General features: G+C 45.2%; 6 protein-coding genes across 10 annotated transcripts in view; 4 read left to right on the forward strand and 2 right to left on the reverse strand.

Annotated features, from left to right (window-relative positions):
* The window catches only part of LOC307240780 (sodium- and chloride-dependent GABA transporter 1-like), a gene marked incomplete at both ends in the record, with an annotated part of 6,010 nt that extends 2,743 nt beyond the window's left edge, over positions 1-3,267 (forward strand). Inside the window, 7 exons of the mRNA XM_080014639.1 lie at positions 397-521; positions 719-831; positions 1,429-1,560; positions 1,810-1,912; positions 2,215-2,315; positions 2,488-2,655; positions 2,857-3,267. Of these exons, the coding sequence (XP_079870765.1) occupies positions 397-521; positions 719-831; positions 1,429-1,560; positions 1,810-1,912; positions 2,215-2,315; positions 2,488-2,655; positions 2,857-3,267 (1,153 nt within the window). The remainder of the gene's footprint in view (positions 1-396; positions 522-718; positions 832-1,428; positions 1,561-1,809; positions 1,913-2,214; positions 2,316-2,487; positions 2,656-2,856) is intronic.
* A 12,236-nt stretch (positions 3,268-15,503) lies between these two features.
* On the reverse strand, positions 15,504-22,993 carry LOC307240779 (transcription cofactor vestigial-like protein 4). 2 transcript variants are annotated; one of them, XM_080014637.1, is made up of 6 exons: positions 22,885-22,993; positions 22,216-22,362; positions 21,328-21,493; positions 18,674-18,899; positions 18,128-18,242; positions 15,504-17,962 (listed from the first exon to the last, which is right to left on the reverse strand). In XM_080014637.1, exons 2-6 carry the CDS (start codon positions 22,295-22,297, stop codon positions 17,763-17,765), a joined length of 789 nt encoding a protein of 262 aa, XP_079870763.1. In that variant the 5' UTR covers positions 22,298-22,362; positions 22,885-22,993; the 3' UTR covers positions 15,504-17,762. The 2 variants fall into 2 exon arrangements, with proteins under 2 accessions (XP_079870763.1, XP_079870764.1); XM_080014638.1 differs by lacking the exon at positions 22,885-22,993 and having other exon boundaries at positions 21,328-21,483; positions 22,216-22,289.
* Positions 22,994-28,848: 5,855 nt separating this feature from the next.
* On the forward strand, positions 28,849-39,281 carry syn2a (synapsin IIa; the record flags this gene model as incomplete). Of its 2 annotated transcripts, none has more annotated exons than XM_080015436.1 (11): positions 28,849-29,189; positions 34,829-34,886; positions 34,988-35,079; positions 35,213-35,369; positions 35,544-35,633; positions 35,755-35,817; positions 35,928-36,070; positions 36,188-36,262; positions 36,541-36,643; positions 36,741-36,887; positions 37,000-39,281. In XM_080015436.1, 11 exons carry the CDS (start codon positions 28,849-28,851, stop codon positions 37,132-37,134), a joined length of 1,404 nt encoding a protein of 467 aa, XP_079871562.1. In that variant the 3' UTR covers positions 37,135-39,281. The 2 variants fall into 2 exon arrangements, with proteins under 2 accessions (XP_079871562.1, XP_079871563.1); XM_080015437.1 differs by having other exon boundaries at positions 36,741-36,881.
* A 2,090-nt stretch (positions 39,282-41,371) lies between these two features.
* On the reverse strand, positions 41,372-53,243 carry raf1a (Raf-1 proto-oncogene, serine/threonine kinase a). 2 transcript variants are annotated; one of them, XM_080015190.1, is made up of 18 exons: positions 52,885-53,243; positions 50,537-50,756; positions 50,263-50,375; positions 50,035-50,137; positions 49,727-49,884; positions 49,162-49,254; positions 47,254-47,407; positions 46,740-46,859; positions 46,539-46,563; positions 46,302-46,411; positions 46,074-46,191; positions 45,883-45,967; positions 45,555-45,731; positions 45,395-45,441; positions 45,171-45,289; positions 44,919-45,050; positions 42,662-42,796; positions 41,372-42,564 (listed from the first exon to the last, which is right to left on the reverse strand). In XM_080015190.1, the coding sequence occupies exons 2-18, from the start codon at positions 50,735-50,737 to the stop codon at positions 42,421-42,423; spliced, it is 2,034 nt and encodes a 677-aa protein (XP_079871316.1). In that variant the 5' UTR covers positions 50,738-50,756; positions 52,885-53,243; the 3' UTR covers positions 41,372-42,420. The 2 variants fall into 2 exon arrangements, with proteins under 2 accessions (XP_079871316.1, XP_079871317.1); XM_080015191.1 differs by lacking the exon at positions 46,740-46,859.
* A 2,926-nt stretch (positions 53,244-56,169) lies between these two features.
* On the forward strand, positions 56,170-60,318 carry cnbpa (CCHC-type zinc finger, nucleic acid binding protein a; the record flags this gene model as incomplete). Of its 2 annotated transcripts, none has more annotated exons than XM_080015913.1 (5): positions 56,170-56,247; positions 58,222-58,339; positions 58,611-58,676; positions 58,921-59,119; positions 59,285-60,318. In XM_080015913.1, 5 exons carry the CDS (start codon positions 56,170-56,172, stop codon positions 59,400-59,402), a joined length of 579 nt encoding a protein of 192 aa, XP_079872039.1. In that variant the 3' UTR covers positions 59,403-60,318. The 2 variants fall into 2 exon arrangements, with proteins under 2 accessions (XP_079872039.1, XP_079872038.1); XM_080015912.1 differs by lacking the exon at positions 56,170-56,247 and adding an exon at positions 56,272-56,431.
* Positions 60,319-61,325: 1,007 nt separating this feature from the next.
* Positions 61,326-64,732, forward strand: part of LOC307241749 (haloacid dehalogenase-like hydrolase domain-containing 5) — a 4,925-nt gene continuing 1,518 nt past the window's right edge. The window contains exons 1-7 of the mRNA XM_080015968.1: positions 61,326-61,510; positions 62,550-62,753; positions 62,853-62,965; positions 63,070-63,163; positions 63,307-63,340; positions 63,473-63,647; positions 63,980-64,168. Of these exons, the coding sequence (XP_079872094.1) occupies positions 61,391-61,510; positions 62,550-62,753; positions 62,853-62,965; positions 63,070-63,163; positions 63,307-63,340; positions 63,473-63,647; positions 63,980-64,168 (929 nt within the window). The 5' untranslated portion in view covers positions 61,326-61,390. The remainder of the gene's footprint in view (positions 61,511-62,549; positions 62,754-62,852; positions 62,966-63,069; positions 63,164-63,306; positions 63,341-63,472; positions 63,648-63,979; positions 64,169-64,732) is intronic.

The raw sequence follows: 64,732 nt of genomic DNA on the forward strand, positions 1-64,732 counted from the left end.
TATGCATCACCGTGCTTCTTGATAACACAGATTAATATTGAATTACACTATAAAATTGTTTTTACTTGTTTGATTTGGTTGTTTTTTTTGAGCAAATGTTTCACAAATTCAACATTTTTCGGACTCATATGGATTTCAGTGCCGTACTTTTTGGTACGGTACCTTTATTTACAATATGTAACGAAAACGTAGTGTTTTGCAAAAGATTAAAAAAAAGGTATCGCAGAGCAAAAAGGGATCCCCCCCCCCCCCCCCCCCCCCGCAGCCGTGCATCCTCACAGTTATTTCATTGAAAAACGGGAGCCCTCACTTCTCCTCCTAAGGGAAGGTTGATGCAGAGAAATCAAATCACTTAAACCTTTGACAACAGGCTTGTTTCATGTTTTGCCTCCCCAGAGACTCTGTCATTGTGTGCTGCATCAACTCGTGCACCAGCATGTTTGCTGGCTTCGTCATCTTCTCCATCGTCGGCTTCATGTCGCACGTGACAAAGAAATCCATCGCCGACGTAGCAGCTTCAGGTAACTATCGGATGCGCGGCTCTTCCTTTGAAATCGTTCCGTCGTTGCACAAAAAAAAAAAATAAAAGGCCCGCCACTGCCACCGATCCCCTCGCGGTCTCTCCCTTCCCGAGATACGCAGCCGCAGTCGGAGCTTTTTTTTTTTTCTCGAGCAACCAACACAGAACTCAACTGGATTTCATCTGTTGTCGACGCAGGTCCAGGCTTGGCGTTTCTGGCCTACCCCGAGGCCGTAACCCAGTTGCCCGTGTCGCCTCTCTGGGCCATCCTGTTCTTCTCCATGCTGCTCATGCTGGGGATAGACAGCCAGGTAAGGCCTGGAGACGACGCGCCCGCGGTCTGACCTAAATGTGTATGCACGAGTAAGGACCAGGCCCCTCTCCCGCATGACCAGCATGCAATTTGCTCCTTGTGGACAGATATAGCTGAGCTTTGACATCGGCTGTCGAGTGTTTTCATTGCAACCGTATCGCCGCCGTCCCCGGGGTTTCAGTGTCCGTTTTTCTCGCATTCCGTGGATAACGGAGACACTAAATGCAGAGATACTAAATGCAGTTCCACGCTGGATAGAATGTGCCCGCGATCCCTCCACAGTAATTACCATAGATCTATGTTCTGGTCATTCAGGAAAGTGTCGTTGATGTGGGTTGTTTATTATTTAATTCGTCATCGTTGACGCTCATTACCATTTGAAACGAGGCGTTTGTCGATTGACATGCGTCGCGTGTTCTTCGCGTTGAGCTTCCACGCTCTCGTCCTTTCGCCATCACTCAGCCTAATATTTCTGCCAGACGTAAATACCGTTGTTTTACATCAAAAGCGCGGGCGGCGGAAAGGCGGGGACAGGCGGCACATCCAGTCGTCGACGGGGCGCGCGACTGACACGTTCTGTGACTCTCCCGCCCAGTTCTGCACCGTGGAGGGCTTCATCACCGCCCTGGTGGACGAGTTTCCCCGAGCGCTCAGAGGAAGACGGGAGATCTTCATCGCCGTCGTGTGTCTGGTGTCCTACGTGATCGGCCTGTCCAACATCACCCAGGTACAGCCACGCGGAGCGCTCCGCCCCATCGAAACCCGACGACATTCATCGGCGGGCGATGGACGACAAAACATTTAATCAAAACATGCGTGTTTGACAGATTGCGGGGGCGGGATAAATATTTTGATTCCTCATTCGCCCTTTGGCGTCGGTAATTTATTTACGCCAGGGAATGACGAGTGCAATATGTCGCGGTGTCCGCGCGTGACGGGTTTTTTTTTTTTTTTTTTCCTTCTCCCCCACAACCAGGGCGGCCTCTATGTGTTCAAGCTGTTCGACTACTACTCCGCCAGTGGAATGTGTTTGCTCTTCCTGGTCTTCTTTGAGTGCATCTCCATATCTTGGTGTTACGGTGCGTATCCGAGCTGTGTGCGGTTGAGTACGGTAAGAAAAAAAGAACAGAGCATTTCGGAGTTGTTCCTCTGTCGGGCAATTCAGAATCGCGAAAACGTTACCGGGGGGCCTCGGTGAAGGCGGAGACGCAGCAGCCTGACCCCCTGAGTGTGGACCTGGTTTTAATGTGGCTCCAAATGCGGTTTAAGGACGCAGGGACCGGCGTATTTCAGCTTGCCGTGTCACTGCGCGTGGACCAGCAGCAACATGAATACAAATTGGAAGTTGAATAGTTTGGACTTAAGTTAATTTGTCCCGCAGGTGTGAACAAGTTCTACGACAACATCCAGGAGATGATCGGCTACAAGCCTTGCATATGGTGGAAGTTGTGCTGGGTGGTGTTCACCCCACTCATCGTCGGTGTGAGTACTCCGCAATAACCCCCGCGCCCCCCTACATCCAAAGTCACCACACGACAAATGAAAACAATAAATAAAGTCAATATTGCCGACCTCAAGCCACGTCAAGGCCAGACAGCGGTGCCCAGGAGCTCAGATGTCAGGACGCATAAAATGTGTTCCATGTCTCCCGCAGGGCGTGTTCATATTCAGCGCCGTACAAATGGTTCCCCTCAAAATGGGAGACTATGTGTTCCCAGGCTGGGGCCAGGGAGTGGGCTGGCTCATGGCCCTGTCCTCCATGATCCTCATCCCAGGATACATGGTCTATATGTATCTCGGACTTAAGGGAACGTACAAAGAGGTGAGAAGGAGTTTTTGTTGTTTTTTATTATTGTGTGACAATCACATCCTCGCTATCACCAGAATTAAATTATTCGGTTGAACGCCTCGATCCAAATTAGAATCTGTTACCTAACGTGACGCTTTCCTCCGTGATTATTTATTCATTCTGACCTTGTTGTTTTATGGTCTGGTTCTAATGAGGATTTTGTTTCCCTCACAGCGACTGCGGATAATGCTTCATCCTCCCGCGGTCGTGCGGCGGCCTCAGGAGAACGGTCCCGAGCAGCAGGCGGAGACCAACGCGCCGAACCTCGCCAGCCCGGCCAACCCGGGTCCGGCCGACCCCGCCGGCCCCGCCAGCCCCCCGCCCGCCAACATCGCCAGCCCCACGACCCCGGCTAACCCCGCAGCGCCCGCTAATCCGTCCGCCGCCGCCAGCCCTGTGAACCCGGCGGCTGGTCCCGCTGCCGCCACCGCCACCACCATCACCGCCACCAGTCCCGTCGAGCCTGTCGTCGCCACCAGCCCCGCCGGCCCGCCGCCCAACCCGACAAGCCCCACAGAGCCGGCCAACCCCCCCACCCCGGCCAGCCCGACCCCTAATCTGACCAATGCTGAGGCCAACGTCTAGACGCGGAGGAAACCCTCATGGAGAGTGTAGACAAAAGAGAACACTGCAAAGGACTTCCAAGATTATAATTGATTCACCTACCTCCGGGGGCAATATGTGATCAAAACGGATTTTTTTTCAACCCATGCTTAATTTTTCTGCATTTGTAAAACCCGATCCAATGATGTCGTATTGTTGGTTTGGCTCCGAATACAAAAAAAATCAAAGACTGTTAGCGTTCACAAATCCTACCATGAATCCAAATTTAAAAAAAAAACAAAACAAGATGTAAACATACTGTGTAATACTGTGAGAAAAGAAGAAAAAATACATAGAAAATAGAATAGCAATCTGTTGAATATCTTCATGAATCAAGTGAATACAGTGTGAATATCGTAGATGAAGTAGTAAACAAAGCTGACAGCTGACAGAGAGCACATGGGACGAGGCGGTTTTATTGTGGATGTTTACCAAACCTCACACAGTCGACTCCTTTCCAAACATTGCACTCTGTGAGGTAAGCGGCGGGCCCCACGACAACAGGGGCCTCTGAGTAAGCACAATGCCAATAAGAGGTTAACGTCTTGGAGCATTGGAGTAATCCAGTATCTGTTGCAAAATAATTTGTGTGTGTGAGAGAGACTGTTATTTTTCATTCTCGTTTTTTCTTTTGAGTAAAAAAAAAAAAAAAAAAAAAAAATCTTTTACGTGATTGAGACATTTTTAGAATTATTTTTTAAGATGTTTTCTACTGTACGTGTTGTGATGGAGGACCAAAACCTTAGGCAGACACAAGCAAAAAAAAAAAACAACAACAAAAAAACTATGCCATTTTAGTGTTTGGTTGGCAAAGCACAGGGTACAAATAAAAGTACAAAAAAAAAACGAGCGCAGGGTTAGAAAAATGACTTTAAAAACATTGACTATCCCTCAATGCTGACAGTCAATCCTGTTTACGTTCTGCATGTTTCCTCAGGAACATCGGCGAAAAGTTTCTGAAATGTTTCCTGAAAAAAGAAATCCAAAAAAAAGGAAAAGCGGAAAAAAATAGAACAAGAAAAAGGCCCTAAGCCAGTTAAAAACCCCGATTTACAAGAGCCATAGTCTGTTTACAGGACTGGGCGGGGTCGACGGAGAATCACTTTGTGTGTTAGCGCAAAAACTTGGACCAACTCTGTGTTTAAAATAGTCATTCATTTCATTTTATGTGTGACGATCAATCATAGTTTGATCAATATGTATTCAGCAATACATATATAGATGTATAGGTGCAGGCCAGTAGGCGAGTGGCCCAATTCTTTTTTTTAAATTTATGTCAAAGCATAAAAGTTTTATTTTCCTCAGAATTTCGCCATGGCGTGTTAGGACAATGTGAGGTTGCCGCCATGGCGGCCGCCGGGAGAGGCGTCGGGGGTTCGAAACGTACGTGTTTACTTTGAAAAAGCAAAAACCGCTGAGGGAAAAATGTCAAATGGCTACGGTTCATGTCCTGTGGATTTTGTATAAAGTTGCTCTGATCACGGTTTTCTCTGGAACTTTGTTGTAAAACTGTACCGTGTAAAACATGTAAACTGTGGATGTCTGTAATACATTGGAAGTTAATGTCTAAATGTAAAAAAAAAAAAAAAAAAAAAAAAGTTCTAAAGGAGTTGCTGTTTTCTGCAATAATATTTTGATCACAGAAACTAAAGCACATATCTTACAGAAATATACAAAATGATGATGACAATGAAGATTTAATGATTATATAAAAAAAAATAGAAACTATGTCTAGCTTAAATAATATTGTTTTGTACATTTTACATTAACTGTCTCACTGCCTAATCTAAAGCATTATATAAACATGATATGTATCTAAATGGTGTTACATGATAAAGCACGATTGTCATGTTATAAACAAAAAAAGATAAAGACTGGAAAAAATAAAGAATTATAGAAAAAATTAATACGAGATTATGCCTGGCACGTGTATATTACGATGTGTGTTAAAGGTAGCGGCCCCCCGCTCTGAACAGCGCAGCGTTTGTTATCAGGAAATTAGGTCACCAACCATTCTCCATCACAAAATGTATGCCGCACGCCCAAACCTCCTCAAGTGATTGGCTATTGTTTTCGTCCCGGAAAAAAAAAATCCGTTCCGGTGTTCAAGTATTTTTCGAGCGTACGGCATTTTCTGCAAACAGATTTGCACGTTCGATCCCACGATAATAAAAAGAAAAAAAGCGCGATGAGGAGGGATTGAATCAGGAGCGAATCGCAGAGGTGAGTGGAGGGCTGTGGGTGTGTGGCTCGGTGCGAAGCGTCAAATGAAAATGAAGAGGATTTGTTTTTTTCCCGTGCTTTCCGAGGGAGAAGAGCCCTCTCTACGCACATCACAGGACACAGCACGGGCCGACCGAGGGGCCGGGAACGCGGATTTCAAATAGCGACCTGAGTGAGTGTACGAAGGAGCGTCGAAAAAGGAGGAGGGGAGGGAAGGGTTTGAAACCCTCTGCGGTTTATCCAGAAACACAAGCTGATAGTAAGACGTCAGCGGGGCTCGAAAAAAAAAAGCAACACAAAACAACCCTGGCCTGGGGGGGCTGCCGTGCCCGCCTGCTCCATCTCCACAACCTCTAATGTGTCTGTGTGTGTGTGTGTGTGTGTGTGTGTGTGTGTGTGTGTGTGTGTGTGTGTGTGTGTGTGTGTGTGTGCGTGCGTGCGTGCGTGCGTGCTTGTGTGCGTGTGTGTGTGAGCGTGTGTGCACTGTGTCTTCTTCCCCCACCTCTTGCAGTTGCTGCTTCCATTAGCGTCCAGTGTGATAAAAGAGACGCCACCAGCTGACACCACAACAATGACTCGCACACGGATAAAAGAATGAGATGTCCCCTCTAGTAGCCTTTGGCAACCTCTGTGTGTGTGTGTGTGTGTGTGTGTGTGTGTGTGTGTGTGTGTGTGTGTGTGTGTGTGTGTGTGTGTGTGTGTTTGTATATATATATATATATATATATGTGTGTGTGTGTGTGTGTGTGAGCGGGCGAGAGAGAGAGGAAGACAGACGGCAGGGACAAAGCGATATGTCTGTGTGTACTGGGGGTTGAGTAATGCCTGTAATGGCAGCTCATATAAAGTAGCCATTGATGTATGACTGGGCAGCCTCCCTAATTCCCGGTTGTGTCATTTAGCATCATTACATATGAAAACCAGTCACCGCCGAGACAACGTGAACTGATGTCCTACGGCCGCCAAAGCAATAGATCATCGTTTGGGGCGCGTGGGAGGACAAAAAGCAGAGTCTCTTGATTAGTCGGGAGAAATCCAGCCCGCAAACACAATTAAGTCTCAGGTTAGGGCACCTATTTTCAGCAGCTCCCGTCAGAGATTCCTTTTGGGTTAAATAAAATACCTTGCATAGCGCCTGGCGAAGGCTCATTTTTATAGATAGTGGTGAACTCTATAAATAGTGGTGCATTTTCTATAACACCTACCTCTGATAAATATACATAAATATAAACCATTTTGTGTTGGTTGGTCTAAGGCCCAGTCTAAATGCAGCGTGCGGCCCCTTTTCGTGGACGAGGGATGTAAGCCAGGGACATTGTTTGGTGTTTAGCATTGCTTGGCACACACTGTGGTGGCGATACTATTTTTAAAGTTAAAAAGTGCTTGGAGTGTGGCCGCAAGAGAGGACACTGACAGAGCAAACTGGTGATCCATGATGCTTTTATGAAAGGATGACAGAATGCTTCATCTTAGAAGCTCACACAGGCTGCAATGATTCATCCTCATAGCCCCACTTACCGTAAAGCAAGGGGATGCATTCTTCTGTCAAGAAGAAAAGACTGATAATTATGTTGATATCTTTTTTTGCTTTGTGTTTATATTTTTTCAAAAAAATATTTAGCACATTGCCAAAGGACCTTTTTATGCGTTTCTCCTCTTTTGTTTGTTTTTGTTTTTTTTGGGTCGCCATCCCAAATCTCGTCATCGGGATTTTTATTTTTTATTTTTTTTCTGTGACAATTTGCGAAGGTTCTCCCTCCGCAGCGTTTGGTTTGCCCCAGACTTCTGTCTGAGGTACACTCGCCCGAGAATTCAAAGCAAATAAATTAATGAATGACTAATCTTCGCAGATGCATGAATCTACATATCAATGTAATCAGGGGATGTTGTGTGCATGGCTATTTCCAGAGAGGAGCTGGGAGGATGTCAAGCATGCAAAGCCTCCCCGCATATATGCTAATAGGGCTCCGTCTTCCCATCTCGATGTGAGTCGGGCTGAAATGAACTTGTTTACGAATTCACCTTTACGCGGCACTAAAATAATTGTGTCCACCGTGGCATTACTTATACATCTAGAATGTGCAGCACATGCAGATACGTACAGGATATGCATTTCGTCAACACTGTTCCTCGAGATTTGAGATTCCTCCCTGCCCCACTACGTTATAGGAAACAGCCCATTCCCCATCCGTTTGCACTTTCATAATATATTCTTGTGACACAGCAAATATTGTGACAACTGGAGGCACCGCGGCTCGGAGGCATGGAGAGCATAAGGTCTGGGTTCAGTTGGACCAATCAGATTTTGGAAGCCTGTGCCAAGGAGGTTCACTGCACCACCTTCCCTCCTCACAGCTTATCTGCCTCCCAGCAAGAATGTGCAGGGGTTCAATTTAACAAATCCCCTCTCCTGGAAATTATACAGACCCTTCAAAAAAAAAAAAAAAAAAAAAAAAAAAAAAAAGGAGATTTTAATTTACATTACATTACCCTTCCCCCCATCCAGCTGCCTGTAGCACTTTCCATAAACCCACAGTATGTATAGTCTCCGCTGGTAGCGCCGAGTAAAAGAACCTGCCCGGCTGTTGGGGATACATCACACATAACGACTGATACTCGCATTGTTACGGCGAAGAATCGGCCGCTGTGGTTCAAATGTGTTTGTATGGCTAATGCCAATTTGCGTTCAGGATTTTTAAAAAAGGGGCATTTTGAGCCAATCGGGAGGCTGTCCCCCTGCCCGCTTCAGCGTGTGCGAGCCCGTCTTGTCTTTTTTCTCGTGGCTTCATAACATCTCCGCGAAGCGCCGGAGGCTCGTTGGAGAGTCACTGTAGATTACAAACGCCGCGTGGAAATCAGGTCCCCAAACATGCAAAGGAAAAAGGAGGGTGATGCACGAGACAAAGAACTGTTCAAATGCATTTCTCTTTTTTTGTATACCTGTCCCTTCCCTAATAGAAATACTACACAGAATACATAATACAATATATTATATTACATTCATTTTCAAAGGTGTTTTGGTGTGCTGCTTTTGGAGGTGAACTGAGGATGCTAATCCCAGGGCGGAAATTTCAGGAATATACTGTATATTCAGTTAACCTGTGCTTCCTACTACTGAACTATTTTGGGATCCGTCTGATTTGCAGGACTTAGATCCAGCTGCGTGCGAAGCGGAGGTATTCCACGCACTGCTGGTACCCTGCACGCCGCGTCCTCCAGACGATCGTGTGCCCTGATGCCGGGCTGCGTCTCTTAATGGCTTCCTCCTGGATTGCCCAAAGGTCTCCAGGCAGTGTGCTCTCTCTCTCTCTCTCTCTCTCGCTCTCTATCGCTCTCTCTCCATCGGATGGTCTTTGTCTTTTGAGCTGAAGATTTGGCCACGGCGCTGGAATAATAGTTGACAAATGTGGAACTCTGCAAACATCAAACAGAATGACATGTTTTAATGCTCGCAGTGTGTATGACAACAGAAGGAATTTGCTCACTGTCTTGTAGTGAATTGTGTGTGTGTGTGTGTGTGCGCGCGTGCGTGCGTGTGTGCATGTGTGTGCGTGTGTGTGTGTGTGTGTGTGTGTGCACTGTATATACATAGACATTTGGATAGATGAATATATCTGTGTATATTTGGATGTGTGTGTTTTAAAAGTCTACAAATGTTGTTTGTTTTCTTCTGCCCAGTCAAAGGCTGCATTCTAAATAGCTTGTGTGGGATTGGAGCACACTGTGGGTAGTTCAGGCTCAGGTGCGGTGCCTCTGTCTCCTCAGCTCAGATGGGAACCGAGAGGAAAGAGGACGGCAACATGCAAGGAAAGTTCATAGTGTAAACCTACAGGCTGAGATAATATAATATAATATAATATAATATAATATAATATAATATAATATAACAAAATATAATACAATATCATGTAATATATAATAACAAAATATAATATAATATAATATTATATTATATTATATTATATATTATATTATATTATATTATATTATATAACAAATTATAATATAATATAACATAATATAATATAATGTAATATATAATAACAAAATATTCTCAAACATAATATAATTTAAGGGGGGGGTGGGGGGTGTGCATATTTTTTGAGTCACTTTTAGCTTTGGTCCATTGTTAGATTTATTTATTTTTAGACATATTGTTAGATATATGTGAAAGTCTTGTGACCCCATCTCTAGCAAGAGAGAGACGACCTGACGGCAAAACCTTTGTCCGAGGGGGAGGCCAGGAGGAAGCCATTAGAGGAGCCGCAGTGGAGACGCAGCCCTTCCTCCGACACTGACATCAGGTCACAGGATGCAGGAGGATGCAGCGTGCAGGATACCGGCAGAGTGTGGAATATCTCCTCTTGAAGAATAGTTTGATCACTGTTGTAAATTAGACGGATCCCAAAATAGATGTTTAGTAGTAGTAGTAAGCATATGGTAATTGTACAGTTAACCTCCAGAAGTAGCCCCCCTTTAAACGGCATGCCGTGCGGGCGCATATGATGATGAAGAGGTCGGGGGGCCTTCAGGACAGGCTGTGACTCCGGGCACGCAGTGAATCATCTGATGTGGTCCGTGCTTTCTATTCTGATCTGTCGGAGACCCTAACCTGTGATCGGCGATGAGTGAGCTGGACCAGGCTCCCCCACGGCAGCCGACTGCCCCCCACCCCATCCCCCCCCTACCCCCAAGCTCCCGTCTCACGGAGCACCCACAACAAACAGGTGTCATTTATATTGGGGTTCATCGGCGCCAATGCGTTGACCCACCAAAAATAAGTTTTTAAGTCCTACACGACATTCTATAAATAAGCCCCCGGGTGCGGGGCTCGGAAAACGCGTAGAACCAAGTCGGACGGAATGAGCGTAGGCCAAGCGCGGCGGTGGGAGTTAAGTCCCCGTGCACTGTCACACACGTCCCCCGCTGGCGGCTAACGCTGCGTGCGGCGCGTCACACCCTATCACTCCGACTCGCCGATGACCAGGCTCTTGCGTATGTCTCGTGCACCACCGGATCCCCGATCAGACACTGTCAGGTGCGATAACGGTTTGCGCGCCAACAAAAAAACCCGCTCGGAAGCCCTCCCCCCTCCCTTTAGTTCGCCTACAACCCAGGGGCCCACGGTCCAACACCACGCATAGGGGCGAGCGCACGGTGTTCCCAAAGACGCCTCGGGTCCCTCGCTCCCCCTTGCCTGCGGCTGAGGGCCGGAGATAACCCCACCCTGCTCTGCTCCCGCGGACCAGGGCGGCGTTGGAGCTCTCACTTCAGGTGCTACACAGTAGGGTTCGGAAGTGCAATTGTGCCGAGCTCGTTGGAGGGGAACACATTTCTCTACGTCACTACGTTGGTTCCTTTTTTGGGGGAAATTAGAACTAACGCAAAGGCTGAGAAAAGAGCAGGGTGCGACACTGGCAAACCTGCGCGGTGGTTGGGGTTGTGGTAGCTGATGCCCCCCCCCCTCCAGATGTCCTCCTGCTGGTCTAATAAACTGTACGATATTTCGTACGGTGTCGCCTGATTATCAAATTAGCTTTGCTCCACTTCACAAGACCTGCTGGCTGTGAATCCAAACCAAAGGCCTTTCGTCGTTATCTCGCATCGTCCATGCCGCTTGGTCCAAAAAAAAAATCACCTCCGTTTGGCATTGGGATTGGGGGGGGTGGGGGGGGGGGGGGCAATGTTCCCCCAGCACACGCTCATTATTCCAATCCTCACGAGGCTGTGGACAGGCACAGCCTATCTGACAGCATTTGATGCTGTCTTTCTCTCTCTCTCTCTCTCTCTCTCTCTCTTTCACTCCAACACTCTCTCCCGTCCTCGTTCCCTCCCTTATTTCGTACTCTGCCCCTTACCCTCCTCTTACCCTCCTCTTACCCTCCTTCTGAGGAAACCTGTAGAAATGACTAAGCGACACCGCTTGACAGAAGCAGCGTTTTTTGTTGTTTTTTTTTTAAACGGAAATAGTATTTTCTCTTATCCGTGCCCACGCTTTCCATTACTTACGACGCGCTACCCGCGTCCTCTGAGGCTGTGCGGGGCTCGTGAGGAGTCAGGTAGCAAAGCCCGCCGCGCCGACATCTGAGGAGGAGGTTTTTCTGGAGGCTGCGCACGGTGACCGTGCCTTGCGCGCTCATAGGAGGAACCTGCCGCGTGCTCTGCGTAGATTCACGCGGGTTCATGAAAGGAGAAAGGTCACCCTCGAGCCCGCCACCCCTCGGCCTCAACATCCGACGGCGCGTCGTGAATAAACGACAGCGGGCTGCGGGGAGGGCTGTGAGATCTCTGCGTCTGAAGCGCATCCATCGACTCCTTCGCGTCTAACCTCGTCGGCTATTTGCTTTTGCGAACCTCTGATCATTCCTCATTCATCCCTGGCTTGCGACATGAAGGGGAATGATGGAGCGGATAGCGGAGGAGCCACTCGACTGCGCGGTCCCCGGGTACCGAAGTCTGATAAAACAATGTGATGGCGGAAGAGAAGAAATCGTCAAGGAGCGTTTTTTTCCTCCGCTGGATTGTTCCCTTTGATCGGAGGGGATGTGGGGAAAAGGAGGGCGTTATGTAATGTCTTCGGCACACACACACACACACACACACACACACACACACACACACATGGCTGACTGTGTGACTGTCAAATGCAGAGGGGGTTGAGGAGGTCGGGTGGGTCGGGTGCGGGTAGAGAGGGGCGCAGACAGACATGAGGCAAGCAATAGGGCCGCAGCAGATAGGGGACAGACATGAGCTCATGTTGGTGTTGGGTCACTTTCCTTATTAAGGCTGCTCAGCCAAGCAGCGTAACGCGGGTCCTAACGAGCCTCATAATGAGACATGAGAATGCCCTTTAGTGATGGTTCAACATTTCTCTGCTGTTCGGGGCCCAAACCGCGCATATCCTTTTCTTTCGGTTGTCATGGGGGATGGGGGGAGTAATTATATGGGGTACCGATCTTGTAAGGCAAAAAATATGGTTGCCGCCTAACAAGAATCTTAGCTGTTAATTTGTACGTCTAATTAGAGGCTATTCGTTATCTCGAAGGGAAAACAAAACTGTTAGGGCAGAGCTGCGCTATTGTACGGCAGATGGCACTCCTTATCAATCATTAAAAAAATATATATCAATAAACCATCATTATTTTAAACTATGCCAACCGTATCCTGGCTTAGTCGAGCGCCATATGGTTGAGCGTACCCCGGTGCTAAACTGACCGAATAAGCACAACAAAAGGGGGCCAAAGATTTTGTTGAGACGTCATGACCAATATGAAGCATAGCTGGGAAAGGAAATTCTGAAAAGCATCAGATCACAAGATTTTCCTCCAAGCCCGTCCAACATGCGTGCGGCGCGAGGAAAGGCCGGAACCAAAAAACGGGAGCCGCTTTAACCAGGTGGTAGAGGGGAAGCCAGGAGATGGAGCGGAGGGATTGGCAAGAGAGAGCCACGGCGGTGGAGGGATGCATCGGCCAACTGACGCTGAGGCGGCCTGACAGGATCTGTTTTTGTTCGTGGGAAGACCGTTATCCAGAGTGACCGCGTTGTCTTCCCCTCCCTCCGCAAAGGTTATGCCTTTGCCAGCAGTCCATATGACACGGTGATTGAATTTCCACCGACGCCGGGACCCGAGAAACCTCGCCAGGTCTCCGTAGAAGCCGCGCGAGGGGCACATAATCCCGCTCATTTCCCAACCCCAGTGTATACTACCGATCACCATTGTGAGCGTCTGTGTGTGTGTGTGTGTATGTGTGAGACAGGTTGCTGCGTCGGCTCTCAATATTTCCCCCCTGTTTGCGACTCATACGAGGGCTGCGTTCGGAAGTGACGTCCTTTGTAATCGGGTGTGTTGGGCTGTCAGCTCTGGGTGCATGATCTTGCCAGCATGACTCAAGTCTGCCCGTGAGCTGCTTCCCGCGCCTGTGCACATACTCCGGTTGCTTGTACGATCTATTTTAGATTCTTTTGCCCGAGGATGTGCTCACGTCCTCACGGCAGAGAGCCACGCAAAAAAAATAAAAATAAATAATAAATAAATAAAAGGAGGAGGGGGGAATGGATAACGTTCAAATAATCTACGGGGCAATCATGCAAATTCCCCGGACGCTGTGCACTCGGGGATGCGGCAGATAGGGATGCAGCTTCGCATCATCATCAGCCGCGGCAAATTCGGAATTATGCAAACAACAGCGGGAGATTGTTATCGGCCGGGAGTTAGCGTAGGCTGGCAAAGAGGCTCCGTGCGGACCAACACGTGTGAGAGCGGAAAGGCCACTTTTCCATTTACCCTTAAAGAATGTGACCCACTTATTCCAAGGGATTAATTACCAAGTCCGCAGCTATGTCCGGAGTGTGCCGCGTTAATTGACTGTGCCTCATGGGTTCGTCGCCTTTAACGCGACTGCGAGAAGAAACTGAGACGGATGTGTCTTGACCACTTCATAGAATAACACAATTCATACTGTAGTAGCAGTAACCGGAGCAAGGGGCCATGGGGGCAGTCTTCAACTGCTAGCACAGATGTCAAGCTTCTTGCGGCCTTCACATATTAAAGAAGCTGAGCCTGAATTTGGCATGACCCTGAAGTGTCATCCTGATTTAGAACCTATTTTCTATGTCCACTGCAGAAATGACCTGATATGTATGTGTGTGTGTGTGTGTGTCTGTGTGTGTGTATGTGTGTGTGTGTGTTGGTTTTGTCCATGAAGGGAAATGTGCATCGCTTCACTATAATCCCACAGTAGCAGTCTTCCTTGGAAGGCATGGTGCAGCGGTGGCATTATGTTTGGTGAATGGTTGGGTCTAATCTCGTGGAGGCAGGGGTCTGTTGGAGGGGCTTTTGAGCAGATTTGAGCCCGAGGGGCAAGAGAAAAGGACAAAAAAAACCCCGGTTGTTTTCAAAACAAAGCAAAAACACTATTTAAGGTTCTGTTTTGGGCTGTTGCTGAGAAATTTCAAATTTGCCAGACTCATTTTCTCTTTTGAAGCACGCCAAGCCTGTCAAACCTGAAAAATAGAACGACACATTCGATACAACAAAATGTTGCATCAATCACACGATTGTAAAGAACAAAATCAAGCAAATATAATGCTATTCAAACCAGCAGAGGGCTGTGGCGTAGTGTTTTGTGAAGCGGTCCCTCTTGATGCATATTTACATCAGTATAAATATCTTGTTACCAGTAGACTCTATGTACACACTGAGTTACACAATTATGTAAATGGAAGATACAAATAAATACTATTCAATCTAGGTGAGCCCCATGTCTTTGTTCTCCAGGGACAAGGGATTTTTGAGTCGTTGCAAAGTAAGGCAACACTGACACCTGCTGGCAAGTGCGTTTTATCAACTCTGCCTGATTCTCAAGTTCTTGGGGAAGAGGCTTTTTAGCCTTGTATGAACCACATACACACCCTCTATAAGGAAAATAAGTTTCTATAATAAGAATTGTTTTAAGCCCCAAAGACCAGACAGGCCTCGTTTGGAAGTTGCAAATACGTAAGTGGCATCAACAAAGGTCAAGAACTTGAGCTATCAGCATATTCACGTTCTTAATCAGCAGGATTCTGTTCCTAATTTGTTGAAACCACGCAGAGGAATGCATAGGAGCAAGTAGTGAATAAGGAAGAATGACCACCAATGGACAAACTGAGATGAGAAAAACAAGCTGTTGTGGGAGATGATTAAGCAGCTGACTTGCGCATGAATCATTGTTCTGTCATTTACATGAGCACTGAAAGCATTTTTGAAATCTCTGAGCAGGCCGAACTCTATGGCGGTAAAGTTGGGACATTGTGCAAAACATTTTTTCATGACTCCTATTCTTTTGTTGATCCCATAAGTGCCCAGACTGTCAGTGATTGGGAGTGAACACAACCGTTGTGCTCTTAACTTCATCACAAACTTGATGACAGATCATAAATATATACTGCACTGAATGAATCTTTTTTTTTTTTTTACTTGTGTGGTGTAATAAAAAAATATATCAAGACATAATGCATTTATATATTTATTAAGAAGAAATCAAGTACAAAACAGTGACATTTTCTTCCGGAGAAATAAGGCCAAAAGTAAACAAAAAATAGATTTTTTTTTTTCCCCCATGTGAATAACACCTGGAGCAGTTAGTTTGCGAAACTTGTCTTTGAGGCACAAACAGTCTAAATATAGCATTTAAATATTACCCCCAACCATATCATCGAGAGACAACTTGTGTCAAACAAGTAGATCTCTGGATAATCCCTTAGTTTGACAGTGGTACGCAGAGAGCGATACGGACTCATATCAGGTGAGTACAGAGGTACTTCTGACACTGTACAACGACAGCCTTTTCAAAACGACTGTGTTCCCGCACTTAATACACCACTGACAGCTATGTAAAAAGATCAACTTTTAAAAAGAAAATGCTTAGTTAAAGGATAATTAATACCCATGCTACATAGGAGTACATTGTTCTTAATAAAATAAGATATTTATGATCATTATGCGCGGCACAATGATAGTCTTAAAATGTATAATAGGGAAGGGGGGAGTGTTGTGTATATAGCATTTAACAAAAACTGTAGAATATTAAATGTAAGGATATATACTCTTTTTGAAATGACAAAATAAATCGATCTACAATACTATTCCTTATCAGTGGCAGATACAAAGTAAGTAAAGATCATCTCAGAGAGTCATAAAAATAAAACCATTTTCAGACTCACTGGTACCCATGATAGTTTTCTCCACAATAATTATGATTTTTTTTCTCGCATCACCAAGAGGCAGGTGCTCATAAAACCCACTTGTAACAATATTGGTTGCATAACATTTGTAAGATCTGGTCAATTATGGGGATGATGGAGGAATGTTAATGCTTACTTATGGCTAGCACATTGCATGTGCTTTAAAAAAAAAAAAATAATAATAACTTTCACAAAGGAGGAATGTTAAAAAAAAAAAAAAAAAAAAAAATCCTCAACTGTTCTTGTAGGAAGATAAAATAAAGTCAGCTATCAAAGGATAACATTCTACATGTTTGCTAAAAGTTAAGATGAAGTAAAAGTTATGTATAGAATAAATAGTTATTACTTGCCATTATTGTTCAACAGAACTGCTCTACAGATGTTTGATGTTCCCTGTATTCAGTCATGCATTACGCTCTAGCATCCGGTACCTCAGAATAACAAAGCAATCAAGCCCATTATACTGCATTCAGACAACCTTGCCAGAGGCTGTGATATGGAGATGGATGCTTAAGTCTCTACCATATATACTAATGAAAACCAGATACAAAAAAAATATATAGAGTACAACTGTCCCAGCAGTGAGTATTCCTAAAAGTGTTACTGTTAAAAATAAAATTCTGAGGGTAAATAGAATAAAGTTTGTAATAGAAACCAGCTATTTGACATATGCTTTCTACTTCGAAGGAATAGCCTAAAGTCCATGATACGAGTTTACCAAGTTATCCACCACAGAGAGCGTAGAGACTACAAACAAAACATTTTGTTAACAGTGGATTAGTCCAGTTTAAAATAAGTACAAAGACATCGATTAAGGGAGAGTATGGAGAGACCAGGAAGAGAACAGCGCCTCTGCTTGCATTATAGTTTCAGAAACGGGAGCTGGATGACTCGACATGCTGGCTCCAATCTCAACAGGTAAACCGCTACCTACTCTGTCAGAAACATCATAGTGCAAATCAGACCTAGCTGTCCTTTTCAAGTAGAAGCAGAATATTTCTTTACGGTGCGAAGAAGATGTTTGAACTGTGCTCGGGACCGTCCAGACGTATGGCTTGTACGTTGTTAGGAAAAAAAGGCAGATTTCTTTGGTTAACAAGGCAAGCAAAAGGCTGTTATAATAGAAATAGAACATGTTCTGAGAGGCCTCTAAAGAGAGATCACCGTGTCACTCTTATGGTTTCACCAAATCTATGATTGTACAGTCACCACAATGCAAGCCAGATTGACAGTCTACCCCCCCCCAAAAAATAAAATAAGTGTTCTACATTGTAGTCTTTTCTTACAGAAAGAAAATAAAGAACAAATACGACCCTTAAGTCATCCGATGAAAACCCTCAAGGCCTGCAAGTAACCAGCCCGGTGAGCACCATATCCAAACCGATACATCACCCGTCTGACGTTGTTCTTCGCTAAGTTAAGGTGTTAATGTTTGGCGGCGGATGACTACGTGGTCAATCTGCACATTCATCTGGAAACCGTTGGGGAAGTGATTGTGATTCACTGGTCGCAGCTGAGGCGAGCGACTTCATGAGTTGGCCTCTGGACTCTGGGGGCCGCCGCCCTTTGCCTTTATCTGTAGCCAGGTTTCTCCCAAGGCCTTGGCAAAGTGGTCGTCCACCGAGCCCGTGATGGAGACTGAGTTGGAGACCGGATCCGGCTCCTTGTAGTTCTTCCCGAGGCTGCGGCGGAAGTGCTCTTCAATCACAGGATCACAGATGGTGTTGGCTGCGATGAGAAACCAAGAGTCAATAGAAGAGCTGGCTTTAAAGAAAAGAGACTTAATATAGCCATTACCGATTAAAAAAAATGGGCTGATGAACAGACAGCTCGGAACATAATGACTGTTTAGGCTATTTTTGTTATCTTATTTCATACGGAGAGCAGCATTACCGTTCGTCTTCCTCTGATCGTTGGGTGGGTTGGGGGAACAGCCATTCATGTGGCAGTGAGACAAGTTGCAGTTGCGGCTGCTTGCAGGGGCACAGGTGATGACAGACGGACGATTCTGAAAACATTTCGGACAGGTGTGATACAGATAAATAGAAGGCAACAGAAGTCATATCCGCAATAGATACGACAGCGGGTCCGGTCGCTTCCCAAACGGTACCCGTCTCATTGTAAGGCGGTGTTTGGCAAAGTCAGGCCATAATTTGATTATAATGAGCGAGAACAGGTCAGAGCTTCCCCGAAAACGTGCATGCTATGTGAGTGAATCAGCCCCCCCCCCCCCCCGTCGCCAACACATGTACACACTTCTCATACGGTCACTGCAGAGATGCAACTTTAATATCCAGACTTTTATTCAAAAGGTTGGACGAGTAATGAGTACCAATTATAAGAGGTATGTTTTTTTTATCATTACAGCAGGAGCTTCAGTTTTGATCAAACCGTCTTTTCAAGGTCTCCTAGCAACGCTACGGTGTTTATAAGACATACCTGCTGGCGCTCAGAAGAACTGACAAAGGGAGAGCGCTCGCCGCCCCCCACCCCCGAGTCCAGGCTGCTTTTGGTCAGAGCGAGGGGCTGGTCAACGGCGTAGTCGGGGATGGAGGCATACAGGTGGTTCCCATGGAGACCGTTGGAGGTGGAAGTAATGCACTCAACGGGACTGTGATTGAGGCCCCAGTGCCCATTGCGATCCTCTCCGCCAGAATGCCGGGCCCTTGATTAAGGGGGGACAAATGGCAGATTACCCCCCCCCACGAGCTGACACAGATCACCCACTGCTCCGTCTATTCATAGAGCACTTCAATCTGCCCACTTTCCTGTCAGAAGACTCACTGTGCACAGTGTTGCTTAATGAGGGTGAGCCACTTCAGCGCATGAACGGCAAAAATAAACATGGCACTAAGGAAAACTTAAGATGAGGGCAGACAGCCAGACTTCAATTCTTAAGTCCTAAATTCTGAAATTAAAATCTTAACAGAAAAATTAGAAATCTTATCTATCCTTTTCAACTTTGTCACCTCTGGAATATCTGAAAGCAACCTGTCGAGCACGGACCTCCACCGAATTAGCCCGGTGCGCAAAGATAGCAGTGAGACATTCTTACAGTCTCGCTGTTCAATTATTTTAACAAACTTTTTACATTTTTCTACCTATACAACTTTGCTACGAACAAAGTCTCCTTGAAACATCCTGAATTGGTATCTTGGTCTTAATATAGAAATCAATTTCTTCCAAATGGCAGGAGGTGTAAAACACATCCCATGGGGCAAAACTATTTAAGTCGGGTAATTAACTGGCTCATTTATGTGAGAGAAGACATTTTTATGTCTATGATCCAGGTGAGATTATAAAAAATAAAATTCTTCAAAAGGTTAGCAATAAAAATATGTAGAATTAATAACACATTAGCACCAGTTGTATTAGCTGATAAACACAAAAATAATGTGGTAACCTACCAGTGAGCCTCATGCTTCTGAATAATGACGCTTCCACATTCAATATTAAATTCATCTGACGCAACTGGGAAATCAATTCTCTAGTCGTGAAAGTTGGTTTTCAGCCGCAACACGTGTTCCATGAGCTGATTGGATATGGGATGGGAGCCAAAAAGGCAAGTATGAATGCCACCTTGATGCACTAAGAGGTTGGATTCAAATCTCATTTCTCTAACCACCCTGGGAGTTGGTTTGAGATGCATTATAGCCACAAGTGACATGCGCAAATTTATCAGACTTGACAAGGCATGTGCCAACCCTAAGCCTCGCTAACAGAGCTGGACAAGGCCAACATGGTCATACATGTTATTAAATTCATTAACACATAAAGCTATAAGCATAAGGCTTTGTTGTATAAAAGCAAGTGGAAGAAAGAAGTTGTGCGCCTCTCAAATACTTATTATCCGTAAACATATAAACACTAATGCTGAACACCGTCAAAAAGGCTCAGAACCGTTTTGTCTTCTGTATTTGTAAAGAGGAAGGAAACGAAAGCAGTCCATGGGTGCATATTTATTTACAGTCTAGGAACAGGGAAAAACCAATGTGGTTAAAACTCATCCTAGACATGGAGATGCAAAGCGGGGTCTTTAACATCCTGTGCTCTCACATGTATATCTAAAGCAACGTTCTATTATCCGGTAATTTGGACCGGGAAAGTCTGGTGAAGTCTGACAGAGGTAAATCTCTCTGTTCAAAATATCCGGTGAAAATAATTCCCTCCAAGCACAATTTGTGAATTAGTGCTGGGTGGATAATTTCCATTAAAAAAAGATTCCGCAGATCTGTTCATTTCCGCGCTCGGCAAGTTGCAACAGAGAGCCAATCAGCTTGGACGACCTAAAGCTGATCTGAACGCTTCACCTCTGACCAATCACGTGTGTCGTTATAGAACTAAGCCCCGCCACCTTCCGGGTGGACGGGTTGCGCTTGTAAACACAGTATAAAACACAGTTCACACAGAGCGGAGACAGAACCGCAGCGACTACAACTCTGAGGAGAAACGCTGGGACACATACATCCATAGTTTGGTGGGTTTTTTTATATTTTAGTTCTGACCAAAGTAGACGGTAAATCTTCATTGTGTAAAATATGTCTACAGGACGTCCCGACGAAGACGGACAAACTTTATTATTGCACTTGTTACTTATTGTTCACGAATGGAAATTACTTGATTTCAAGTCGTAATACTTATTTCAAAATGGCGTTAGCTGACGGGACTTATTTTATTTTGGAATATTCAATAAAATAATATTATACATCTACATACATTGATGTAATTCTCTGTATAGCCTGCCTATCAAATGTTTTTAAGCTCAATAAACACAGATTATATCAATTTGTCCGGGAAATTAAAATCTTCCAGGACACTTTGGCAGGCACCAATTCTCTATAACAGGAACACTGATCGATCCAAAGAAGCTTTAAATTGACATATTTCTGTCCACAATGTTGATAACATTTAAAGGCTTTGATATGAAAGCGTGAATAGAGAAATCCTTGCATTCAAGTCGGCACTAAAAAGCATATGAGAACGTATCCAACACAACTGGAAAAGCTTTGCTATTTGAAAACATTAATATGCACTTTAAGACTAAATGCAAATAAAGAAAATAAATAAGACTGAAGTCTTTGCCATCAACTTACAGTTGAGATGCAAACAATCTGCTCATTTTCGTCACATGGTCTGCGTCACAGTCATTATGGTCTTCGATTTGTTCTTCTCCGTACTTCCTCTTGCTGGGGCAGATGGCAGGAGGGCCGGTCCGCATGTTGGGCAAAGTGGTGGGCAGGGGGGGCAACCTGGACTCGCCTGTGGGGCAGAACGCATGGACGCGTTGGAAAACATGATCACACCCCACATAATGCACATTATATGATGCCGGTTACAATCATGTTGTCCCCTATTGTATCTGCGTTGTTAAATTGCCTTGGTTTATTGTCATCGTTAATAAATCCATCATACAATGTTGGATTATATCAACAAATCAAGCCGCCAGAAATAACCAGACAACAAGAGATGATCTAGATGTTCGATCTGCCTGCAAACTGACGAGTAACCCATCAGTAACTTGTACATCCCATAAGCATCAGAGCGTCATCTCCAAGGCGATGGTTTTCAATGGCCCATGGATGTATTGGAGCACTTAAGTGAAATAACTTAGAAGAAAACGTCACTTAATTTGACATGTTTACAGTGGTGGGAAGCGCAATTCTCAAGTTCACATAAATATGAAATATATATTTATTTATTTATTTTTTGTTCACTTCAGACACCTTTCACTTTTACTCAACTTCATTTCACAGCAAACAACCACACTTTCCAACACGTTTTATTTAACACGGCAGCAATTGAGATTGACGGTCGCCCGGTTTCCCCAAGCAACCAGATCTGGGACCATTTTCCCCCCAACTTTGTGTGGCCCGGTTGCCCCGTTGTCGACCACTTTTCCACACGTTAAAACGACAATTAAAACGAGTACTCCCCGTGAAACGCGTGCATCCGGTCCACAGCGGCGAGGGGAAGCGGCTCACCTTCGTAGTGCAGTCTGCCGATGTTGTTGTTCATCTTGTCCAGGAGCTGGGAGTTCAGCAGGTCCATGCTCAGGAGACGCATTTACCCCCACTGGCTAACTGCTAACATGTACGTTAGCACAACACTCCAACAGACAGCCCGCCGTCCTGGAATAGACGGAGGGGTTCCGTTACTTTAACTTCAGTTTAACGCACATTTAAAAGGGACAGCAAGCCACCGCCCCGAGTTAAAAACAACGACACGAATGGAAAGTCGGCGCCGTTAGTTAGTTAGTTAGTTAGGCGTAGTTAAAACGTCGTTGACGGCTGCCGATTGTTTCGCTGAAGTTACTTTCCGAGTGTTGCACTTCGGCCTTCGTTTATTTATTTTTGGTTGTTTTTTTCCCCCCATTGGACGAAGTACACGTTAACGGTCCACTTAATTCGAAAATCGACATTCCTCTCCGATTCTCATGTTTAGATTAACATTGTGTGAGGTAAAACAGCTTGGCCACAAGGACATTTGTTTCTCTCGGACAGGGCTAACCACATTTAGCTACACGGCTAACGTACTTCGGGGCTAGTGAGCGGTTACCCCGGTTTAGTGGAACAACATTGTACCTTCTAGGAGTTCCCCACTCGGAAGATAAACGTACAGTATCGCCCCTAACCACGTCGTCGGCAACTTACAGTTTTGTCGCGGTCGAGGGTGAATCCAGTCGCCAATCCGTGAACAGTCGAACCCCGAGTTTGTCGAGAAGCATTCGCCGTCGGTTAGCTTCCAGCTAGCATGTTGATGTGCCAGCCTCGGTGCTAAACACGGCGGTGGATCCTAGGGAAGCGAACGATTCGCACGCGGTGAACGGATCTTTTCATTTACCCAGCAGTTGGGAGTCAATCTTCGACACCCTTGGAATAATGACTGGGGACTAAATTAAAGTCCGGGGCAATAAAAGGCAACTTCGATCGATTCGAACGCGATTATTCTTGCGCGCTCCACCAAAAGAGTTAGTTCCGACAGCAGTGAGGGGCTAAACCAACTGAACGAGTCTGAAAATCGAATGAGTCGTCAAGAACCGACTCTCTCAAAAAAAAAAAAGTCGAACAGACTTACTTGGACGTGACAGACTTAGTGGCACCGTAACGTTGCGCTATAATGTGTATTTATGAGGCGACACATGCGTGATATATAATAATAGTAATAATAATAATAATAATAATAATAATAGTAATAAAGTATATGTAACGTTATACCGGTTTGTCGAACGCATCAGTGGTCAATAGTTTTGGCATTTAAGTCGTATTGTTTATATATTGCAATATATTCCCGTTTCTTCACGTTAATATACAGATTTATTGTTAATAATTGTTCATTCTTATTCCTTTTGTTTTCGCAGTTGGATGCGCTGTGGTGGAGGATGGGTGCAGCACCGCGGTTCGCCAGCAGGTGTCGCCAGGGGGGGGGGCGTCTTCCTGACTCAGCCTGCACCGGTGCAGCTGTGGCCTGGACCTGCTGCTGTTCAATGATCCTCTGGCAGGGGTGGGCAAACTTTTTGGCTCAGGGGCCACATTGACCATTTAAATTTGACAGACGGGCCGGGTCAGCACAAGATGCACACATATCAAACATAAACAGAAAAAAAGCATTACAGTCTTAAAACACTTACCTTTTAGTGGGAACAGTGTTGTTGATCACCCATTTTTGCCAGTGCATCGAAGTCTGGTGTGAGTTTTGTTGTGGCAATTCTCAGGACAGATCTGAGGTGTTCATCACTCAACTGGGATCCGTGGGGCGCTTTGTTGGTGTTCATCACACTAAAAGTCTGTTCGCACACATACGTAGAGCCAAACAACACCAGCATCCTCTGTGCCATCTTCTGGATGTTTGGAAATTTGGCTGCGCTTAATGAAGCATAAAACTCATCCGGTTTAAGAGAGTTGAACTTCTCCTCTAAGACGGTGTCACATTGGAGATCAATCAGTTCCCACTGCAACTCCTGTGGCGCCGTTCCAGGGTCTTGTGAGAAGGGACATGACACCAGCTGAAGTGACTTGTACATTTTTTCCAAAATCAGAGAACCGACGGCCGAATTCTTCATGCAGGTCACCCAGTGATTTCCTGTATTTTTTCACATGTTTGGGGCCTCTTTCAACGTAGCCAGTGTGGGGAAATGAGCGAATGACTTGTTTGACATTTGCTTTGAGAATAAAGCTAGCTTGGTTTTGAAGGCTCTGACGTTTGTATGCATTTCATGCACAAACTGGTCTTTCTCTTGTAGCTTCACGTTCAGCTCATTCATGTGTGTCAGTATGTCCGCAGCAAAAGCTAAATCATAAAGCCAATCTGTGTCACTCAGCTCAGGGAACTTGTCAGCGTTCTCAAGTAGCTCCAAAAATGAGATAATTTCCTGTTTGAGCTCTCACACTCCTTGACATACTTTCCCCAAACTTAACCAGCCGACATTAGAATGGTAAAGCAAGTCCCTGTGATCAGCGTCAATTTCTTCAAGAAACGTAATAAACTGACGATGGTGAAGTCCCCTCGCTCGAATATAGTTAATAACAAGTTTTGCAACCGGCTTCACCACATGGTCAAGCTGCAATACGGATTTACACAGTGCTTCCTGGTGAATTATGCAGTGTAGGAAAATTACCTCCTGCTCAGGGTTGTCCTATTTCACCCTCTCCTGGATTCTTTTGAGCAGTCCGACGTTTTCTCCCGTCAGATTTGGCGATCCATCTGTGGTAACGTTGGCAAGCTTGTGCCTCTTGATGACCGTCATACAAGTCCCCTCCCCGTGTTTTCCCTTTTAGGGATTCCATGGCCAAAAACTCCTCCATTATCTCAAAATTGTCATTAATCTCTCTGATAAAAATTAAAAGCTGAGCGGTGTCCTTTATGTCATTACTTTTGTCCAGTGCCAAAGAATATAATGTAAATGACTATGCTTTTTTGTTTAGCTTGCTAGCTAAGTCTTCCTCAATTAGTTAAACATGGTGAGTCACTGTCCTGCGTGATAAGCTAATTTTTTCAAATTTGTTCTTGCTCTCAGGACACAAGATACCTGCTGTCTCTACCATGCACTCTTTGAGAAACTCCCCTTCAGAGAAAGGCTTGCTGGCATTTGCTCATTTGAATGCCAGCAAATAACTTGCCTTCGTGCTTGATTCTTGGATGGCAGTTTGTCGGATAAAGGTGTTTTGCTGAGCCTGCAAGCCAGCTGCCAACCACTGAGCGGTAGCCGTCCGTTCTTGCGTTGATTGGTTGGTAGCGTAATTAGCTTGCTTGGTGGAAAAGTGACGGCTGATGTTGTATTCCTTTAAAACCGCAATAGTTTCTTGGCAAATAAGACATACAGCCTTTGACCGGACTTCAGCAAAAAAGTATTTAGTTGTCCATTCCTTATTAAACACTCGGCACTCACTGTCGACTTTTCTTTTCTTTGGCCCACTCATTGTTGCAGATGGGTTCAAAGTAGTAGCAGAGTAATAACAGAGAGTAGCTCGGGCTCCGCAAAATCAAGTCACTGTGCCTAATGCGCCACCTGGTCAAACGCCAGGCATTACAGGTCAAGGTCAAATGAATGCAGTCATAATTATGAATTCTGTACGCCCCTGGGGTGCGGGGTCTCCTCGTGCTCCCTGGGACTGGGTCATGCTCCTTGGGGCTGGGTGTGGGAGTTGCTCCACGGCCCTCTGGCTTCTCTGGCAGCCCGAAGGTATTCCGTGTCCGCAGGACAGGGTACCCGGAGATTTCCTGTAGCCGAGGGTTGTCCGCGGGGCTGTGGAGTTCGGGGGGACTTCGGGGCCCCTTGCGCTGCTTGGAGGCGTTGGACATAATACCGACCTTCTACACCAGTACCAAAGGGGATAAGTCATGTACACACACACACGCACACACACACACCTGCTTCAAGTGCACCCCAGGACCCTCCTGGTCGCATTCCTCTCCTTTCCCCCCTCATTCACTGCCATAACTATGACAGGAAGAGGCCACGTGACCAGTGGTAGTTCCAGTTTTCCTGGACCTAATTCAGTTTTTCAATACATGTCGTCCAATGTTCATGTTTTTGTGCAAATGTTGTTTGTTTCTATGTTTATTTGTCTCACCGTGGTGATTCTCCCCCCCTTAGAGTAGTGATCAGTTGTTTAGAGACCCAAACATGATAAATAGTTCTCCAAAAAGGGGGGCTGTGGTGGCTCTCCATAACCAAAAACTGTGCTCTTGTCCTTCTACAGGTCGTCCACAGGACAGAGTTCTTGTTAATTTAAGAATTAATAAAGAGTTGCATTGCAGGTTGAGAACTTGAACTCCACTTGCCAGGCATTACAGGTCAAGGTCAAATGAATGCAGTCATAATTATGAATTCTGTACCCCCTGGGGTGCGGGGTCCTGAATGGAATGGCATACAAGTACTATGTGTTGTATGCCCAGCATGCTGACAGCACAGGTTAAAAAAAGAAAAGAAAAAATATTCTGTACCAATCTTTCGGCGGGCCGGATTAAAAAGACCAACGGGCCGGGTGTGGCCCGCGGACCGTAGTTTTCCCACCCCTGTACTATGCTCATTTCAAGCCACTCCGACTTACAAAACTGCTACCTAGAGAAAATGCATTTCATCATATTCTACATGCAAAGGCCCTTTGATTTATCACGTTGTATATATATATATATATACACATATATATATTACAAAATATATATATATAAAAAACAACTTTTTTTGCTTTTTGATTTTCAAAATGTTGGTACGTTACTCGTCTGTGTCTGATTGTACAACAACAGATACCAAGAAGATTCCTCACATTAAACTTTACTTGGATTGTCATTCTGATTCTGATTCTGAACATTAAAGGAAAGGACTTAAAAAATGCATGAGATAAACATTCACTCGCAACCAGGATCACATTATAGAAAGTCAGATATTTGGAAATGCACAAAAAAAAATGTCAGGGAAGTGGACGACGTGGGAAAAATAAAACAGTGGGGTTTACAAGATGCTTATACTGTGGTTATGGATGTTCCTATGCAGAGTCCAAACACTTATAGCCACGGCTTCCACTTTATAACCTGAATGACCGCTTGAATCACTCAAGCGTTCTTTGATAAGTGCTTACTTTCATTTCAATTGGAATAGTTGCATCATGTGTAAACTGATAATTAAGGACGTTCCGTTTGTAACATTGACCGAAAACCGTGGTCAAAACTGAACAAAGGGAATTAGAGGTAGCAATCGTCGTACCAATTGTTTGTACTGTCCTTACCCCCTTTTAGAAAATCATAAAACAAATATTATCACAGCAGACAAGGGAAAGAAAACAAAGCATTCCAGCTCAATTTGCACTGTTAGCACTCAATATTATTTCTCGTAAAAATGTCGTATTCTGAATGGTTTGTCACCGTAAATGCAAAAGGACCTCTACATAATAATAGTTATATACTAATTTATACTTTAAGATCAATACAAAAATAATTTTGTACACGTACTATGTCAATATTAGTTCCTGCCAAGCTTCTTCTAGAATGCATCCCTATTGTGAAACTAATATAACAATTCTAGAAATATGATAGTGATTTTAAAACCAAATGTTAATCAATGGATTTTTTTTTTAGCAGCAGTAACACAGGGATTTCAGACGCAACGAGGCAGCACAAAGCAACCGAATATAAAGAAACATCGATTTACAGTACATTGAAAGCTCGCCAGAATAGAGTCTAAATACATAATGTGTGCATATCATCATAAGCTTATATGGCCATGTGATGACTTGGCTTTGGAAAAAGGTGTCTTGGAAAATTACGTGTAAATGTCATTGAACAGAGACCCTCCCCAGTGGACGTGATGCAGCTGATATAGTCCACAAAACACTTGACAACCTTCCCTCAAAACGTGAACGCAAATGGCATCTCCTCTGATGAAATCCAACAGCCTTACAGAGGCGGAGGAAATCAATTTTAAAGGCAGTGGGGAGAACTGCCCGCGATACCATCTCTGGGGAACCGTGGCGATGCTTCGTTCAAGCGCTAACACCAGTCATAACAGCCATTTTAAATGTCCTTCTTCCAGAGCTGCCTCCAAGCATCCCTGGGAAGGGGAGGTGAAGCAAAGGGGAGAGGAAAGCACACGACTCAGAGGGAGACGCAGTGAGCCGGTCGTGGTACGTTCCCTCTTTATTTCCCCCGGGTTTCGACTGGAAACCCCTCTTGATTTTTATTTTTTTTTCTTGCAGTGGTTTAAAAAAAAAAAAAAAGCATAGTGCCGTGAGCCAGTGGAAATGGGGGAGGGGTACACCAGTAACCGAGAGAGGAGAGAGGAGGAGAGGAGAGGAGAGGAGAGGGAGGGAGCATCTCTTGCCATCATCCAGGGATGCGGTGTGTGCAGCGATTGGCTGACAGGAAGTGTAGCATCACGGCTACGGGGGAGGGGAGGTGGGGCTCTGAGGATGCGCGGCCAAGCTGGGAAGGGAATACATGCACTGGGAGTTTGCACCGAAAACTGAGCCGTCGCCAGCTAGACGCCTGGAACCAAGAGTCGCTTTTGCAGAATAATCCAACCTTCAGGTGATATCCTCGATCTGCTCGGCTTCCGTGCGTTGTTTTTTTTTTCTCTCCCTCGTCCCTGTCCTGGATCTTCGCCTCCCACCGCCGCAGCCATGAATTATTTGCGTCGGCGTCTCTCTGACAGCACGTTTATCTCCAACCTGCCCAACGGCTACATGACAGACCTCCAGAGGCCCGACCCCGCTCAGCCTCCTCCGCCTGCCTCCCCTGCCCTGGCCAAGTCCCCCACGACGGGGCCTACGCCTCCCGTCGTGTCGCCCGCTCCGGAGAGGAAACCTCAGCCCTCGCAGTCCACCGGGGCGGGCTTCTTCAGCTCCATCACCAACGTGGTGAAGCAGACAGCTGCCTCGGCGGGACTGGTGGAGCAGAGCCAAGTCACAACGCCCAAAAAGTTCAAGATCCTCCTGGTGATCGATGAACCCCAGCAGGAATGGTGAGGCGCTGAGCATTACAGCAGTTACGGCTCAGATTATTTACATGTAGTATCTGCAGGGGACCCCCTGCAGATACTACATGTGAATAATCGTTATTTCATGAATCGTTATTTCATTTTGCGTTCTGCATGAAGTACAGGTTCTTGGCGTGTGACAGTAGAATACTGTATATTCCTTTGGAAAGGGTTAAAATAATATTCAAACAAATCTCTTATCTGCAAATGTAATCGCTGAACTGTTGTGACAATTGCACAGGTATGAGCATAAATTGGGGAAACACCAAGATGGAGAATGTCTTACGCTCCTCCATTCTGTGTATGCAATTACCAATGTTTAATTTAATTAAAGTCTTTGTGTCATAATAGATTTTTGTCAATGAATACGTCAGCAAGTCAAACTGCCGTTTAGAAATGCGTGACAATTCATTGATTCAGTACATTGATGGAGGCGCATACAGGGTTTATCACAGCAACCCGTTAGAAAGCCCAGATAAGCAGTTGCAAATGTGATGAGGGAGCTGGTCAGGCACACTTCTAGAATGCTAAACCACATTGGCATTCCGCACCACCGGCTCGTCTTTGACAGCAGCTCAATCCTGCAACACCTCCCAGCCATCAATGGGGTTTCCCTCCCGCTTCCCGATCGTGTACCGGTCACATGACCAAGCCATCTTCATCTTTGCAGGGACTCACTAATGGAGCTGCAGCACTCGGTACCATTAGGCTGATGATCTCCCATAAGGCACGCAGGTGGGGGAATAGAGAGGGAATTGTTTGTTGTTTGCCAGGCTTGTTTGTTTTTATCACCAATACGAATGACTACGCTTTCTTCAACCCTGATGCAACCTGCAAAGGCAGATTGAGGCACAAATACAGAGAGTAGGCAAACTTGAGAGGAATTAGGTGATCAATCCGCCTGACAGGCAGTCAGTTAATTGGCAGGAAGCTACAAGTAAGCACCTTCTCCTGACAGTGGAATTTGGAAGAGAGTCAAGGGGTCATAAGTGAACGTGTGCAATTTGTATCAGACACAATTTAAGTAAAAGCTTTTTACCAAAATGCACAAATACACACATTTTTGCATTTTTGGACACAGACTACTAAGTTGCACGTGATTCTCCACAGGCGCTCTTTACACACTGCAGATGGCATGGAGTCGTAGTGTCGGGCACCATCTGCGCTCAATGACATGTCATCCTTCATGTGTGTATCATCACAGGCACTGGATTCTTAATGTGGATAATGAAGCCTGCCAGTTATCATATTTTGTTTAATTTAGGTACAACTGCAAGCAAAGCTGTACTATCTTTTGATTTGCCATTGAAACAGTTAAAAAGCGGAAAACGGTAGCTCAATTAAGGAAATCAATTTCAAGTCTTTTGAATTACTCTCTGCTGCTCTCAACATGAATATAGAGGAAATAAAGAGTCAATAAGAGTAAAGCACAGTTGCACCAATTATATTAAGGATTAAAACACCAGATCATAGATATTGGCAAAATGTTTGGTCCGTCAAAATAAGGTATTTGGTATATTTGGAAGACGCAAGAATCCATTGATGAACTGGGAAATAGCAAATGACCTAGTAGACCACAGAGACCGCCATGGTGGATAACTAAACAATACACATCAATTCTGACAGTGATGTTGGCTTTTTATTTTGCATAACTTATTCTGGTGCATGCCAGTTGTCCTCAGAAACGTATATATTGATGATGTTTAATACTTGTTTAATCGAATTGTCTTGTGGTAATACTTTATCTTAATGTTTTTCAAACCTAATAAAGTTTAATAGTAATAAAGTCATACCTGTCAATTTGTAACTTCATATGGTTAAAGATTTGTATCTTATATTCCTTTAGTTAAAGTCCCATTGTGACTATATCTGTGCGTGGCGATCTGTGTACTCTGTCAAGTTGTGCATGCGAGCAAGGATGTCTCCGATGCAGCAGACGTCTGTGCGTGCCGCCATGTTGGTGATGTTGCGATTGTTGATCACAAACTCTATCCACAAAACTGAACCACCGATCTGGATGAAATGCATTGGATGTTGGAACTGCCCGGAATACAAATGTTATTCAGATTATCTGTGGATTCGTCTGATCCATGCCATCCATAAAGTTCTGACATCATTTACATCTGCACGTGCCGCTATCTTGGTGAGTTCTTTTTCATTTGATTATTCCCCAATAATGGACCGATCCGGATCAAACTTGAACGACGGCATCGGAACTGCCCCGAATACACATTTTATTCATCTTGTCTGTGAGTACGGCGGATGCATGACATCCACACACCACTGACATCAGTTTCTCATGAACAAAAACATTATGGCTTCCGCCCCTTTCGGGCTGGACCCCTTATAATACATTTAATTTATAATGCGCCTTTCATTGGGACCAATCTTAAGGTGCTACAGGAAAAAAAGATAGAGAAGGAGAACAAAACAGGAGAAAATAATAATAATAAAATGAGAAACAAGAATAAGAGTAAAAGATAAAAAAAGATTTAAAAAAAAAAGATAAACAGCTACTATTTCATTCTCCTTGTTTGAGATAATAGAAAATCAAATCAATTCTAATAGAATCAAATGCATGTCAACAGAATGAATAAACTCTGGAATTACTTTGTAGAAAGAGGCAGTTGCTTATTGAAACATAGGCACACTTTTTTGCTACAGGAAGACAATGTTATTTACTAAACCAAAACCACTTGGACTGAGAGAAAACACATTTTGCATAATCCATAATCCATAATCCATCCTGTGTGAATTTGTAGTGTAGGTCACATTTTAATAATAACATCACGGGATGCTAACTGCTGCCACTACCTCTGTGATACCTCAATATTGCATGGTAATGGCTGTGGTCTATGAAACGCTGTTTCACGAAGCCAGTGCAGGGACTAGTGACATTACTACTACTCCGTTCTGTAGGCCGCCTCTGTCGGAGTGGCACATTTATTTTTCATAACCTTACACCCCCATTGAGCAAGTTGCTTATTGTTTTCACCCGGAGTTACATCAGAAACCAATAAGCCTCCATAAGAGTCTGTCTGCTTTAGATTGCATTGCTCTTTATCTTCAGTTCTTTTATTCTGTATTATACTGTAAGTCACAATATAGGTTCAAACCATAACCACTCTCTACAGTATGTATCCTGCAGGTTGGAGGTTTTTTTAGGCTTTACTTTTTCTCCAATTTGACTTTTTTGTGTCTTGACAGGTAGAAGCAAATATCCCAAATTCACTGGCAACATTCGAAAGTTCAGAATCGGAGAGTGTATTTTTCTTACTACCGTTGATGTTCGCTTCAGGCGACGAGATGTTTGTCCCCGTGTTGGGGGAAGCGAATCAAGCTCCGTCCCCGTGCACAAGATGAAAGCTGCTCTAATCAGCTCTTAAGATGGAATCCTACTGGTCCTCCAGACTAATTAAAATGAGTGGAAGGGACAGAAATCAGTGCGGCTCCCATCACAATTCAAAATTCGAAAACACAGAGGTGGAAGAGCATGATAGAGCGGGTCCTAAGTGGTGCTTGATAAATAAAAACAAAAGATAGAATTAAGATAACACCGTAATAACAATACTGTGGCCGCTCACGGTGCAGCATACAAGCGAGCAATGCTGACGTAGAGGAGGTCCGTATCATCGTTTCCGTTATGATATTAGGAGTTAAGTTAATACAGGAGGCATCAGAAGGAAGACCAGTGAGACTGACAAAGAGCATCGGACATAAATCAAATACCTCACTGTCTCTTTGGATGAGAATTACCCCCGTCTTGGGTCATTACATGCAGCCGCTAATTCAAATAAGCAGACAGAGACAGAGAGGTGGAGTCTGGACTCCCTCTGCTGCTGGCTTTCATTGCCGAGCATAAATCAGTTTGTTATTCTGGGGCTCGCTGGGCTACAGAGTCTGAGGCAGGCGAGATCATCACTGTCGTGAAAGGAACCGTATACAATGTGAATGTCACACGGGGCCGCGGTCCGCAGGGCTCCTCTTTAAGCGGAAGTGAACAGGGAAGTTTAACATTTGAAGTTTCAGGATTTGACGAACATATTTGTCCGTCCATCCTTTTTCCCTCCTCCACTGCTCTGGCATCTTCTCCATATTCCTGTGTCAACTGGAGCATTTTATTTAGGAAGGGTTATTTCTTGGATACGGTGTGGAGTATAACTCTGGTACTAATTGACCGAAATCTCTTTTAACTCCATAGGAAACCCTCCCTCTCTTGAGATATGACCATCTGAGAAGAGACGAGACGAGAAGTGATGCGTTGAGCACTGTATTGCTTTTTGACCGGGGAATAAAACGCTAGTCGGTTCATACATTTCTTTCAAACACCCACAGAATCCATTTTGATCTACAGTTTTTTTCACCAAAAGCAATGTGTTGATAAGCGCTGGGCCTAGCCGTCAAAGATGATTCCTAAAGTGTCTGCGGGCGTGCGCAGGGCCCGGCGCACACTCGCAGACACTAGAGGAAACAGAAAGAAATGAACAACAAAACAAACACAGCGTTCCCTCGTGTGCGGTCATTCCACTTTCCATTTTGACAAAAAGATCAATCTTAAAAATGCGAGAATAAAGTCAGAAGACAAGTTTGAGACGGATGTTGGAGGCCGCAATGAAACGATTCCCCCTCGATAACAACCGCGGCCTCATTCGACTGTTTTGCGCCGCGCATGTGGCCGTGTTTGCTTGTTTGCATGAGTCACGGTTTTGGAAACAGCGTTGTACCCGTCGACAGGAAGCGTCCATCACAAACCAGAGCAAAGGCTTTCCATCGCCCAAGTGTTTGAGTCATGATTCCCTTTTCCATTGCTTGTTTTCCCTTTGCAGCCAATTAGATCCCTCAGTCTCTGGAGCAGCATGAATTATTCAACCACCACTCTGCCTATTCTTACTGAGGCGACCCAGAGCGTGTAATGACACAGTGGAATAAAACCGTCCAGCCTCGTGCGCAACATGCTGTCTATCAACGCTCGATTATTACATTTTTTTTCCCCCAACCTTCAGTTAGGGTTTGAAATTGCAGCCTCAGCCTCCTGTAGTAAATATAAATCATCATGTGAGAAACGTGTGATTCATTCCGAAGGCAGCGGCGCGGTAACTTTGCATCATGGAAAAGTCGAGCCCTTGCTTGACTACTCACTTGTTTGACTTCGGTCAGTTTATTCGGCTCCCAAGCAGTTTTCTGCAGTTTTCTGTGGGAATAAATGAAACTTCTCTTCACCGACGGCCATGGCTGTGCTCTTATGTCTCTTGTGGGGCTTAAAGCTTCGTGTTAAGGGCTCTAACCACTGAGACGTTAACTTGAATTCATTCCAGCGGTGGTCAAACCCGAAACCCAAACACTGCAGCCATTTTATGAAAAATATTAATGACTTGGCTCAGAGGCCCCCCCATTTACCAGGAACCCACTAGATGGCACTGCCAGTACACAATTTAGGCACAAATTAAAATGGCCTCTGATATATCTGTTTGAGCAAGCTGTGGCGAGACGACCCAAAATGATGCTGTTTATGGCCTTCACGAGTTTGCCAAAGTCATTAAATGTGGGCTCAATGTTGACTTACATGTCAATAAAATGATTTCTGAAAGAGCAGAGTCGATGTTTTGTTTTTCTTTTTCTCTAAGGTCCAAATTATTCCGGGGGAAGAAAGTGCATGGAGATTACGACATCCGAGTGGAGCAGGTACACTTCACCAATCCAGTAACATGTAATTAACACTTTGTGAAAAATCTTTACAACTTATTTTAATGTACTACTGTTTTGTGTTTTTGTTGCCATCCCAGGCAGAATTCAATGAGATCAATATCGTGGCTCATGCCAATGGAACCTGCAATGTCGACATGCAGGTTCTCAGGAATGGAACCAAGGTCGTGAGGTGAGACACGCACACACTCACACACACACACACACACACACACACACACACACACACACACACACACTTCGATCTGATCAAAAAGAATGAAAACTTTTCTTAATGCAAAAACCAACAAAATCTCCCTTTCCAGGTCGTTCAAGCCCGACTTTGTCCTCATACGTCAGCATGCCTTCAGTATGACCCAGAACGAAGACTTCCGCAACATGATCATCGGGCTGCAGTACGGGGGCGTTCCCAGCATCAACTCCCTGGAGTCCATCTACAACATGTGTGACAAGCCCTGGGCGGTACGCACCCAGCGGCTTCCTTTTAAAATGAAAACATGTATATATACAGTATATGTATACAGTATATATACAGTATATATATATATATATATATATACACACAATATATATTTCTAGGTTGGTTTTCCACTTTGGGCGAGTCCACCTGACTTCTTTACGCTCCTTTGTGTCCAGTTTGCCCAGCTGATAAACACCCACAGGAAGCTGGGCTCCGACAAGTTTCCTCTGATCGAACAGACGTTTTACCCAAACTACAAGGAGATGGTGAGCACTCTCTCCGAAACGTATGCAATGGTTGTATTTCTGTTTCACCCTTCATCTGAACAACCGGGTTAAAGTGACACAGGTAAAGCATGAATCTATGGTTTGCACGTCCTCTCCCCAGGTGACCATGCCGTCGTTCCCTGTGGTTGTCAAGATTGGACACGCCCACTCCGGCATCGGGAAGGTGAACGGGACATTTTATGAAACACGTGATGTTTGTTTCCTCCCCGACAACGACAGCTGCAATAGAAATGTTAACTCATGGTACTTGTGTTTCCTCCCGGCTGCGATCAGGTGAAGGTGGACAACCACAGTAAGTTCCAGGACATCGCCAGCGTCGTGGCTCTTACCCAGACCTACACCACCACGGAGCCTCTCATCGATTCCAAATACGACATCAGAATCCAGAAGATTGGCAATGACTACAAAGCCTACATGTGTGTATCTGTCCGTCTTACCGACTCGTTGTGTAACTGCGCAAATGAATGCTGTGTCATTTTCCATTTTGCTGCCATGCGCATCATAGGGCTATTTTTATGTCCGGCAAACCACAGGAGAACGTCTATATCTGGCAACTGGAAGACCAACACGGGCTCGGCCATGCTTGAACAGGTAGCCATGACCGACAGGTAAGTCCTGAACGGAACGTGTCTGTCGGAGAAGCTCTCATTTGAACTCTCCACGGTACAGCGATTCCATCGTCTTATTAGCGGTGTTGATTTAATTAGCTTTGTGTCGCTTCTGTCAGTAGGAGTGTGAACTATTAACGGGTGTTGCGATACAAAGAAGGGATAATTAAACAGCGGCATACTGCAGGAGCTACGGTCGCACGTCGTACGTTGCGCTGGATATTTGCCAATCCCTCCTTCTCAGAGTGAGCGGCCATTTGTACGATGCTTCTTGTCAGGTACAAGCTGTGGGTTGACACGTGCTGCGAGATCTTCGGAGGTCTGGACATCTGTGCCGTCAAAGCCATCCACGGGAAAGACGGCAAGGATTACATCACAGAGGTACCGTGTTGCTTTCCACCTGATCCAATGGGGAGGATAAATCTGAAACAGATGCCGGCCTCCCCCCCTCCAACCAAACCACCTTCATGTGCCTCAGGTGGTGGGGTCGTCGATGCCGCTGGTAGGAGAACACCAGGCAGAAGACAGGCAGCTCATCGCTGACATGGTTCTGGCCCAAATGGACCAAGGGGCTGAGAAGGCGGCCAACGCCCCGCAGAGACCCACCACCATACAGCCGACTCAGGTACACACACACACACACACACACACACACACACACACACACACACACACAGGCTCAGGTGAGGAATCTCTCAGGCAGGCCATGAACTTTGTTTATTTTTTCCCACTTTTAGGGCACTGGCCAGAAGAGCGAAATGCCCGGCGAGCCCACTAAGAACGGGGCGGGTCATCCACCCCAGGGCTGTCTGCAGTACATTCTCGACTGTAATGGTGTGGCGGTGGGTCCCAAACCACTCCAGGCTAACTGAGCGGTGGGTGCAGGGGAAGTGGGTTCAGTCCAGAGGTCTAGATAACCACGGTGTAGGCAGAGGCACGTGGGGACGACGATGGCTGGTCTCAAATCTCGGACGGAGTTTGCTTGGCCGAGCGCGGCGCTGGCCCGGACTGCATTTCCTCCCTCTATGCAGCGTCAAGATGTACTGTCTCTGTGTTAAGCTGTTGATTTGTGTGCTCGTGTAGGTCACCTCCGTTTCCGTGAGCCGTGCTTTTTTTCTTTGGGGTTGTTGATGATATAATAAGCAGATTGTGCCTACACCGAGTTCAGCGCTGCTGTGTGTGTGTGTGTGTGCCACCGGTTTGATCCAGATACGACTCTTCATTTGCCCCCGCTCCCCTTCTGTTCTTCATTTTGCTGTGTACCTTTAGATATTGTTCAGACTGTGGTTCGTCGTGCAGTTTGACGTTTGTGTATATCTACGTACATGTGGGTGTGTATGATTGTAGTGGTGATTCTTTTATACGTGTGCTAAATAGATATTTATTTTTGTTTTGCATGATTGATACAACGGCAGGTGAAAGTCAGTACTTAAATTTCCTAAACTGGGATGTTCCAGCCACATCGTCATTATTTACAAGCTATGGTCCGTGTGGTTCATGCATTGTGAATGTGTCATAAGAGATGTATAATAAGTTCTACAGAGTAGATGTATTCATCAACAATCAATCATGGCTGAAGCAAAGACGTATGTTGCCTTTCTTAGAGGATTTTAATCTGTTTATGTATAACAACCTAGAAAACCAAGGGGAAAAACCCTTTGGAATAATCTCTGGAATAGTCACTGTGAGCAGATGAACTCATAGTACAATACGTATTAGAACTACGCTCATAGTTTTAGCACTGTCCCGATGTACTCAGCTCTACTCTATATACCGATTTTGTCCAATCGTAGATGTTCTACTCGTCATATTTAAGATATATTGGTATCATTTTGAACCAAAGAAAATAATTATTTGGACCCAACACTTTGGAATCACACGCTTTGCCCTCCAGAAAGCACAGTGTAATGATCAGTAGTTATCTGTGAGTGGGCTGCGAGGCATGTGTTTGGTTGATGGAGTGCGTATGTGAGTGTAGGGCTTGAATTGAAATAGAAGTACAACCTTGCAATGACGCATTTCAGTCATTCAAAATATTATAGTATTAAATGCTTTTCGGTTCACGGTTCTAACCATAAAACTCTGAAATACCCATTATCATGCCTCTGAGTCTCCCCAGGGCCCTTGCACTGGATATCAGCTTTCGTGATGGTGTTGCCATGACAACGGTGCAATTGTTCTGTATCGCTCTGGGAATTTTTGCACGGAGTTATACTTCTTTTACTGCCATTCAAAGATTCAAAGTTTTTTGCCTTATCGCCAGTGAAAATTGAGAGTGCAATATTTACAGTATCTTTGTATTTTACTTAAAACACTTATTTATTTTTAAATCAGATCTTCCTCCATTATTTATTCATAAAGCTATATTTACAAATGTGTCGTTCATGTGTGGCCAACGCAACGAGTTAGAAATCTACATGGAAGTTTATACCAAATCTTTGTTGTCAGGTGGATTTTTTTTTTTTTGGCCATTCAATGTGTTTTGTGCCCTTAACGGCTGAACACGAGGCTGTGATGAAACTGTCCCATTCTCCTACATTCTGTTCATGACTGGATAGTACATACTATGTTCAGCAAGCTCTGTGTGCACTTCTTCCCCAAGGTGTATTAACTGCCATTGTATCTGTGAGAATAACCTTGTAAAAGCCATGCCTGAGGCTTTATGGATGTGTCGGTTTGTTTTTTTTAGGAAATACGCCATGACAATTCGAAAAAGGGAGGACAGAACGGATGCACGGCCTAGGGCGACCGTTGAGGAGTGTTTAATGGTTGTTAAAATATTGCTGGGCATGTCTATTTGGCCATTGTGCACAGGTGGAGCTTGTCTATTTTCAGAACTTTGCAGGACTAAATATTTAGGACTATGGTAACTTACTAAATGTGTGTACTTTTAAATCTGGTGTTGGACTGTTTTAAAAAACCCAAGAACAAAATCCAATAAATCCAATAAATTATGGAAACGGATCCTTTATGGATATTTCCCTTATGTCACTGGCAATAAAGCATCCTTTGCAATATATGTTTAGTCTCTGTCACAATATTTTGTTATGGCTCTGTCCCCACGTTTTTTAACAAGCATTATATGTGATATATGAGATTAAAGAAATTATAGTGGTAGTTTGTCAAAGGCTTTAGCAATAACATGGACTTCAATACAGTTAGTCAAGCTTTAGCAGGTACATAAACATTTAAGAAAAAAAGGAGAACGTCATCATTCCAAAACCCTGGCGTTTAAATTAGTGCATTGTGCAGAAGCATGAACATTATTTTTAACACTTGGCCCGCCTGCTTTTGCTGTCTTCATTTTGTTGCTTCCCCTGCACATTATGAGCAAACTGTGACTGCTGTCATTTTTTTACCTCAATGAAACCATCCTTTAATCATTGAATATAAAATCTGAACATCTTAACACCCAGCTTCACAACAATCCTGACTGTATCGTAAAGATGCCTGGATGTCATATTATCTCCTGTCGTTCGAATAGGGGTGCCAGTGGGGCCCCCGGGATTATTTTCTTACAGGCCGAGCCCTCAAAGCTCGAGAAAATAACCCGGACCCGGAGACTCATCCATCTACGCCTGAACGCCAGGGCTCCACCCGCTGGGCTCTGGGCGGACAGGGGCCAGGAACCCAGCCGGACAGTGAGAAATTACTACTGTCATCAAAAAGATTGCGCTGTCACAGTTCCTGCTCCATCCACTTCGGTTATTAAGTTTGGCTCACCATTTTGCCCGCGCCTCTTTGTGGACTCCTGACAATTTTTGTTTTTTAACTGTTGTCTCAGTCCTTCAAACATGTGTTTCTGTGGTGGAATTGTATTTCACTGAGAAGTCGTGACTGATCATGCATATTGGTAACGACTGCATTGCCTACGCAGCGAAAGATATTCAGGATGCATTCGGGACAAATGGATGCATGACATCATAAGGGTCAACAGTCAGATAGGAACATGTGTGCTGGTAATGCCACATTTCAATAGTCGAAAGAATAAATCAATTCCGAGGCCAGGTTTACAGAGCTGCAGCTCCCCTGCCCAGTGATCCCCGGGTCAGATGGGGATGCTCATCCGCAGCTGCAGAGGGCGGCTGAGATGCGCCTCCACGTGGACAGATGGAGCTGCTTTTCAAAAAAAAATAAAAATAAAAAACCTTCCCGTGCGTGGAAAATCATACCGTCAAACGCATTCGGGTTCTCCCCCTTTGGCAAGATGATAGTGACTGCGGAGTTAGAGCCTCGTGTTTGCTCTGCTCAATAAATGCCCAAAATGATTTGCTGACGTCTCGGCGGAAAAGAAAAGGCGATTTGTTTCCATCTAGTGGTAGAAGTACGCAATGCAGCGTTGGATTTCACTGCAGGCAAGGCCCTTTATCAGCACCTGCATGTGTATTCATTCATTGGGTCCGCATCAAAAAGAAGTCTGCTTGTTGTTCTGTGAAGAATAGGTTGAATAAGTATAGGTGCCAGTAACTTTAATTTAGTACATTTTTATGGTACTTGGTGCGACACCTCTTTCCTGGTTCCCCTGTCATCTAACATCCAATAGACATTTGTTGCAGAAATACAAGGCAAACAGCGTAAGATAGGAAGGCATTGATCTGATGTGGAAGTGGTGACCTTTATATTTGTATTTAGCAGACGGACCAAGGCCTGCAGTGTTGCCCGGTAGGAAAAAGACCTTGGATGTTTACCTAAAAGCAGAAGACGACCGCCCCCCCCCCCCCGTTCGACCACATGTCCAATGCTTCGGGGCCGATTGTTATTCTGCTTCCCTTGCCAGTGGCATCAGCTGGAGGTGGAGTCCCCCAGTTGCGTGTCTAAGCCAGTTCCCCGGTGATGTTGCACCACGCTGCTACTGTTTCGACAAACATCACACCCTGCCACAAAGTCTGGCACATGTGTGAGCATTCGCCTCCAGGCAGCAAACAAGAAAATAATCAGGATAATCTGATGGTTTAAGGGCATTTTTTCCCCCATTGTCATAATACAGGTCTCTGAGCAAGACACCAATTCAGCATGAGGACAAATGAATGAACAAATAAATGAATGAGGCATATTATACAGTATATTAGGATAAAAGAGTAGTAAGCAAATTAATACAAAGACTCCACATAAGCTATGGAATTTAACTTAATTTTTATTAAAACAATGAATAAACAACTTTCTCACCAATTTTACAATAAAACATTTAATCTCCTTCCAGACAAAATGATAGACCAATGTAATTAGTTTCCAAATCATTTTTAAATATTTAAGACAACAGCCAAATATCCAGCTTATGACAATCTACCCATGAGAATAACTTTGCAAATATGTGGGTATCTCCAGATCAGAGCAATCAAAGCGATGGATAAAACATATGGACTGTCAAAACAGACATTGCTTTTGCTAAAAATGTGCAATCAATATTTTCCTTAATTATGTTTGCTCGCTGTCTGTCGCTATATTCTCCCACCAACCCCAGCCCCCCCTTCAAAAACAAAATACAGTAAAGGAATTTTGAATACATTGACGGCAAAAATAATTTCCCAGATCCATTTCATTTAGATGAAGACAATGCAAAAAAAACAAAAACAAAAAAAAACAACCAACAAAAAAAAAAAAAAAACACCGGATACCAATTGTGCAACTAAAAAAAAAAACGACAAAAAAATAAAAACCTACATCCAACCGATTGGTTTGCGAACCACAGGAGGCGAAGCTGTGCGGGAGCGTAGTTTCGTCTTAAGGCAAGTAGGCGGGGATCGTCCTCTTCCTCAGAAACCAGGACGACCGGACGGAAGGGAGAAAGCGTCTCGTCTCGCCCTCTCGAGGTTCCTTCAAAAGTTTTGACTTTCTGTCCCTGCGCAGGTCTGCGTGCACATATTTACAATATCTGCCAACTGCACCGCTCCAAACGGAGCCGCTGGAGGACTCCACAGCCTCCATCCCCAAGCGCCGTTCACTTCCACCGCCTCCTTTCTTCCGACGCACCTTAAATACAAGGTGCGTTTTTGTGTGTCCGAGTCAGTAACTGGGTCTGAACAGATCTCGTAACATTGCGGGAGGCAGATGGAGGTGAGCAGAATTGACCTTATTTTATTTTTTTTGCCTAGATATTTATAGAAAGCGTAGGGAAGAAGGAGGAAAAGTGGAGGAGGAAGGGGCAACGTCGTCTGCGTCTAGAAGACGGGCAGCAGGCGGGTGGAGGTCAGCGTGCAGACGTTGATGTCCTCGGTGTGCGAGGCTCTGTGCAGGGAGGGTTCTGAGGTACTGCGGTTTATCTTAGGGAGTGCATGCTGGAGAAGCTCGATGGATGATAGAATCTGGAAGAAGCAATACGTAAGGGCAGGGCATATTCCTCAATTCAACCAGAAAACAAAACAAAACTATTGTCAGCCGGACTGCGCTCTCCTGCTTTACCTGAGGGAAGAGCGGGCGCTCGTCCTTGGACTTCTTGATGCAGTCGGCCACCAGCCTCTTCATGGCTTTGGGGCAGCTCTTGTAGAGCTTGCTGAAGTCCGGGGACAAGTAGCCCCGACCCACCATGAAGATAATCTGAGTGGTGGAGGGGGAGGGAATACCGATATTAAATAAAAAAGGCCAAAGTTTGATATATGGAAGTGTTTGAGATAAAATGAGATGGAAATTATTCCCTGGTAAACAGCCTGACTGCGTTTTTATGGGTAGAGAGAGCCTGGAGAAGCACCTGCAACACTTAATGCGCAGTTCAGACGACAAAACCGTAGCCTGGTTTTCCACTCGCAGATGTTTTTTTGTGGTCGCACAGCTACTTCCGAAACAATATCGCACAGCTATTTACAAAACAATATCGCACTGCTTCTAACGAAACAATATCGCACAGCTACTTGCGTAACAATCACACAGCTACTGGTCTAGCATCACGATGTGGTCCTTGTCCAAGTGGCCTTGTCCAACAGTATATATAACAATAAAAATTACATTTTCATTTCCCTGTGTTAGGATTTCTACTCTGTGAGGTAAGTACTGAAGGTAAGTTATGGTAAAGTTTCATTTAGGAGGATTTAGATGTATATTTAATACAACACAGACAACTAATCCTATTATTGGATTAGTTGTCTTGCCTTGCGGCCGCCTGCGCAAGCACCACGTGTCGATTACGCACATTTGAGTATTTTTCGAGCTTATAGAGCTTGTGCGTAATCACCGGGTATCATGACATTTCACTGCATATATGTACGACCGTATGTGTATGTATGTGACAAATAATCTCTTGAACTTGAATCGCCCACAAAAGCCCCGGATCAGAGTCAAATCGGCACTCGCTCCCATGACAGATGACCACCATGCGTGAACTGTAAAAGACGCGATCCCAGAGATCACTGTACCCTAGAGGATGCGTCGTAGACATCCAAGAGATATCCAGCAGGCTAAATATCTGGATCTGCTGGGGAGTCCAAAGACCGCAGCAAAGAGCTACAGCCAATGAGAGTGTAAGACACGGAGCGAGGGGAAATCAGGGGGCAGAAGCATACATGGAATGCATGTATATTAAAATAAAGGACTTAGGTTTTTTAGTTCCACTTCACTATTTGCGACGCAATTTATAATAATAATAATTGATCTCCAACTCTCTGCAGGATTAATCCACACAGTCCGCGTATGCCCAACCGCTCCTGCTCCAAATTCTATGTAATGTCCCATTTTTCTTGGCACAGACGAAACAAGCAGACACGCTACTACAACAGCAAACCTTTCTTCGCTATAAAGCTCCGTTAGTGTTTTTATTTATTTATTTATTTATTTATTTTGTTAATTTTGGCAAAGTAACGTTGAAAATGGCCAAGTCTGGGTCAGGTCTCGGGTGTGTTTGCACGAGACAGCAGCCGTCTCCCGCGGCTCTTTGCCGCTCGCTGAGTGTAGGATCATGTAGTGTGAACACCCCCGTCTGGGGCGCGTCGTGAGGTTCGAACGTCCGCAAGACAAAAACATTTACTGGAAAGGATTGTGTGAACACTCCAGTGACGTCGGGACGTCGAAAGTCATGTCGTCTAGGGGCGCCGTAAGCTATCGTCATGGCACGGATGATTAAAACCACCCTGTGTCTGCCAGGTCAACTGAGGACGAAGCAATTCCATAAAGGATAAAAAAAAAAAAATCTACTTTTAGAGTTGGTGTATTAGCATAAACATTTAATAATAAGTGCAACTGGAAACAGGCGGCTCATGCACTAAACACGGGACTGGTGTGATGCAGTTCGGAGTTGACATATAACGACATAAAAGCATTCACACACACGCTCTTAAGGTTTGGTTACCGAGTCTAAAATTAGACCGCCGGCTCCAGGGTGACCGTTGCCATTCTCTGTCGGGCCTAAAGCCAGCTCTAGGAGCACCTTCCTAGTCTAGCAGAGAACCGGAGCCTTTACGTCGCCCTGGGGCCCGGGGCTCACAACCCGACACCGCACCGGGAAGAAAACTGAGGCACGTGTCCAAAAGTGGGTCATGCATCCCAGTCCTGTGGGACGTCATTCAGTCAAACAAGGTTTCCAAAGGTTACGGGCCTTTACTTTCTGTCAAACTGTGGTTTCCCCACCCCCTTTGTAGATAGTATACAGGAGGAGTGAAAACATGAGGTACACTGGATCTTTGCACATGATGCGCCGTCACGTGGTGCTTTTCGAAGGCCGGGGCCTCACCTGGTCTCTGTTGGCGATCTGGGAGTAGGGGAGCTCTCCTGTCATCAGCTCGTAAAGAACAACGCCGTAGGAATACACATCTGACTGGAAGCTGTAGGGGTTGTTGTCCTGCATTCTGATCACCTCGGGAGCCTTTACCAAAGATAAGGGGAGGAAAAGGTATGAGGGGCTTTTGTATCGGATTTTTACAAAGGTATCTTTTGTCGCACGGTGACTTTGAGATCCTACGGCGATCGGAGAGGACAACGTTACCATCCACAGAATGGAGCCAGAAGGCTGCTCCACCTGATGGGAGCCGCTCCACCTGGCCTTCACCGTGGCCAGCCCAAAGTCCCCGATTTTTACCGTGAGCCCTTCATGCAAGAAGATGTCTACACCGCCGTCAAGGAACGACTCAAACAAAGGCCTGAACAAGGCAAAGCCAGTGAGGACGAGGCCATTTCAATCGGCTCCGCAGAAGTCGATGGAAAGGATACTGTTGGACTTCATGTCTCGATGGATGATGTTCTTTGCGTGCAAATAGCTGCGAATGGGGGGGGGGGGGGGGGGGGAAGAAAGAAAATAAATTAAAGCTCAAATGTCCCGTCATCTCATGCTCATGGGTACGTCGTATCGCATGTCGCGTCGAATCCTTACTCCATGCCCTGAGCCGTCTGCCTAGCAATGTCTATGAGCTGGAACATCTGGAAGTTGGTCTCCTGGACGTGGAGGTGCTTGTAGAGGCTGCTGCCCTCACACCACTGGGTCACAATGGCCAGGTTGTCCTTCGTCATGTAGCCCATGAACAACAGGATGTTGACATGTCGTGTTTTCCTGCGACCAGAGGCAACGGTCAATGGGAAGTCGGATAATTATTCAGTATCAATATAAAGAAGAAGAGATCCTAGCAACTGTGGTCAATAGTTAAAAAACAAAACAAAAAAACAACACATTGTTAAAACAGTTCCCATACACATCTTCTTACCTTAGAACCGCCACCTCATTTCGGAAAGCCTGGAACTGCTCTGGCGTGGGGTCGGTCACCTTAAGAATCTTTACTGCTACATCGCCTGAGGAATTAGAATGAAAGTTTTTTGTACCAGAAACAGCAAATAGTATTTTAAATTTAACATATGAGTTATAAATCCCCCCCCCCCCATTCAGAAGAAATCCTACCGTGCCATTTCCCTTTGTATACCGTCCCAAAGGAGCCGGAACCGATGCGGGACTGTAAAAACACCTCGCTGGCTTCGATCTCCCAGTAATAGCTCGAGTCCCGCTTGTCCCGGGGCCGCTGCATGAACAGAAAAAAAGGGGGGGGGGGACATACCATCATCTACCTACACAAACTCTTGTCTTTTATCCTCATCAAACAGGAGTCAACAAGAGAGATTGTGGACGTACGATTTTATTTTTCTCCTGAGTGTTGAAAGATGTGGCCCTCTCTCGCTGGGCCGGCGCCGGGGTTTTAGACTGGGACCAACCGGTTGGGCTCTGACTGGGGGAACTCCCCGCTAAATACGGACACCAAAACTTTTATATGGAAAACCATACGCACGGTCTAACAATACATGTCACAAAGCTCATGATGACAAATGATAAATCCGTCGCCCATCGCAGCGGTCAGTCAGTGAGTCTTACCAGAATCATGATCTCGCATTGCATCCTAGAGTGAAAAAAAAGACAAGAGCAAAAAAAAAATCTATCAGCTTCATCAAAATAGATAGGATATGGGATACATATAGAAAGGATATAGTCACTAAAGACTTCACTCTTGGGTTTTGTGAATACCCTGTTTTCAAGGCATGCCGTGCAGACCGCACACAGACCGCGCCTTCTAACCTTTTCCGGGCTCTCGGAGGTCGCCTCCACGAGAGAGCGGGAGAAGTGGACAATACCTACTCTCCTCTTCAGCCAGAACCTGTGGCACCAGGAGCTGGGGGAGGCATTCAGGCAGTCTAGCTACTCCCCCAGCAGGGGACCACACACAGGACCAGTGACGATGAGGCAGGAGGGGGGCAGGAAGAGATTCAAGGAAAGTGAGGAAGGAAAGAAAGAAAAGATGACAGATTGCAAGTGGGGGTGGGGGGATGTGGGGCAGGAGGTGCCTTGGCCAATCGAAACTCTGGAGCCAAATATGACGGCTACGCTGACATCGAGACGGAAAACAGAAGTGCTCAGAAGGGGAAGTCGGGGCTAAGTACAAAGGGAAGATGAAGTGAACGGCATTACGCAAACAGAAAGAGAGGATCTGGGGGTGGGGGGTGGGGTGAACCGCCGAGCACGCGGGGAGGGGTAAGGGCGCTCTCGGGCGGGGTACTTTAAGGAGCGGCTGCACCCCCACTTGATCAGTTACCTCGATCATGCTGCTGTCTACGGGCAGGGTGGTGCTGACCATGTGGACGTTGGGCGTGGAGGTGGAGCGCTGCCTCTGGGAGAGAGCGCCTCCCGGGGGCGGGTACGACGTGGTGTAGTTGAAAGCATGAGGGGTGGAGTAGCGGTGCATAGAGCTGGCGGAGAGAGGGCGGGAGAGAGAACAACACAGCGGTGAGACACGCGGAGGTTGAGCAACGACTTCAACCGACACTGCAGCGGTTGTGTCGGTGTTGTGCCGAAAACGATAGAAACACAACACAGAATGCCGGTGAAAACTGTGGCAACTTCTTCAAAATTGAACCTGACAAGGATGTGGTGGGTGTTTCGGAAGATTTCAGGGCTTTTTTAAATGTATTTAAATATATATATATTTTTTTTTAATCTCTATTTCTCCTCTTCTCTCGCTTTCTCAATTCAGGCATCATCTCCGTCAGACAGCTGTGATACCTGCTGCTGCTCCAGCGTCCTCTGGCAGGAAAAGGCTCTTTTAGCGAGAAATATTGCTTGTAAGGGTTAAAAACACACGAGAATAGGACGGTCAGAAGACGCATTTTACGTCGCAGTTATCAATGCGAATTTTGGGAAAAAATTATATCTGCAAGCCAAAACATTTTACATTTACATTTACATTTTAGTCATTTAGCAGACGCTTTTATCCAAAGCGACTTACAATTGTTCAAACACCGACGGACGCAGCCATCAGGAGCAATTAGGGGTTAAGTGTCTTGCTCAAGGACACTACAGCATGCTAGCAGGAGGAGCCTGGGATCGAACCAGCAACCTTTAGATCACTAGACCACCAGCTCTACCGCCTGAGCTACCATCCCCCTTAAAAGGGACATGACACTGTCCAATTCTTTGGCTCAATTGTGTCGCCATATTTCACTATTGACCTATGCCAATGCTTACATTGGCTCAGACGTACAGTGCAAAGATCAACCGGAAAAATAAAAATTAAATAAAAAAATCTAATTTTTGTGCACTTTACTGGTTCCGGTGGAAAGATCCGTGTAAGATCCACGTTGCGATTCGAAATGTCAAGAAACCATCAAAACAATATTTTATCTTACTAAAATGGACTATACACTCAGAGGAGTAGCTGTGTGTGCGCGTGTGTGTGTGTGTATGTATGTATGTATTTGTTTGTATGTGTGTGTGTGTGTGTGTGGAACCTCATTTAAACAGGATCATCAAAGTGGTGTGAGAGAAGAGGGAGAAAAAAAAAAAAAAAAAGGAAAGTGGGACTCCTTTCCACTGACGTATATAAACAAAGATTATATTACACCACACATCCACACTCATGACCATGGAGTACACCCCATGAGAACAAATCCCCCTTTTGGCAATACAAAACCATGTTTTGAAAGAGTATTTGTGATGCTCGGCATGGAACAACCTGATACTTGAATACTGTGAGTGTTCATTTGGCAGCTAGGAGTGCTTTTTTAAAACTCTTTTGAGAGCGCCTACAACAACAGTTTCTTTTCACCCCTCCTGTTACATCAGCTCACTGGACTGGTTAAGCCCCAATAAAGCTGAGACGTAATTAGACAACTACCATTGTATTAATCGTCATTAATATGCATTACCATTGAGTATAAACAACGCTGTAGTTGGTGAGCGACATACCTAACGTACAATACAAACAATCGATGAGGTGGAATGAAACTGCTGGACAAATCTTATCTCTGGGAAAAAAATAAATAAATTTAAAAAAAAACAACACAAAGAAAAACACAAACAAGGAGCATACAGCATTTTTCTTGTGCTTCCTGCTTCCAAGTCATGTGTGGTGAGAGTAGCCGGGCCGTAGTCACCAAACAGGTTCGGCGCGAGCACGGCGGCGAACGGTCTGAGGACAGGCCGTGGTTTTCGACTGAATCTTTACCTGTTTGGAAACCTGGTCAAGGATTCTCTCATTCGTCGAGATGTCAGCGGGGGCAAGGACGGGCCGCCGCTCTCACCTGGAGTCGGGAACAACCTTAGAAAAAAATAAAAATAAATGATTAAATAAAAATAAAAAAGGAGTGAATGCAACTTGTGATGAATGAGGAGAGACTTGCTGGATCGCACGGTCTCAACAACTACAATGCTTTTCAGACTGAAGGAGCTTATTTCTGAACTGTCATGGATATACAGTATATCAGTGCTGAGGCGGGCAGGCAAAGCAACACTTTATTCTCAGTACAAGCACGCAAAGCAGCACCCATAAGTCGGGACGGATTATTCTCATCGGCTCACAATATTCTCACGGTTTTATCATGGCAACTTGAGTCACGACGCCCAGTGCCGCACCAAGAATGTAAAATAATGTAAAAGAACAAAACTCAACATGCAAACCAGACAACAAATGTTAACTTCCTGGTGATAGCCCTTTCTCAAAGGAGCTTCTAAAATAAAAAGGTCGGAGGCTTATTCACAGGACGCTCATGTGTAGAAAAATAAAAACTTACAGGAGCTGCCTGATGTTGCTCCAGTCGACACACATCGTGGGGACTTTGGTGCTACAGTGCTCATGGAATTTGTAGCCGCACGTTTGGCAACGGAAGCCATTTAAAAGAAACTTCTGGCAGATATCACAGAAGGCTAACTTTAAAAATGTTTTCCGAACCTGAAAATGTGCAGAGAAGGGTAGAGTTAAATATTTATCACTTGGTAGGATGTATCACATTAAAAATGGAGGGGGGGGGGGGAATGCACTTTTGAGCATCTGATTGTGTTATTTGTAGAAGGAGGAAAAAATAACAATAATAAAGCTCACAAAATTGTGTGTCGTGAGAGGAACGTGGTCCAAGACCTCCACCAGCAGCTCTTCTCCGATCAGTAAGGTGGAGTCCGTGTTCCAATCCATGCGTAGTTTTTTACTGTCGTGAAAAAAGAACGAAAGTTGTGACATTGTTTCTTTGAAGCGGACGATGCCCTGGACATGGGAGAAAGGACCTCTTAACGCTTTTCCCCTCCTCCGGATGCAGGCGAGACCGGTATTTACCTCCTCTGGCCGGGATGCAGCCTGAAGACGGCGCAGCACTCGGGCTGCAGGCCCCGCACCTTCAGGGCTTTGATGAGGCAACTGTGCAGAGTTATGCCTGGCCGCACGTTCACCTGGAAGAGCGCGGCAGGGCACGCACAGCGCAGCAATGTATTATTTATCCTTTGCGGAAGGTTAACAGAGCTGTTTACTTGCAGCTCACCAACTGTTTACAAAGCCGCTGCCGTGTTTCCACGAAGCCTGGCGGCGTGTATGCCCGGAGACTCAAACTCACCACGGTGCGCTGCTGGTTGGGGAGGTAGACGCGAATAGTGCTGCTCGTCTTGGAGTCCGGCATCTTGCTGTCATCTGAGGAGCGACGCTGGTATGGAAAGCCCTGGACCATGGTGGGGGAAAGGCAGGGGTTCTCGAACACAGAATCCTTCATTCCAAAGCCGTTGCTCAGGGTCTTCCACGCTCCCTGAAGGTGCTCCATTAGCAGTGCTCTCAATAGTCTGGAACACACAGGCACCCGGAATATTACACACAGCTCACATCTCCGAATGACCTCTTTACCAATATTACATCAATGCTCTCTTCCCTCTCAGTGAGGGCGGCGGCGAAGAGTCGTTTCAGCTTCCAGGGTCTAAACTCGCTTGAAATACTGAGTACAACAATGAAATGGGGTTTAACCACAGCTGGGTGAAATGGAGGAACTTATTATCATGACAATAGGGAACACTGATACTGTATCACAGTCTATATCCCATGTTCACAAATCACATTGAAAACACACACACACACACACACACACACACACACACACACACACACACACACACACACACACACACACACACACACACACACACACACACACACACACACACACACACACACACACACGTGCACACGCACACGTGCACACGCACACACACACACACATGTGGGCTACGCAACTTATGATAACACAATGATTCAATTTCCTGACAATATTACATCACTGAAAGATGGTAAACGATAATAGGAATATCGCCCTGAGCTTTAAGTGACCATGGCTTGCAATACAGGGCTTATTTTTGAGAATGCTCAATTGCCGCAGATGGCAAATAGCTTTAAGTCAACCGCGTGCATAGTAGTGACTACGAATTTTCATCCTGACATGGTCTGATCATTTCACATGAAAGCGCTTTCCATGCAGTGGGTACTGCAAAGACGGCTTTAAATATTCGACAGCTCCTGATTAGCCCAATAAAATGGGAACGACTTTAACCCTTGCATGGACTATTTTCAAGACAATGTTGTAATACCAAGATTGAAGAGATAAGAGATAACCTCCCACATTCATCAATGTTTTGGACTGAAGCCATTCACTTCCCACTAAGCGAAAGGTCGGGCGGCTTGTGTGGACAAACCAATCTAGTGAAAGGAGGAGAATCCCAGGCCACAGAGGTCAGCCATGTCATTTACAGTATCTCCCAACATCTTCCAACAGTTTGTCTGCACGGGCAGACAAACGGAGGGCGGGTGTGTGTGACATTCACAGATTCGGACTTGACCCATGACACCAGCGGTCGCAATGACCGCGCTTGGTACGTAAAAGCTGAGCAGAATTGCAAAGTGGCAGAACAAGATGGCCACTCCGAGATGGAACACTGTTGTTAAAATAAAACACTATATTTATGTCTCTGGCTAAAACTTAGAGAAACCTCAACGGCACAGAGATAATACACACTCCCCTGTTTGGCTGCCAGGCAATCTAAAAAAAAAAAACCCAAAACAATTAAATTAAAAAAATAAAAAGTCAAACTAACTCCAGTAGTAATCCTTTCCATTACAAACAAAAAGATGTATATCAGCCTGAGTCTTGTGCTTTTCCTTGGTTTTAACTGTTTGTCTCCCTGCTCGCACCACGGGCCACTCTATCCGTTCCTCTCTTAACATGTTGCCCACAAGACATTGTTCAAACAAAAGCTGCTGAAAGTGAGTGGTTATCACCATCCCATAAGACTAGGTCGCGTTTCAAAACAGCTGCTGTGGCCCCATCAACAACAAAAACGACAAAATAAAAAAAAACCACTAAAACAAACAAACAATCAAACAAACAGAGCAAAACGTGCGGTGCGATGTGCATCGCGTTGTGTTGTTTTCTTTGTGTGGAAGTTCTACATGTAGGTGAGATGAGGGTCAGTTGAACAACTAGAGGACCATCGGACTGACACTGAAGACATCTTTCTTCACGGGCAACGAGTACGACGAGAGACGCGCGGTTGATCGTCGCCCATTCGACTAAAACGGTAGGACTATCCGATTGGGATTTCCGACCGATCGTTTATTTAAAAATACATACACGAAACAAATAAATAAATAAATAAACGCCCGCGGGCCCTGGCGGCGAACTGCTCAACTCAACTCCCACAACAACAATCCTTCTCAAGTCAAATCCCCTCCGACACGAACTGGAAACTTCATCAAAAACGATGCGTCGCTGGGAGCAAACGGCGGCGAGACGGAAGGTGTAAACACACACACACACACACACACACACACACACGCGCGCGCACACACGCCTAACCACACGTACACACACACACACACACGCACGCAAAACTAGCTGTGTACAACCGAAACACGGGGCCTCACCGGGACTAGTGGGAAAGTTCTGCTCCGCCATAACTTCAGGAAAAAGTGGCGTCGGTGACGTCATCATATTCGCAGCGGCGCTCGCGGGACGAAGGAAGGGGGGGGGCGGGGGTATCAAAACACGCACACGCGCACACGCAACTTTTCCGAACGTTTAAAAAAAAAAAAAAAAAAAAAGAACCCCTGAAAAAAAAAAAAAAATGAAAAAAATCTGTGCGCGTGAGTGTTAAGTTCGGTCCACCTCCACCCGAGACACGCGTGGACTGCCCCGCGATCACGAGCGCGATCCTCTGATTTAAAACACCGTCCGCGGTCCCCGGGAGAAGGTGAAAGTGCTCAGAGTGTGTGTCGTGCGTCTGTCTGACGCCAGCGGTTGAAACTGGACCTCGCAGTCACAACAAGACCTGCGGGAGAGAGCGAGCGAGAGAGAGAGAGAGAGAGAGAGAGAGAGAGAGAGAGAGAGCGAGAGCGACGCGCACACACACGCACACACAACTTGAGCCCACCCACTCCACAGTCAGTGATTTAGCTCTTCGTGCAAATGGCGAGAGGTCCACAAGAATCTATTGTTAGACAGTTTTGAAACTAGTGCGGCGCTGTGGAGTTGAGGATCCGCGCGACACCGCGTCGAGAGAGCCTCACGCCGCCCTCCTATGTGACTCTATGGGCTCTCGGTGTTCAATGTTCATGGAAAACATCTTTAAAGCAGCTGCTCGTGGCCGAGTACTGGGCAGCCATTATTATTATCATTGAGAGCCAATTGCACCATCATCTGGAGACAGCGGGGAGATGCAAAAAAAATAAAAAAAAAACCCAAAAAACTACATCAGGAACCCCGCCTACAAAGTCATTATAATACAAAGCTTAATTAACTTCATTAACACAACGGACAACTGACTTGTAGAGAAGTTTGGCAACTAAATAGCAGATTTGTTGTCTGCATTCTCCTTTATTATTATTTGTATTTTATTATCATTGGGTTGTTGTTATTATTATTATTATTATTAATATTATTATTATTATTATTATTATGTAAAATAAACAAATGCTTCGGATAAGTTGTCGTTGGACAACGTACATCTCAACATTCTGTTGATACTGTTCAAGATCACGAACAAAAACAAAAAGACCCAAATGTGAAATAGTTGGTCTTTTCTGTCACTTACCATGTGTTCAGCATTGCTGTGGCGTCGCAGGCGGTTCACAGGTTCTAGTGTCGGCAAAACATCCAACTGCTTTAGGATCAAATCTCACCAGCATCACGAGCTCAGTTTAAAAGGGGCAGAAATTATGAATCCAAAGTTACATCTCGATCCGCATCTATGCTTTGGTATAATCCTATCGGCCTTGATATTCTTGCTGTCTTAATGTGCAATTAAATTGAGATTTCTGCCACTTTGCCTTTTCTTTTTGATGATACATCTCCATCTTACAGGGTGAGGGCAGGGCTTGGTCATTGTGGGGCCCTCTTAAGGTGCTCCTTCAGGGATGCAACATGAGCCTTGCATCCCCGACCCTCTATAGAAGTTACCTCTAAATGACATCTGAGCGTCATTGTTGTGTTTTATCATATTTAAATTGTAACACTGCTGAGATAACCACTATCCGATCTGGATGGACGCAGATATTTTGTCTCTTAGCTTTATAACCGATACCACCTTAAGACTGGGACGCTATATCTTTCCCACTTGTATTGATCTGACCAGCACTCAGGCCAGAGGGCTGAGATCCTCATGGTCTCACTGAACCGCTGCCTGTCTATATTTGACAGGACATTTCAAATAGGAAGCATTTAGGATGAGGGGACTTGATTTGTCTGTAGGCGCATTTCACTTTTTTCCACTGTGTTTGGCTGATTACATCTATGTATTTATCTAGGTATCGTCATTTCAGACACGGGCGGTCTCATTTGTATTTATTTCATTTAAAGAGTTGTGTGGAGATTTTTTTGAACTTAAGTATGCTGGCAGTGCTGCACACAAATTATTATTCCTCACGTTATTATTAATATTATTATTATAGCTCAATTTCACAATGTTACTCCCCCAGTTTTTGAGACACATACAGTACAAGCAAAACACATAAAAACATTGTGTATAAGTGGATAATTCCAGGTTCAGAAAGAAAATTTCCTGCCATGTTTTTGCTGCAGTCATGCACTGATCCGGCTGATTTCTCTCATTAGTTGGAATCTCTGGGTTGACTAATTTCTAAAGTGTTGAAGTGGAATTTACTTTCTGAACCCGGATTTTCCATCTCTGGCTATTATCTTTGAAAAGATTTGGCCAATGGATTACAAGATATTCCACTTTTTGTGACAACATTTCCAACATGCCCAAGACGCTTACTATGGTAAAATAACAATATAAAATAGTACTTTATTGATATCTAATTTTATCTGTTCTTATCTTATTTTGTCGCCAGTCCAGGAAGGCCAATGGTTAACGAAATGTTCCGCTTTTTGTGCCAACATTTCGCCCAAGAGGTTTCCAATGGGAAATAGAGTGCATAAAGGAAATCCAGTCCACCGTGCAGTGGTAGCTACGGCAACTAGGAGTGCATCATCATGTGATGTCTTTGTGATGTCACAACTCTCCCCCATAAAGCTGGAGGTTTTTGCGAGCCGCTGTTAAATGCGCGCAAAAATGGTATAGCTTTTAGTTACAGAAGATTTGGGTAATGCAACAATACAATTAAAACTCAAGAAGAACACAAGAAGCCGCTGTTTGACCCTACAAAGAAGCTGCCGTCGCTTTACACCAGCGAAGAAGTCACGTACATACACATGCGCGTATGTATACACACCCAAACACACACCAGCATCCTTTTAGTTTTACTAGGACTCCAAAAGAAAAAAAAAATGTCGATATATTGTTATTGAACTAAAAATCAATATTTATTTTTGTTTGTTTTATGATTGTTTTTTTTGTGTCATGATTTGCCCTTTAAATCATATCCGTATCTTACGGATAGCCTTATAAACACGAAATGTAATGACGTATTATATATGCAACAACGTATTATATATATAACAAGGAGAAATTGAATATTGACGATAATTATGTAATATATTAAATTAATAATAATAATAATAATAATAATAACAAATACTGTCGTAATTTTGTGTCGCAACAGCCTGAGCGTCGGCTTTGGAAATAGGCAAAATAGTCGCTGCTGATTGGCTGTTCCAGGAGGCGGTGTCGAGAGAGCCTCTTAACCGATTGGCTGGAATCGAGCTCCGCGGCCAACGACAGCTCTCGCTTCCAGTGTGTGCGCGCGCTGCGAATGACACGCCAGGAACTCGTGTTCACACCGCGTGTAGCTCACAGAAGGAGGCGTAAACAGAATCACGACGTCGATCAGGTAAGAATTGATCAGTGTAGCGGCCGCGTACGCCGCTCAACCCATGCACCCCGGCGCGTCGTGTGGCCGGGTGGACCGCGCGGCGCCATCCGCTCGGTTCCTCGTTGCGACCCCCCCCGCCCCCGCCGAGTGGAGCCAGTCTCCGCGGCGCGCAGACTGGACACCAGGCTCGTGGCCTTGCTTGGTCAGCCGCGGCCGCTTCTATCTGTGTGTGTGTGTGTGTGTGTGTGTGTGAGTGTTGGGGGGGGGGGTCCGCGCGGGAACGTTTACTCCCCGCGGATCGCCTCCGTGTTGCGAGGCCCCCTCCCCCGGTTTTTATCCAGACGCACCGGGGCTTAAACGGCGGGTTTGCGACGGCTGGTAAATAAGAGGAGCCGACGGTGGCCGAGCAGGCCGCGGTCCCGGGTAACGGCTGGGAGCTCGAGGCTAGCGCTAGCTAGCGCCGACCATCTCGCGAGCAAGCGAAATGCGTCAACGTGACAAGGCCCCGCGCTGAAGCAGCTGCACCCGGGGTGTTGTTGGGCGTCCGAGCCCACCTCGGAACGCGCTGGATCGCCGAGATAAACAACCCAGAACGGCAATTTATTTTTACAGACGGCCGTTCTTATTATTATTATCTATTATTATCATTATTCCACGGAGATAATTTTCCCGTCCGCGTTGCACGACTGGTTTAAAATTAGTGATGCCAGCCACGCGAACGGTTCGTCCGTAGCCAACACGTCTGTCGTCGCCCCCCCCTCCCCCGGCTCGGGCGACGGGACGCGTTCGACGATAGTGCATTTTGGATCCAAACTGAAAGTAATGAGCGTGGACTGAGTTAGAGAACGAGGTGCCCGGCGTCATTCACGTGGAATGTGACTTGATTCGGTCCCACCGGAATACATCGTTTTTCTGACAGAAGTTGTTTCTGCGTTGCACACGTTGCATCTCTCTGCCAAAATAAGTGATTTTGAGATAAGGAGGGGGACACATTTTTCCACCTTTTTTTGTTTTGTTTTGTTGATATATGTATTTTTTATATATACACAATGTTCACAGAACTAAACTGCTCTTTCCATTCACAACTTAATCCCCGTTCACCGGAAGCGCTCCCTCCCCGCACCGAGCGACTCGTCGGGAACCCGGTCCCAATCTCCCAAGAACCGGAACCTTTCACCGGCACAAACACGCTTTCTAACAGCCGGCACCTGATTAATGACATGTCGGTGCGGGGGACGGGGTAGCACCGGCGGTAGCGAAGCTCCCGTGCCGCCGTCATGTTAGTTGTGGCTCTTCTGAAAATACTCAGAATGAAGGTAAATAAACCGGGGGGCGCGGAGCTCCCAAATAAATACAAGGGGCAGCGACTTTGACCACAATGCCATCATTACTACGTACTCGCTGACGTCGTAAGGTGAACCGCGCTGGCGCCTTGTAGTTGTGAGTGACGTGGTTACTGATTAACTCACATTCTTCCCGACTCTATGTCTTTAGCGTCTTTAGCGTCGTCAACAAACACTTTGGAGCAGTTTGACCAGTGCTGAACACAACATGATTCCATTGAGGAAATCATGTAAGTTAGCCTAGCTTTTAGATTGCTCTAGTGTTTAGGTTAGGGTAGATTTTAACAACCCCTCCTCCGCTCCTCTTTCTTTTACATCATTAGATTCCCCCAGGTTGTCACGTTAGATAAAGCTGTGCAATGATGCAGAACTCAAGGTAACATTTTGCTTAATCGAAAAACCGTAAAGGACGACCACTAATGTCTTTGTGCTGGAATTTGTCGTGGTGCCTGGAGAAGCAAAATATTTGATTTTGAGTTTTGCAATATTCTTCCAATTTATTGTTTGCAGCATATTTGATTTTGTCGAGCTTGGAATTTGTTTTTTAATGACTAGTTCCCACGTTGTGCCTTCTGTTAATTGTGAGCGTTTGGGTTGATAAAATCAACCGTGTGATCTAACGAGTTTCTTGTTTTACTGTTTCATTTAGACAATGGACATGAGCAGCAGCAGCAACGAGTGTTTCGGGTGCCATCGCACTGGGCACTGGATCAAAAACTGCCCCAATGCTGGCGGGCGTGGTGGACGTGGCAGAGGCCGCGGACGAGGCAAGGGTCATTTTTATGCTATACCAAAAGCTATTTTGGTGTAGTTGTGTAGGTTGTATGATTTTTTTTTTTAATCCAATATATTTGCCTCACTTCTACTGCTCATCGCAATGCTGCCATTCCCGTTGACCTGTTTCACACCATTCTAAGTGCGAATTTGCCTCTTGTGTGGTGTTTACGGGATGGACGTTGGCCCCCGACCGCTTTGAGTTGCCACAATTGCCGAAAGTGATCTTAACTATGGACTAATTGTGCAAAATTAATTTTTCAGACCTGTTCTGCTATAGATGTGGAGACCAAGGTCACATTGCCAGGGACTGTGAACAAACCGAGGATGGTGGGTATTTCTAGTCTAGTTGGGAAAAAAATTGTGTTTCAATAAGAAGTTCCCATTTTAATGTATTGCAATGTATTCCGATTTTCCCAATAGGTAACGGTAAATACCATCCAAGCTGTCAACTTAACAGTAAAATAGTACTATGATTACCATCACTATGACACCATCTTTTGAAGGAACAATTTGCATTGGACATTAACGTTCATGTTTTCACTCATAATGCATGTTAATTTCTTCCGTTTAGCTTGCTACAACTGCCATAGGAGTGGTCACATTTCCCGGGACTGCAAGGAGCCCAAGAAGGAGAGGGAGCAGGTCTGCTACAGCTGTGGCAAAGCTGGCCATGTAGCCCGAGACTGTGACCATGCCCATGAGCAGAAGTGCTACTCTTGCGGAGGCTTTGGACACATCCAGAAGCTTTGTGAAAAAGTGAAATGCTACAGGTGAGAGTGGGCAATGACTTATTTTGTTTGACACCTTGTTCAATTTTGGAAAGCCTTAATACACACACACACACACACACAAACTTTTTTCTTTTATTATGTAACCTCATTTGACAAATACCTGAATTGCTGTTCCAAAACTAAGTAATTCTTCTGCCTTTCTAGGTGTGGCGAAATTGGTCACGTTGCAGTTCGTTGCGGTAAAACCAATGAGATGAACTGCTACAACTGTGGAAAGTCGGGCCACCTGGCAAAAGAGTGCACCATAGAAGCCACCGCATAATCAGTGCCCTTTGTTGCCCCTCCTTTTTTCAGATTGATGGTTGGTTGTATTATTTTCTCTGAATCCTCTTCACTGGCCAAAGGTTGGCTAACAGAGGCTAGTCCCAGGCCAGTGAGCCTCTCGACATGTAATACAATGAAAGGGGTGAAAAAAATCTTTCTGCATTCAATACAAAATGTTTTAGTTTGATAGCGGTGTTATGTATAATGCTTTGTTAAAGAAACCCCCCTTTCCAAGCCACTGGTGATCAGAGATTAAAAAAAGAAGAAAAAAAAAAATATGAATGGGACTAAATATGTGGGATGTGTAGGACCTCTGGGCTTGAGGAAGCGAGTCTCAGTAAGACGTGGAACAAGAAGGGAGTAAATGCAAACCTCCTACCTATGGTCATTTTGGTTTGTTATAGTGGGCTAAGAGTTCGCCAAGAGAGTAAGACACGGGAAACAGTTCACAACAAGATGCATCTGAGCCCTACAAGCAGCTAAGTGGGCGGTAACATAAAATCAAGCTATATTGTTAAGATATAAAACTTTGCAGTTACAAAAGTAATATCTTTTTATAGAAATCTGTTTACAATTTAAGTATCATGTTCAAGTCCAAGGTAGAAGTTTCCTTTAAGATGATGGCTTTGGATTTCATTTTTTATTTTATTTTTTTTATTATTTTTTTTTTTTTACCTTGACTGAAATTAGCATCAAGAGTTGTCAGATCAGCTGAATTAGGAGTTATTTGGGAATGAAAAATGTTTTCACAGAAATCAAATGTTATTTTTGTACAATATCACTTAGACTACTGTAAAAATACCATTTGCTTGTACTCTGTTTTTAAGTCGGAAGGAAAATGCAACTTGAGTCCTAGAAAATAGAAATGTAATTTTAAACTATCAATAAAGCTGGAGGAGCACGGGGAGAAAGTTCCTATTTGTTCTTCCTTAGACTTGTTCCCAAAAGGAAGCGCGATGGGGTCGTTGCTTTCGAGGCGCTTTGTTCTGCGCCTCATCCAGGGGCGCGACCGGCGAACCACACCGGGCGCCGCTCCGAGCGCCTCGGGGGCGTGAACGGGGACCGCGGGCGGCACGAGCTCGTGAACCGTGGCGAGCCGGGAGTCTTCACCCAGTGACTCAGGTTTCCATGCCGGGGTAAATTTAGCCGCTCCATGTCCAGCGCGCCCATGGATCCCGCTGACGTTGTCACTTCTGCCGTCGGTTTGACGCGATTTGGGGTTCAGACCGCGACAAGGTCCAAAATGGATGATGTAATGGGGGCTCGGCTGTGAAGAAAGCCCCCCCCCCCCCCCCATAACGTGGGACACATGTTGACGTGTACGAGTGTTAAGAGTTAACGTTTTTCCTTGTTGACCTTTACGGCGTGTTACTTATCGCGGTTTGCGCGGCCGTTTTCGGTGGAACTCATTGTCCGCTCAGCCCTGATGTGCAAAATGGCTGCAGATGCGGCGCCCGGCCGCTGTGGGCGGAGCCTCCGCCTTGCCACGTGACGTCACCTGCACGTCCAGTCCCATTATAGGCTCGTGATGAAAAGCGCGACTCCGATCCAGAGATTCGGCTCTCGTCGCCTCACCTCTGCGTACACGAGTCGTTCGATTTTCCGACTCCTCCATCCGATTCGGTTTCTGTCAAGGCGGTGCACCGCGGGGGGAGTGCGCAGCCGATCGGTCTCATTGACTGAGACCGAATTATGTCTTAATTGATTGCTCCACCCGCCACATTCAGTTGCTCTGCTTTCCCACAGTTTGTCGAAGGTTCCAGCTCTTGCCGCAGTGACGCTCGTATCCGCACCCCCCCCCCCCCCCCGAGTCGTTTAAAAGAACCGTTCGACACGAACGAATCGTCCGCGTGTCGTGCATAACTAATATGGTCTCGGGCGACTCGGAGGAAAAACAGGAGAAGCCGGAGCAGTCGGAGGCGGCTCCCTTCAGACGGGCTCTGCTTCCATCCATTTCGTTGATATTTCCGGCGAAGACCCAGGGAAATGAAGCGGCTCCTGCCGATTTGCCGGGGTCTCCGCGCCCTGAGCCAGCCCCAAGCCGGGCGGAGAGCCGGGGTTGTCGGTTCTCAGTGCGGGTTTTGTGGAACCGCGTCCGGCACCAAGGTACGCCGCGTCCTGTAAACGTCAACAAGCGCCGCTGCGATCCGCGCGTCGGGTGGAAATAGATCCGAACTTCAGGCTCTGTCCTGGGTCTTAATGCTGCGGATGTGTTCGTGGGCCGATCGGACCGTACAAATCCTGTTTTCTCCAAAAGGAAAAGCCAATCCTGCGCCCCCCCCCCCCCCCCCCGCCTTTTACAACCGCATTGTTTTATGCAGGAACACGGATAACATATAACATGCACCTCTTTGCACTATAATTAAAAAAAGGGTATTTGCAATTGAAACTAAAATGCCAGATTTGAATCAAATGATTCATGCGGTGGCAGCTGCGGCGGTTCTGGTTCTCGGTGTCCCAGATACCGAGGAGTGACTCGCACGCGACTCAACTTGTGTTATGCAGAAGATAATGACACACTTCATAACCAAAAATAATTCGCAAACAAATGTCAAACATTCTAATAGATAGGTGGCTATAGAGGTGTTTACAGCAGCACGCATCGAAACAGCGGGAAATGGTAATACATCAAAGAAAATAATACAAATGGAATATGCAAAACAAAAAAATGGCAATATGCAATAAACAAATATTAACACAAATGCTTAAAAAATGTCTCTATACAATAAACCTCTGTAAATAGGACATTTTGCAAGTTTGCACACATGTATAGACAATAAAATATATATACTGTGAGATGATTACAAATCCAATCAAAGCATTCATGAAATGTTAATAAGCCGGTCACCCTATCTGAGGCCGCTATTCACTTTTATTTTAGCAGGTATAATGCATAATTGATACCACATTTATTACATGTATATGTATGTTTATTTATACCAAATGCATTTATCTATCTCGTTACAACTTCTTGGGATAAACTTTGGAATATTCATTTTTAAAGATTCATTCAGAAAATGTGCAGAAACACATGCAGAAGTTCTCATTCCATTTTTCCAGCCCCCCTTTGCTTCCCATGAAGGTCTCAATTCATTGATAGGGATTTTTTTTGTTTCATGATTCACTCTCTTCCTCTCATTCACAGCCACAGCCGGGCTTTGGTCTTCTCTTTGACATTGATGGCGTGCTTGTTCGGGGAAGGATGCCAATCCCTGCTGCGAAAAAGGCGTTCCAGAAGCTGGTCAACTCTCAGGGACAATTTGTTGTGCCAGTTGTTTTTGTCACCAACGCAGGGAATTGCCTCCGACAAACAAAAGCTGACCAGCTCGCTCATATCCTGGGAGTACCGGTACGTATAGATCCGAAACCTCCTGAGGAATTATAATGCAGCCTCTCGCCATTATTTCGGTAGACTCCTACAATCTCCTGACGCTCTGTCTCCCACCAGATCAGCCAGGACCAGGTCATCATGTCCCACAGTCCATTGAGGATGTTTAAGAAGTACCATGAGAGATGTGTCCTCGTCTCAGGACAAGGACCGGTCCTGGACATTGCGAAACAGTACACGTTCAATACTTATCGCTTGGTTGCATTTCTTATTCATGATTTGTTTTCTGCTTGAAAATCAGTGACGTTTATTTGTGTCTGACTACCTTTGACCTCAGTTTGGGCTTTGAGAAGGTGGTCAGCATCGACATGCTGAGGGAGTCCTTCCCTCTGCTGGATATGGTGGACCACAATAGGAGACCAAAGCTGCCGGTGAGATAAAAAAAAAAAAAATAGTTATAACAATTGAATAGTTGTTTCCGTTATTCAAAGCTGTTTGTTGTGTTTTGTAACAACACACTTATAGAGCAACGTTTTACAGTTATCTTTTATGGATTATTTTTTTCTCCTTCCAGTCAATTACCGTTGGCAACCTGCCAAAAGTTGAAGGTAAGTGGTTTCGGACATTGTAGTTTCCAGCTTCATCAGAGTACCAGTAATTTATCTCATGCAATCTCAAAGTCAGGTTTGATTTTACAACGTTGTTAAAAATTGAGAATTGATATCATGTCCTATTTCCAGCTGTGATTCTCTTTGGGGAGCCCGTACGATGGGAGACTAACCTGCAGCTGATCATGGATGTTCTCCTGACCAATGGAAACCTCACCGGTGCTCACCAGATCCAGACCCAGCCCCACCTCCCTCTGCTGGCCTGCAACATGGACCTCCTGTGGATGGCTGAAGCGCAGTCTCCACGGTAACCACCATGTGACAACTGAATGTGTCGGAATGCAAGACGTGACTGATCGAATTGGCATTGGCATTCCACTGTATTCCACTATCACAAACAGCAGACATCTCAACTTAACAGTCCCCAGAGCTGCTCTAAACCAGCAAACCTCTTTCTCTCTCTCTCTCTCTCTCTCTCTCTCTCTCTCTCTCTCTCTCTCTCTCTCTCTCTCTCTCTCTCTCTCTCTCTCTCTCTCTCTCTCTCTCTCTCTCTCTCTCTCTCTCTCTCTCTCTCTCTCTCTCTCTCTCTCTCTCTCTCTCCTTTTCTTGCCATCTTTCTCTCACTGCACACCATCAAAGGTTTGGCCATGGGACATTCCTTGTGTGCCTTGAAAACATTTACAAAAAGATAACCGGCCAAGAGATGAAATACGAAGCTCTGATGGGGAAACCCAGTGAGATGACCTACCACTTTGCAGAGTACCTCATCCGGAGCCAGGCCGAGGAGAGGCAGTGGAAGCTTCCCATCACCTCCCTCTATGCCATAGGGTGAGACGCGACTTTCCTGAGAATTTCATTTGAATTAACAACGTAAAACTCGAATTTAAAAAAACTTGAAAATGTGGGGATTTCTCTCCCAACTCTTTTTTTTTTTAACCTAAGCCTTATTTTTCAATAAATAGGAGAACATCTTCAGACGACGTGCTCGCCGAAGAATGTAGTCGTGATTCTGTGACGCCAATGACTCTGGTTGACTCCAAATTACCGAAGAATAAGGTTTAGGTTAAAAAAAAAAACAACCTTTAGGGGAAAGTGTTGAGCCGACACAGCTCAGCACATAATACAAACCACAAGTGTGTTTTTATAATAATAATAATAATAATAATGTAATGACAATAACCTTTCTTTGTATTGCACCTTTCATACACAACATGCAACTCAAAAGTGATCTACATTCATAGAGGGCCATCAAATAGTATAAAAGCAAACAAAAATGGGTAAATGTTATACAAATTTTCAGATTTTAGTAATCTTGAATAATGCCGATCATTCTGCAGTGAATGATTTATACTCAAATAACTCACACTAACCCTCCTTGTTCTGAGTAAAATG

Source organism: Zeus faber (genome assembly GCF_960531495.2).
Source record: "Zeus faber genome assembly, chromosome: 15".
NCBI lineage: Eukaryota > Metazoa > Chordata > Actinopteri > Zeiformes > Zeidae > Zeus > Zeus faber.

What these genes read in the sequence shown, in the direction of transcription:
- LOC307240779 (XM_080014637.1), bottom strand. Translation starts at nt 22,297, where the DNA reads ATGCGTCTCCTGAGCATGGACCTGCTGAACTCCCAGCTCCTGGACAAG. An exon ending in GTTCTTCTGAGCGCCAGCAG is followed by an intron (nt 18,243 to 18,673) that starts GTATGTCTTATA and finishes AAATGTTTTCAG; the next exon opens with AATCGTCCGTCTGTCATCAC. An exon ending in CGATCAGAGGAAGACGAACG is followed by an intron (nt 17,963 to 18,127) that starts GTAATGCTGCTC and finishes TTCTCATCGCAG; the next exon opens with CCAACACCATCTGTGATCCT.
- raf1a (XM_080015190.1), bottom strand. Translation starts at nt 50,737, where the DNA reads ATGGAGCACCTTCAGGGAGCGTGGAAGACCCTGAGCAACGGCTTTGGA. An exon ending in CTGCATCCCGGCCAGAGGAG is followed by an intron (nt 50,138 to 50,262) that starts GTAAATACCGGT and finishes TTTTCACGACAG; the next exon opens with TAAAAAACTACGCATGGATT. An exon ending in TCGAGACATGAAGTCCAACA is followed by an intron (nt 45,290 to 45,394) that starts GTATCCTTTCCA and finishes ACGGCGGTGTAG; the next exon opens with ACATCTTCTTGCATGAAGGG.